Here is a 72,089-nt window from a genome sequence, read left to right as displayed (position 1 = left end):
ATGTATATTGTTGTGAATACCCAATTGGTTACATTTTTTCAGGTGTTCATTCTGGTCACCTCAATGCCTCAATGTGCAGTTTATAAGATTACTGCTTAGAGTAGTTTTGCTTCTATAAATATGTGATCTATTTCAAACTTGTAGATTTTTCCTTAATTAATTCTTAGGTAATGACATTCATTCTAATTCTGATAAAGGTTTACTGCCAACCCCTTATGCTTACTGCATCTCTCTTTTTTTTTTTTTTTTCGCACTCAGAGTCCCAGTTGTGGTCCCACTTCCAAGAAGAGGATTGCCCTATTTTATAGCAGCCTGTTCTATCCTATGTACCTTTGGTAGTAGGTTTCTAAATAGCTTTCTACCTGATACACTTGTTAATTACAACACAAACCCTCATCAAGTGGGCTTTCCTCAATATTTTACTCCGTAAGTGTTTTTCTACCCCATTCCCTAATAATTGATCTTCTATTCTTTATCTTTTTTCCACTAAAATTCAGATATTCTGATCTCCCACCTCCAAATTTCTAAAACTCTTCCTTCCCTCTCATAAATTACCTGCTTTGCTTTCATTAATCCTATAGCAATATATCATTTCAATACTTTTCCTCCATCACTTTATGAAATATTTGACCTATAAACAAAAATAATTTGTAGGACAAGTATGTTATTCTTCCTTAAACAAACAAATAATAGTAGGAATGTTCTTTTTCAATAAATGATTTTGCAACATTTTTAACAGTATTAACGAAGTAATGTTAATTTTTCTTTGTTTATTTGCGTTCTTAGTTGCTCAGTCAGGTCCAACTCTTTGCAACCCGTTGGATCATAGCCTGCCAGGCTCCACTGTCCATGGAATTTTTCAAGCAAGAGTACTGGAGTGGGTTGCTATTTCCTTCTCCAAGGGAAGTTTCTTTAGGAGTTTATAAATCTACCTTGATTGTATTGAAAACTACTTCCTTCAATGAAGCTGCTACCTACTCTCTTGTTTGAGTCTGCAGTGCTACAAAACAATAGTGTTAACCCAGGTGTCATGTTTAAAAACTCCCATTCATCTTAGTGGGAAATTAATTTAAACTTACTTGTAACTATTTAGAGATTTGCACTCCTAGGTCACTTGTCCAATATGCCAATACTTTGCTTGAAGAACTGAAGCTTAATTATAAGCATCCTTGGTGTTAATTATCCTTATATAATATTGAGTCTCTATTCTCAGAAAAAAAAAGAAAAAGGCTTTCTGATTGGCTACTTCAGAAGGACTAATAGAGAAGAAAATTGTTGAAGATTAAAAATAATCATCAATAATATTTCAGCTGATTATTTAGAATGTTATTTCTGGCAATTACAATACTTTTAAGACGCAAATAAATGATAAAATTCTACTTTATTCTTGACAAAAACCCTTATCAAAACCCTGCCATCTTCATTAACACTGCATACACACACGCATGTTCGCACACACACCAGTATCATGCTTATACATGAGTAAAAGAGTAGAAGTTTTCTTCAACTCAGGAACTATATTGGTTATCACCATTGCCCAAAGAATTTAGTCAAGAGTGAAATTCTAGATACAAATATGGAAAAGGAATGACATTATTATTTTCAATTAATACGTATAAACATCAAAATAGCTAAAATAACAACCACTATTAAATCTTCAGCATATTTTACATAAACTAACTACAACAGTTGAAAACATTTTGAATACACATTTTTTAATTTGTATGTACTATCAGCATAGTTAATTTTAGACAGTGTTGTAGTGCCATTTGTTTAGGTTAATTTAATTTGTACCATTATATATCTGTATCATAGAGGGAATTTTTTGTATCTCTTCCTTTTTTCCATTTTTCTGGAGTTCACTATATGTTTACAAATAATATGTTTAATAGATCATGTTTTGATTGCTCTTTCTTAGATATTATTGATTACTATGTGCTATAATGGATAATGATTATTTGTAACACCTCCACTTTCTTTTCTACATTCTACCAATGATAATAACATCATTATTTTTGGTAAGAGTCTTCTACTACAATTTTAAACAGTATATACTTGTGTGTGCACATGCATGTGTGTGTTCATTCAAAAGTAACAGCATGTATTGATTTCCTAAGGTATTACCTGCCATAGTCTCTCTATTCTTAACTTTTTACATTTGCACTTCTTGCATCTGGTCACATATTTTACAGTGTTAACTCTAATGCTACTTAAATGTACCAATGCAGGAGGCGGGGTTCGATCCCTGGATCAGAAAGAGCCCCTGGAGTAGGAAATGGCAACCCACTCTTATGTTCTTGCCTGAAAAATGCCATGGGCAGAGGATCCTGGAGGGCTATAGTCCATGGGGTTGCAAAAGAGTCAGATATGACTCAGGGACAGCAACACATAAACTACTTTACTTGAACATAGGTACACATATACCTGTGTATTGTGTCATTACTAGCAGGGTAATCTACCATATTGATGGTAATTATTTCTGATAGTGGTATTTCACTTTTCTTGATTTGAAGGAATCTATTTGGAGAAGGCAATGGCAAGCCACTCCAGTACTCTTGCCTAGAAAATCCCATGGATGGAGGAGCCTGGTAGGCTGCAGTCCGTGGGGTCGCTAAGGGTCGGACACGACTGAGCGACTTCACTTTCACTTTTCACTTTCCACTTTCACACATTGGAGAAGGAAATGGCAACCCACTCCAGTGTTCTTGCCTGGAGAATCCCAGGGACGGGGGAGCCTGATGGGCTGCCATCTATGGGGTCACACAGAGTCGGACACGACTGAAGTGACGCAGCAGCAGCAGCAGCAGCAGCAGCATTAAACAATAGTTTTTTTTACTTCAAACTTTATTATTTCTATTGCTAGATGTTTGGTTTGACTCTTTTTTATGTAATCCATACATCTATGTAATGTGTCCAATCTTTCTTAGAAATACTATTGAATATATGGAATACAGATTTAGCATTTTTAAAATATCCTTGCCTACTAATTATATACTCTGTGTCATTTCAAAGGCAGTTTTGGGTACCTAATTTTTGTGCTTATTATATTGTTTTTCTTCTTTGCATGCCTAGTAATTTGTTATTGGATATATGGTACATATTGTAATTTTTACCTTTTATGTGATATATGTACACACATATATATTTACATATGTTACACACTTCTTGCATCTGTATATATGTATACAGCACAAAAAGGTAAAAATTACATCTGCCATCTATCATATATATATATATATATATATATATTTGTTTCAGCTTGCTTAGACTTTGTTCTGGGATGTAGTTATTGGAAACAATTTGATCCTTTTAGGTATTGCTTTAGTCTTTGTAGGCAGGGCCAAGAGAGGTTTGGTATTAGTATAATAATTAACTACATCAAAGCACGTATTGTTGATACAAGAAATGGCTAGAACAGAAAAGGTTATATGAGTTAGAAGGGGCTTCAACTCAAGTGTCTCTATCATAGAGAAGAATATCAATTTCATGATAAAAAGGATCTCAGTTGACAACTATGATATTCACAATGGTGGTCAAGATCCTTTATGTTTCCCACTACTTCCATGAACTCCACAACACTGTCCTACTTCTCGTCTTGGTCAATCATGGCAAAAGTCACATGCAAGTATTTTCATTGGAAGTTGTCCCTTAGCTCCATGGGCTAAAAAATCAGTTGCTTCAAATCAGAGGCATTCTTCATCCACTTTGTGACTGTTGATGTTATATACAAGTTTTTCACTGGACTGAAAAAGCCTTGTCTTGGAAACATGTCTCACAGAGATCATGTGATCCATGTCTTCTGTGCATAACACGCTTGCAGTAAGTTTGGTCAAGACTAGGACTTCGCTATTATTTTTCTGATTGTGCCAGCCTCAAGGGAAATCTGGAACAAGTACAGCAACCTAATTGGATGCAGCAATCTTGTAGGCATTAATCATGAATAGAAGCTCCAACAGATTATCATTGGTTTTCCACAACCAATGTGAACAATGAAAACATCTTCTTCTCTGTTCATACTTTCACCCATTTCCATACTTATCTCCTAGCTGCTGAATTTTTTCAGTAAATACTTTGGCTAATTCCATTCCCAACATTTTCTGAGATAATTTCCGGTAGCAGCTACAGGTAAAGATTTGGAATTTTGATCACCTTCGTTGGCACCATTTCACTCAGGTGACACTGTTTTTGACATAGACAAAACCAAAGTCACAGCATATTTATGCTAAATTACTGATTGCTTTATGCTGTTACCCCACCATTTCCCATTGTTTATGGCTTGACTGTGTATTTGTTGTTCATTGTATTCAAAAACCTTACAACTGTGATATCTTTTTTGCTTTAGTTTTTTTGATGCTTTGAATTAATTTTAACCTTAGAGAAAAGTTACAAAAAAGGTATGGAGAATCTTCACCCAGCTTACCCTATTGTTAACATCTTGCATACTCATAGTATAATCATCAAAACTAAGAAATGAACATTGGTATATTATTCAGATATATTATCTTTATTAAACAAATTTTTTGAGTTTCATAATGCCTTTCTTTTTTATGCATTTTTAGCATACCAAAGAATTCCTTGATGCAAATTTAAGGACTTCCAATTATTAACAATATAAAATTCCTGAAATTCCCTCTCTATTTCCCCGTAGAATCCTGTCTCTTTTATCTCCCATTTGGACTAAGATCTCCCCAGGTCTGGGCACAGGGCTTCCCAGGTAGCACACTGGTAAAGAATCTACTTGCCAATGCAGGAAATTCAAGAGACTCAGTTTCAATCCCTGGATCGGGAAGATCCCTTAGAAGTGGGCAGGACAACCCACTCCAGTATTCTTGCCTGGAGAATCCCCTGGACAGAGGAGCCTGGTGGGCTACAGTCCATGAGGACAGAACTGAACGACTGAGTGCGCGCGCACACACACACACACGTTTGGGTACATCTATCACCTTGCAACTTCTCTTTATTGCTCTACAAATTTTTACCTATTGTTTCCTGACTATTAGATTATCCTTTTTTATACTTTCACCTTTATTTAGGTATGACAAATCTTAAATGGTGTCAGAAGACAGAATGTGGGAGATAAACTAATATTTCATGTCTGAAACTATAGTTATTTCTAACCTCACATTTGAATTATAATTTGGCTGGGTATGTAATTCTAAGTTGGTATTTATTTCCCACAGAACAGTGGTGCTTTGTTTTCCTTCTCCCATTATCTGTTGGAAGATGATGACTCTGATGACATCCTGATTCTCATTAAGAGATCTGTTTTTTCTGAAAGTATTTAATTTTTTTATTCTCCATTTCTAAAGTTGATAATCATATATCAAGTTCTGATTCTTTTTCATTATTCGTGCTGGACACTTCCTACTTAAATTCTTGTGCCCTTTGGCTGTGAGAAATTCTCTAATTGTTATTTAATCATTTCTTCTTATTTTTACTGCTATTATTTTCTGGAATCCATAATAACATGATCACAGAATTCTTGGATTAATCCTCTATATCTTTAAAATATTTTTTCTCATATTTTATGTTTTTGTTCAACTTCTTGACTATTAATTTTCTCCTCAAACTCATCTATAAGATTGTTTTTATTTTTGTAATCAAAATTTTTTGTCCCTAACGTGTCTTCCTTTTCCTCTATGATTTTTCTACTTTTAACAGCATCATGCCTTTTTTTAATGCTTATAATAGCATCTTAAATCTTCCTGATTATACTACTTAGCTTAAAAGAAAATCTTGTATTCATTGAGCTATCTGTTTCCTCTGAAATTTCATTTTGTAGAATTTCATCAAATATCTGGTGATGCTTAGTAGAGTACTCATATTTAAGAGTGAAATGAGAGAAAACCTGTTCATCCACTGGCAGACTTCATTACATGGAGAGTTGTCAGTGAGTCAGCCACTGGGTCTCCCACAGTCCAAAATGGAAATGCTTCTGCTGGACAAGCTCCAGATCCACACCAGTTGCCCTAGTTTCCACGGGGAGTTTGCTCACTTCCTTTAAATAGCACATAGTTTTGTTCTTATTGTCCCCATCCCTCTCCCTCCCCGGGAATTAAACATCTGGCTGCTACAGTTTTGTGCAGAAAAGTGGGAGTAGAAGTGGGAATTCAATTGCTATGTTTATTGACTTTTCATTAAGTCTCATGATTTCAACCTCTTGCTCTTTTTCACTCTCAACCACACTTTGCCCTCTTGAATCCCAGGTTTCTTTGGAGTTTTGCTGGGTTTATGGGCTGCCCCTTTGGCTGCAAGACTGAGGCAGGATCTTGTTTGTCTTACTTCACGAGCTGCCAGTCATCTATCTGTTTTCCACTTTGCAGAATGTGTGGGAAATTTTTATCCACTCACAGACCTGCCTACCATTTTTATAAATTATGGGTTTACGATCTTAAAATTTTATATTGTTGTTCAGTCACTAAGTAGTTTCCAACTCTTTGTAGCCTGCCAGGCTCCTCTGTCCCTGGAATTTCCCAGGCAAGAATACTGAAGTGGGTTGCATTTCCTTCTCCAGTTACCTGAAATCTCTCCCTATTTTAAATTCAGTTGATTATTATACTTTAGTTCTGTATGCAAAGTCCCTTCATAGAAGTTCCTAGATTAGTGTTTGACTGAATAACCAAAGGACAGGAATCTTGGTGTACGGGGCAGGAGTAGGGGAAGGTGCATTTAGAGTTTTTCTAACCACTGGGGAGATGAGTTCTGTTTCTAGTTTGGGTGGTATCCCTTAATTGGCTTCTTCAGTATCTGTACTTGAAGACCTTTTCATTTAAAACATACACTCAGCAGCACAACACAACGAAGACCCAGACAAATGCATAATTTTAATTCTTATATAGATTGCTATCACTATTCCTGAATCCTTATCTGCTTTATTCTTTTTAAACTAGGACAATGAAGCTACAAGAGAAAGCTAAGAAAAGAAACAAACAAGCAAACAAAGTTTTTAAAAATTTTCTTTGGACTACAGTTGCTTTCATGGGCTTCCCAGGTGACTCAGTGGTAAAGAATCCACCTGCCAATTCAGGAGACGTGGGATTGATTCCTGGATTGGGAAAATGCCCTGGAGGAGGAAATGGCAACCCACTGCATTATTTTCGCCTTAGAGTCCCATGGACAGGGGAGTCTGGCAGGCTGCAGTCCATAGGGTCACAAAGAGTTGGACACAGTTGAGTATACACTATAGTTGCTTTGCAATAAGTTAGTTTCTGCTGTACATGAGAGTGAATCAGCTATATGTATACATATATCCCATCTTTTATGGATTTCCTTTTCATTTATGTCACCATAGAACACTGAGTAGAGTTCTCTGACTATATATACAGTAGGTTCTCATTAGTTATTAGTTATCTCTTTTATATATAGCAGTGTATATATATAATCCCAATCTCCCAGTTCATCCCACCCTTCTAAATTTAGTAGCCATTTCAATAGCTTTCCCTCATCTGAAACCTCTCCTGAGGTTCCTTTGCTTTGTATAATTAAAAGCCACATCCCAAGTTGAAAGCACCCCTGAAGAAAATCCAGCTGGAAAGGAAAAAAAATGATGTGGGTACCAAATTTTAAACCTTCTAGTATCCCATAATCTAACAGCCCCAAAGACTACTAGAGTCTCTTACAGCTGTTAGAGAATATTCTACTATCCTTTTCACTCAGATGTAAGTATTCTGCTCCCGCCACTGAATCTTCTAACTTCCATGGTCAGTACTTCTCTTTCTTTATCTGCTCCATTGCACATAATAACCTAGAGACCATCGAGTTCCCTTCTTGGGGTGGATGGACTGGCAGAATGGAGGATGAAGAAGGGTGTATGAAAACAAAACAAAAGACTATAGGAACCGATATTGTATTATTGATATGTGCTTTCTTATCTGCATAGTTATATAGATTCCATTAAAAATTAGATACATAAAGAAAAAAGTATGTCTTTGGAATACCTTTGGAATTCAAGAATATACCTCTCTGTGTCTGTAAATTAGCATTCTGTCTATAGATATTCTGTAAACCCAATAAAACAACATAATCTGGTTGGCTTTCGGAAAGACTAAATAAACTGCTTTCTATAAACCAGGTATTGTATTCGGTAAACATATTAAAAAAGCTTATGCTTTCTTGAAAAACAGCACAGCTTTTCACAGAGAAAGAATCTAGCCAAGAATCCTGCCCCCATGCCATAACACAACTCTCTGTGTGGACATGAAATTGCTGTCTGCTGGATGTTTTTAACAGGGCTAATTAAGTTCATTCACAAATCCTTTTTATTAAAGATTTCACACAGAAATATCTCTAAACATGCAATAGGACACCACTATTGAAAAGTCTTTGTTTCTAATCACAATACCAGGGTGATAATTAAAGACACTAGAAAGTGCCCTCATGTGGGTAAGGATTAAGAACACACACTATCTGCTGAAACCCTGCAAGGGGACATATCTGGGTAGCAGCACTCCACCAGCATGGATCCTAGAAATATATATATATATATATTGCATTCTGAAGTCCAATTTTTTTGTTAATGTTCTTCAGAATATAAATGCAAGCAGATTATGTGATAGAGCTTTCCTTTGAACAACCTTTCTCTTTTAATTACTAATTTCTCATAAAAATCCATCCTTTAGGTGTTTAAGCCAATACTTTTTATTATTATTTTTAAAGTGTTGTGCAAGTGCTAGGCTATGTTAAAATACTTCTCTTGGGAGAACTGCCACTGAAAGAAATTAGAATCTTAAAATACATGGATACATTACAAAGCCATTTCTGAAGATTAAGAATTAGGAAAGTAAAATATATTTACTTTAAATCTGTTATTTTATTTTACACACCTATTTTAAAGTGTCCTTTTCTTCAACTTTTGAATATAGATTTTGTTTTGATACTGAAGAGTTTCAGACCAGGCTTTTCCTCCTGTTTTCTGTGAAATTAATTTAAAAGCACATTAGCAGTGCCTGTGGATTTAGTCAAGAAATCAAGATGTGAAGTTTTGAACATATTTCTCCAAAGGTAGACTCTTCAAATTATGACTATGAGAGTAATTTATTCCAGCCAAACACACTTCCACATATTGTTAACAGTGCTCTGTGCTTCAACTCATTTAAACGCTTTTTAATTCAATAGTTATTCAGATTTAATAGAGCCATTTATTCATCATTTTGCATTTAGTGATAAATGGTGCCAGAATTTATAATAAATTAAACTGTAAAGGACCATGTTAAAGTTATCTTAAGGGTTTCACATAAAAGGAATCCACACCTATTTTGTTCAGAACAGCCACCTGAAAGTTCACGTGGCGAAAAGAGCTTCTTACTGAGCATAAACTATGAGATCTTTTTGAAAGTTAAGTTTTAATTATACTTTTCCCTCACCACTTACCATTGGCGGTGGCCCTCCAGCTGGGGGAATGGCAAGGCGGATGCTTTAAACTAGGGGTTCTTTCTTGTTTTAATATTGATTTAACAAGTGGAAGAACATTGAGGTTGGAGCTTTGATGAATATCTTTACATAACAAGCCATCAGATACAGGGGGCAACTTTTAAAAAGTTTGGAGAAGAGATGAGGCATCAAGGGGCTATGGAAGAGATAAATTGGGTAGGGCCAAGTGGTAGGAGAGAGGGGAGTTGTAGTTGGACAGCCCTGCCAATTACTAACCCTATTATCCTTTCTCCTTTCTGCTAATGCACTGGCTTAACAGCTACCACAAAGGGAGATGTGGGCTGAATTCACGGGGCCTCTCCTTTCCCTCCTTCCCATAGACATGTTTTGAAAATGAAAAAAAAAAAAAAAAGTGATTCCTTGACTAAAGGATCAGAGATGGTTTGCAGCCATTAATTCTACCATTTTCCAGACATGTTAAAGTGTATAAACTAGCTTAATTAGGTGTTTTTTTGTCTCCTTGCTCATCTCTACTCCCAGACAGGCAAGCTGGGCTGGTTAGTCAAGACAGAGATCAGGACAAAACTATGCAAATGAAAAACTCTGTCCTTAAGGTTAAATACCTCTAGGTCACTCTTGACAACTAATGAGAGACCAGGGAGAACGTGCCCTCAAATACATTCATTTGCACTGGAAGATATGCTTTGGTTCCCAAAATAATCATGAATAAGATACATGTGTCCACAACTCTGTAGGCAAAATAGCAGTAAGGAAGTGACGGGTGCCACATGCATTTCTTTGTTTGTTAAAAGCAAATTCTGACTGTTCATATTTGAGTTTTCTGGGTTAGTTAGAATTTGCCTATTACTTCATGGTTGTTTATTTGCTATCATTTGATTCATCCATACAGAGCACCATTTATTGAGAACCTGTTATGAGAGGTGCTTTGCATATGAAGATGAAAGACAAGGTCTCTTTGGCAGAGACTCACCTACTATCCTATATAATAATAAAGGCATTGAAGGAAATTCTGTCATAAAACTGGCTTAGTGTTGAGTTACTGAAAATGCCATTTGCTTGATGTAAATACTTTTGATAAATAACATAAAACTCATTACTCTTACTTCTGCTCAGCCACTTTTTTTACCATCAGAATTTGTATATACATTTGTGTGTGTACATTCATCTCTATCTATTGCTCCCTGCATAGCTTTAGCAATAGTTATTAAGTGCTACCTCTGTGCCAGGCAGTGTTCTAAGCACTTTATGTACCTCATCCTATTTAATAAAAGAAAAAGAATGATGGATTAAGAACCTGGATGCCCTGATCACAAAACTAGAGGTAAATCACTTCACATTTCTACTTCGTCTTCAAAATGAGGGAGCTCACTCTAAGGCCTTTCTAACTGTAACAATTCTAAAAAAGTGTGATTCCTGATGACTTCCTAAGTGTTTCAAGAGAGAAAGATTAATACCTGTCTTGGTTAAGTCTGTAACATTCTCTGCTCTGTGGACACCTGTTAAGAGGAAAAAGATTGAGTAACACACCTTTTAAAGAAATAAGCTTCATTTTTAACAGGTGTATTCAGTTTGGGGAATAAAAGCAGGCTAGTTCTTTATTAAAAATATAAAGCTAAATGTGTAAAAAAATTGTTCCCAGATACAAACATTTTTTATTTCTTATTAATTCCCAAAAGGATTTTCTTTAGCTGTGAATGTTTAATGGATGAATATCTGGCCTTTAATAGTATGATTTTGAACTCCTAAAAATATTAGAACAAATATAACTCTAATAAAAATGCCGATTTTCAGAGCATCCATATACATACTTAACCTGAAAATAGAACACTGAGGATTTCTACTCATTAAATTGCCATTGCTCTGTCCAGAGCCACTTGTCCATGTTCTTGTTGTGTCTGCTGCTTGTTATTTTTTCTGGGCTGTTTATTCCACAAAGGGCAATTGCAAAAGAGTTGGAAGCACTTTTTGTGCCAGGCCATTCTCTAGCTTAGGTTCATGCCCCTTGGTTCTCATATTTAACAGAAGCTCAGATAGCCTGAAGCATCTGTCCTTTTGGTTCCCTTCAGGATTGTGTACATTTCTTTGTCATATCGTCATTTCTCAAACCACAGAGTTTCTTTAAATAGCAGCCCTGTCCCAGTAGAATTATGGGGAACTAGAATGCTATAATTTGAAGCATATTCTGCTTCAAAGTGCATTGTCTTAGTTGACTTAAATATTTGAGACATATGTTTTATTCTGTTTTACTGTTAAGAGGAAGTGGAATATGACCACGTTTCTGCAATGAAATATAACAGGAAATATTGTTTCTTTCTGTCCATATTTGGTTAATGTGATCAATTTCATTGATTAATAATACTATCCTTTCCCAAAACAATCAAAACACAAAGCAGAAAAATTGGCCACCTTATAAAAGGTTAAAAAAAAAATCCTGAAAAAAATTCACCCACTTATTTCAAAAAAGTGGTACTTGCAGATATTTTAAAATAAGATTGTATTGACATATTAGAAATAAACAAGTACTTATAGACATATAGTCATCTCCATAAATAAGTAAATACGTAAATAAAGAAGCCACAGTTTGTGACTATCATGTAGAACAAAACAATGAGAAATTTCAAAAACATGAAATTCACCTCAATTTCTTCATCTGTCACTAGTTTAGAAAAGTTATCTGTAGAGATAATAATTCTGGAAGAGCTTTACTCATATCACATACTGTTATTTGACTTAAAGAAAAATCTGACTCTATACTATTCAATAGATGTTAGATTTTAAGAATCAGTAACCTGTTTTCAACTGCATTATTTACACACATGCCTGAAAATATCTATAGAGGATTAAATGTTTCAGTCTTCATCTGAAAGCTGTGATGAAGTATAATCAAACCTGAAGCCTCTTCCTTTTCATATGTTCCATTTTTCTGTAGGCACATTTGTAAATGGAGAATTCTTTTGAGATTCTTCTTGTTCAGGCTCAGTGGTTTTTGTTCTTTCTTTCACAATGAATTGCATAAACGCCATTTAACTTCAAGGTTTCTAATCACCCAACTGCACTCCTTCTCACCTTTTTATTGACCACCTCTCTTTGGTTTTTTGTTTCACAAGCAAGATTCGCACCTTGCTGCACATTCTTTCAACTTGGCCATCAATATATAAAGTTGAGAAATCCTTCTAAGTCCAGATGCTTACAGCAGCATTCCACTTATCACTTCTTTCCATCCTCGGAGGGAAGCTCTATCTGAACTGTCTGAAGTGGCTGTTGACGATGTCTTTACTGCTGCTACATGGAAGCCTTTTTTGAATACTGTCCCTGAAAGCTTCCTAAAGCTCAATAAAGTATTGTCAGGTTGGGGCAGCGATGTTTATGTTTCTCTGACTCTACATCTCTCTTTCTCCCTACGTTCTTCTGTCCTCTACTTTTCCCATCCTTTTAAATTTGTGACAAAAGTTGATAATAATATTTTCATAGTAGGCTCAAAAGATGTATTTTAATAAATCTGAATATGTTTTATTTTCCATTCTACATTCTGATTTATGTAAATCACTGTTGCTTTTGACCACCATCACCTTTCAATATATCATATTCATTTCATTTAAACATTTATGTGTGTTTATAATGTATATAAACATTTAGATATTTTTTAATATATACATATATGTTTCCCCTAAAGTTACTTTAGGGGAAACATACATGTGTGTTTACATGTATGTACATATATGTGCTTTATGGTAGGTATGGATATAAATGTGAGTATAAATATATATTCATATTTCTTCCCTCATAGTCAAAATTCATCAACTCTACTAAATATTAGGAAAGTGTTTCAGTACACCAGAAACTAACACAATATTGTAAATCAACTATACTTCAAAAGGAAAAGATTTACACTATAAGAAAGTGCTTCAGACAGTAAGAATTAAGAAATATATAGTATATGAAATATATATCATACAGCAATTAATATGTAAAAATATATATTTGTGTATCTTATTGTATACTTTCTATATATAATATGTATCAAATATTTATATATAAACACATGGAATAAAGAAATTCAGGTCTTTACTCTCTCCAGCTCTATAGAATATTAACCCCTATTAATCCAAACATATATTTCAATACATTTGTATGGCGTCTACAAATTTCTTAAAGTGTTTTCATAGATCCCAACAGATTGGGCTTGCACTATCACCCCAAAGATTCACAGAACACAGCCACATTATTTTCCCTTTTATCCAAGTTTTGCCTTTGTTGTTTAAATAATTGTGAGGTCTATCGAGTCATTCCTTTTGCTGCTTTCATTCAACAATTATGTTTAACTAGAAAGTGCTGGGGAACAGAAACAGTAAATAGAAGCTCAATGGGGAAAATAAAATATACTGAGATTTTCTTAGAAAATGTTTCCATATAAAATAGGCCTTCTGGGGAATTCACTGGCCAGTGGTTAGGGCTCTGTACTTTCACTGCCAGGGGCCCAGGTTCAATTGCTGGTCAGGGAGTTATGATCCTGCAGCCAAGATAAATACAATAAAACAAACCTTTGTTACTAAAGATATTTTCTATTCCCCATGACCTATGAAGTTTTTTGGCATTTCTTGAACTATTTATTAAAATTACCTGATTCATCAACAAATGTACTAATGATGAATATTAAGGTACTCTTCAAGAAATATACTTACCTGGTAACTAGAAGTCTTGGTATCAGATCCATGTGTCAGGATTAAAAGAGTTTTGGTGGGGCTTATATGATGATAGAATATAGAAGAGAATCACTAAGTATTAAAATTGCACAATTTTTCACCTCTCATTTTTCTGTAGATGCTTAGATAGGAAAAACTTAGACAAAAATAAAATTTTAAATATTTCAATAAACATTTTTTAAGTTTAAAATTATTTAAATGTGTTGAAATATGAAAATATAATAGTTTAAGAAAACATTTTATTTCAGAACACTGTGAATATTTGGTCATAAAATATTTGGTCTTCTCCTTAACTATAAAGGAGAAGATCAATTAAAAAATTCATAAGATATTTTCATGGAAATGAAAATCTAACTGTAATATGAATAATACAGGCTTTTTCTATAATATTCTAAACTAGTTAGGATGGAATTTAATTTAATAATATATTCACAAGTCATATGTCTTAACCATGAATCTCAGTCATTTAACTTAAGAACAGTATTTAATCTTTTTAATAATTTTTGTATTGAAACATCTTGAACAAACTACAAAATTCAATGAATTTACATTATTTGGCCTGAATCCAGTTGCAAGGAACAGTAAATTGAAGGCCAGTTTACATGCAGCTCCATTTCCTATGATTCTAGCATTTTTTGTTAATTTATTATCAAAATAGTATGTGAACACCATATGGCATTATTTATTTGATAAAATGTATTTTTGAGTTCTTATCAGTTGCTGGATATTATGAGTATAGATAAAACAGCAATCTATTCAGTGGCATAAAGCTATATCTCCCTAGAAACTGGATAAATCTGTGGGTTAAAAATGTACAAGCTCTATAATATTTCCCTTTTTTCCCTTTCCATCTTTCATCTCTCCATAGTACTGTGGGGATTGGACAAAAATTTGATTTATGATTTCTTTCAAATTTTGGCTGATAAAATTACCACCCTCAATGCTCTGAACACTGTGAATAGTAAAAGCATTGAAAAGATGCTCAGTTCTTTCTATGCTATGAATTTTAAAGCCTGTTTATATGAGGATGATGAGGAAAATGAGTAATTGTGCATAAAAAGTCATTTCATGGGAGAAAGAGTGAAGACAGAGGCTTCAGACATGTGCTTTCTTATGAGCACTTGGTCTTTGAGCTTCGGAAGACCTTTAATTAAGCCCTATTCCTCCTCATGGTGGGAGAACATCCCCACCAGGACGTTTCCCTGGCTTCCACTGGTAGTTTTAATGATTGTGCTTCCAGGTAGACTCCTGAGGGGAAGCAACTAAAAATTAACATATAGCATGATCCTGTCATAACAAAAAGTTGTAAATTGTGGTTTAACATGAGTTACTTGTAAATAAATACTAATGCATCTATCAGGGACACATTTAAATAATGAGACTAATTTGAGATTATGTGTTCTGGAATTGGCAGTTTCAGTTTCAGGAGAGAAAATGAGTCACAATATGCATTTTCTTCATTGAAAGTATGCAGAAAACAGAGCTTATTGTACCCTTTGAGACAAATACCTTACCTGCAAGAGACTCTGTAATTGTTTTAATTCCATTTACCAAGCTATTTGCTTTGACATTTTTGGTGTTTGAAATGTGATGATTTAGGTAAATACGTATATATGCTGGATATTTTGAATAGGTTACCTGACTTGTACAAATATATTTAAAATAAAATTTTGATACGACACTTTTGAATATAGGTAAAAAGATACATTTATCTGTTTTGTTAAACCCCTGTTGTTTTCTTTAAATACTAGATTATAGTGTCAATGATTTACTTACATGGATATTGTTCCTGTTTTCCTCCTAACACAATTATATTAAATTTTAATGACATCAATTGTAATATCTAACTGGTATCTGGAAGCTTGTGGAGAGCCCAAAGGTTTTATACAAATTTATATGTATCAAGCTCTCACTGATATACTTTGCCAGTAGATATTTTACCTTGAGTAGTCAGCCCTGCAAATCCCTTCCTACAAAAGATTAAAAACATCCTCCTATTACATCTAGAGATTTCTTTTTGTTATTCAAAGCCATGAATAAATTTAGGAAAAATGTATATGATTTTAATGCCTTAAACCAGAAAGCTTCCTTGATTCCTATTAAAAAATGGAATATTTAATGTTTTCCATCTTCTGTGGTACTTTTTTTGATATTGCACAAAGAACAAAAAAGAATTCTGACAACATATAAAACAAAAAACTGTGTTTGAAGTATTATAATAAAACAACCTTTTTCCTTTAATGCTAAGTCCCTTTTTAATGAAGATCTTCTGGCAGCTCTTGAATGTATAACTAGTTTATATCATGGGATGAAGCTGTCTGTTCTGATGATTGACATGAGCCCACATTACAATGTGATTCTGAAAATTAGTCCATAGAGGTCCTTTTCAGGTACTTCTCAGACTGAGAGCTGCCCTCCAACTACAGTAGAGCCTTTTTAACCCCACTCATTGGTATTCTAATCTGGAAGAGCTGTCCTGCCTTTTAAATAACTCAGGCATTCAGGCTCGTACCCCCCTTGACACATTACTTAGCCAAAGGATTCAAATGAGATTCAAGAAACATGCAGTACAGCACAAAGGGATTGGAATATGCACAATTAATAATCACACAGTTAATTCATTTTTAATGCAAAGAGGACTTCTGAAATTTCACATTCAGATTTGTAGCACAAAGTAGTGGCTGTCTACCCTGATTACATTTCTAAAATTCCAAAATATAGGCATTATTCTTAAGTAATTATTTTAATATTAAATAGACTTCCTAAAGGTATAGCTTTAAGTGACATTAAGGTTATGACACAAACTGATAAAATTTTAAAATGGGGCTCGTTTCAATTCAGATATTGTGCAAATAAATAAACACATGAAGAGTTTTTATGAGAATGGGAATAAGGTACAAATCTGAGAAGATAGGGTTTTGGTGGGGTTTGATTATCTTGGGTCAAAGCCAGCCAACTACATTACACATTGCAATGTTTTGTTTCTCTCATTGTTTTTTTTTTTTCATATATAAGTATTTTTATATATCTAGTGTTAAAGATTTTGCTGCCTGCATTTGAGAGGTAAATAAGAATGTCAATACATCTTTAACAGTTCTAAGGTTTTAGAACTACATCCAGGAAGACAACCCTTGAGCCAATAATTAGTTGCTATAATTCTTTTTTTTTTTTTTTGTAGTTAATTTATTTTTTATTGGAGGCAAATTATTTTACAATATTATATTGGTTGGTTTTGCCATACATTGATATGAATTTGCCCCGGGTTTACATAAGTTCCTGCTATGTATGAATAATAAGTGCATTCATTCACAATTTGTACATTGTATGTTTCCTATATGGAAGATCCTGAGAATGAAAGCGGTGAATACGAGAGACAAAATTCCAGCTCTTGTGTAATTTATATACTTGTGTACAAATAAATGAACATGATAAATTCAGAGGATAATATGTGTTATGCAGAAAAATAGTGCATGGTAAGAGGATGGAGTAATGTGGCAGTAGAGAAATAGGAAGTGATCATCAGGAAGTGAAATTTGAGTAAGAAGTCTGAAGGAGCCATGAGAAAAATGTGGGGAGTGTATTAGGCCAATGAAAGAACAATCACCAGGCTCATATATGGACCTCCATGAGTCATTCAGTTCAGTTCAGTTCAGTTCAATTGCTCAGTCGTGTCCGACTCTCCGCGACCCCATGAATCACAGCACGCCAGGCCTCCCTGTCCATCACCAACTCCCGGAGTACACTCAAGCTCATGTCCACAGAGTCGGTGATGCCATCCAGCCATCTCATTCTCTGTCATCCCCTTCTCCTCCCACCCCCAACCTTTCCCAGCATCAGAGTCTTTTCCAGTGAGTCAACTCGTCGCATGAGGTGGCCAAAGTATTGCAGTTTCAGCTTTAGCATCAGTCCTTCCAATGAACACCCAGGATTGATCTCCTTTAGAATGGACTGGTTGGATCTCCTTGCAGTCCAAGGGACTCTCAAGAGTCTTCTCCAGCACCACAGTTCAAAAGCATCGATTCTTCGGCAATCAGCTTTCTTCACAGTCCAACTCTCACATCCATACATGACCACGGGAAAAACCATTGCCTTGACTAGACAGACCTTGGTTGGCAAAGTAATGTCTCTGCTTTTTAATATGCTGTCTAGGTTGGTCATAACTTTCCTTCCAAGGAGCAAGTGTCTTTTAATTTCATGGCTGCAATCAGCATCCACAGTGATTTTGGAGCCCAAAAATATAAAGTCTGACACTGTTTCCACTGTTTTTCCATCTATTTCCCATGAAGTGATGGGACCAGATGCCATGATCTTTGTTTTCTGAATGTTGAGCTTCAAGCCAACCTTTTCACTCTCCTCTTTCACTTTCATCAAGAGGCTTTTGAGTTCCTCTTCACTTTCTGCCATAAGGGTAGTGTCATCTGCATATCTGAGGTTATTGATATTTCTCCCAGCAATCTTGATTCCAGCTTGTGCTTCTTCCAGCCCAGCGTTCCTCATGATGTACTCTGCATATAAGTTAAATAAGCAAGGTGACAATATACAACCTTGATGTACACCTTTTCCTATTTGGAACCATTAGAGTGGCCTAACTTTGACCCCGCTACTTTGATCCACATGTGTCTCCTTAGAAATTGCCTGGGACAGAGGAGCTTGGTGGGCTACAGTCCATGAGGTTGCACAATGTCGGACATGACTGAATACATGCACACACAAAACAAAACAAGCAGCAGACAATGTAAAGGCAAGACTTTGTCGGGGACTCAGTTAAGTGGTGACATCTCTCTTTTAAAACATTTATTATCACCGAGCTATATCAGTTGCATAGGGTAATTGATAGATGGCTTGCAACATCAAAATTATCATGTTTTTAAAAAATCATTTATGCTTTACAATGGTTTACAAACATATCAGTGAAGACTTCAGAGAATTTCAATTACTCAGTTGGGCAGGGCATCATAGGATATTTGTACTAGTGCTTTTCCAAAAGATTCAAGGATCCTCTCCCTTAACTTTTCCTTCCTCCCCAAACCTCATCCCCACCTTTAACCTGAGGGAAAAGGAGGAAGTTTATCTTTCATGGGAACCAGGCTGTGTCTGAAATCTAAAAAGATGGTTGTGGTATCCTTGGTATATGAAGTAGAGGAATTATAAGTTGTATATTTATATGGAATAGTTTTTTGACATCACACCATGTCTTCAGACTCTGGTTTGGAAAGTAGTCCCAACAGGCTAAGCTCACAGTGGTTTCTCCAATCTGATTATGAACAGTACAGGCAGATTTCTAGGTATCTGCTTACAAGTTTCCTACGTTAATTTAATGCTGGCTGTCTTCTTGTGGTTCTAGTTTTCTTGTTTCTTCATCCTTCCTTTATTTCTTTTCTTTTCGTTTAGTGTAAATCACTGGGATTGGCACATGACTTATCCTGGACCACTAATGCCTGTTTTCAAGCATTAAATAGCTCTCAATCTCCAAGCTACAGAGAAAGATAAACAAGTTTTATTTGATGTCTTACTTTTACTAGTGTCTTGAAAGGTGAAATCATTCGAGCATAGGTAATTGCTCCAGCGAGTTTCCTTCATCTGCGTGTGTGATTGTAATTTATAAATACCAATTGGGTAATTGCTGGGAGAAGTTTGAAAAGCAAATGTTGCTAATATATGGTTGACACACTGGGCTCCCAATTGATTGTATTATTTATAGTATTAATGAATCTGATACTCTTTCTCCCATCAAGGGCAGCATTAGGTTTGCCTAATACTCAGTTGTATGGCTGGTGCATAATTTTGCCAGGGAGAAGATGGGGAGCCAGGGTTAGCTTTCTCCCTCTAATATGTCATCCTCTGAAGTGCTGCACACAATCCATATGCTAGTCTAGTGCCCAAAGCTCAAATTAGGTCACAGTCATGAATGCCTGGAATGCAAAATTTGAGGGTTTTTTTTTTTTTATGTCAAACTCTCAGTATCATCTTCTTGTAATAAATTTAGTCTTAACAGTAAAATGAGAAATATTTTGTAGCAAACCTCCTACATTCAGATGATTAACCCATTAAAAAATTTTGCTATTAGTGATTTACAAAGGAACAAGATAAACTAAAATCCTTTCAGCAGATGCTTTCCCCTTGCAGGCTATATCAGGCCCAATGTCAAAAGATAGCATTTTATATTCCTGAATTTGTGCCCATTGGCATTTCCATTGTCAAACATTCATAACTGGATATAAAAATGAAAATACAGACAAAAACAAAACTTTATTGCCTAATCACATGGTCCCTTTGTAAAAGAAATGAAGACATTACTCCAATGGCATTAAGCAGATTTGGGTAACACCTAATGTAATTTCACCCTTTCCATTTGGAAGACATTCTCATGGGTCTCCAAGTTAAGAGAGAAAGAAGGAAATTATGTAGCTTCTTTATGGAAGATTCATGCTCCTTTACTCAGGCTCTACATTATGCCAAATTACAGCTTAGGAATTAGAGTAGACCCACAAGGCATTTTACTCATGCAGATTTGCCTATTCATACCTCAAATGTGCTTTCTGAGAGTAGAACATAAATGCTCAGGGAGACAGTGTTTGAGAACATATTCCTACTAAGTTGTCATAGGGGGCCTTCAGCCTAAAATGAAGACACAGAGAAAGCCAACAGCTTTGGAATTCTTTACAACAACAATTTACTCCTCTCAATCCTGCATATCTTTATAAAAAAGAGCCAAGTTGAATGAAAATGGGCCTCTTCCATACCTAGTATAGAAAAGAGCAGGAAAAAATTATTTAAAACTTTCCCATTTTAATCTCTACTATTGGGGGAAAATGTTATCAAGAAAAGCAATGCAGTTGTGCTGGTTGTTAACATTTAGATTTGATAAGGATCCCTTTAAATGTAAGGACTTCCCTGATAGCTCAGTTGGTGAAGAATCTACCTGCAATACAGGAGTCCACGGTTCAATTTCTGGGTTGGAAAGATCCCCTAGAGAAGGGAAAGGCTACCCACTCCAGTATTCTGGCCTGGAGACTTCCATGGACTATATAGTCCATGAGGTCGTGGAGTCGGACACAGCTTAGCTACTTTCACTTTCCTTTACCAAAAAATACTTAATAATGCATAAGCTCACAAATGAGCTGGCATAGCATACAGACTAAAAGGGACCCACATTATAATTTAAGTCTACCAACAGATCTCCATCTCAAGAAAAGTTGCACCATGAGACAGTTTAAGTCTGTGAGAATGTATACTACCAAACTGTGTGCTGATACTTGGTGATATAGAAGCCTCACTCATTTGAGTGAGAAAACTTAGATGTTTTTATATTGGAGGATAAAATTTGAATAGTCTTTTTTTACTGTCTTGTCCATTCTTTCTCCTTCCATCTTTGCTAAAGAGAAGAGGATTTTGGAACAGTGCACAGGTGTTTATTATCTGTTCCTGCTTGGGTTTATAGTATGTTTATTTATTTATTTTTTTCTTAAATTTTTTATTTTGTTTTGGAGTATAGTCTATTAACAAAGTTATGATAGTTTCAGGTGAACAGTGAAGGGACTCAGCCATTCATACTCATGTATCCATTCTCCCCTAAACTCCTCTCCCATCCAGGCTGCCACAGAACACTGAGCAGAGTTCAGTGTGTTATACAGTGTTGCTTATCCATTTAAATATAGCACTGTGTACATGTTGATTCCAAACTCCTTAACTATGCTTTCCCCATTCCTTTCCCCTGGCAACCACAGTATGTTTATTTTTAATTTCTATTTATATGTATCCTGTCATTCCTCCAAAGATTTCAAAGTATTTTTTCAAAATTTATGGAAAAATTATGCATGCCACTAAAAGGAATTCAAAGGAAGGAGCAGAACAGCAAGTAAGGACAGTGGTGAAAAGACATTCACCAAAGTACCCGATTGAGAGAAAAAACTTTTCTCGGCCTTGACATATTCACTATTCTTATTTCAAAGTTTTTAATGGAATAATTGAGCCTATACATTGCAAATCTTAAATAGGCCTATACCTTCAGTACTTAACTTTGAAAGGAGAACTTTGGTTAGGATTGGTTCTAAGTAGTTGGGATACTCTTAGGACTGGTTCTAAATAGTTGGGATAAGAGTCTGGTTTGTAGTTTGCCATAAAGAAATGCAAAAGGCAAAATGGTTGTCTGAGGAGGCCTTACAAATAGCTATGAAAAGAAGAGAAGCAAAAGGCAAAGGAGAAAAGGAAGATATACCATTTGAATGCAGAGTTCCAAAGAATAGCAAGGAGAGAAGAGAAAACCTTCCTCAGTGATCAATGCAAAGAAATAGAGGAAAACAATAGAATGGGAAAGACTAGAGTTCTTTTCAAGAAAATTAGAGATACCAAGGGAACTTTTCATGCAAAGAATGGCACAGTGAAGGACAGAAATGGTATGGACCTAACAGAAGCAGAAGATACTAAGAGGTGGCAAGACTACACAGAAGAACTGTACAAAAAAGATCTTCACGACCCAGATAATCATGATGGTGTGATCACTCACCTAGAGCCAGACATCCTAGAATGAGATGTCAACTGGACGCTTATGAACAAAGCACATGGAGGTGATGGAATTCTTGAGCTATTTCAAATCCTAAAAGATGATGCTGTGAAAATGCTGCACTCAATATGACAGCAAATTTGGAAAATTTGGCAGTGACCACAGGACTGGAAAAGGTCAGTTTTCATTCCAATTCCAAAGAAAGACAATGCCAAAGAACGCTCAAACTACCGCACATTGTAATCATCTCACATGCTAGCAAAGTAATGCTCAAATTTCTCCAAGCCAAGCTTCAGCAGTACGTGAACTATGAACTTCCAGCTGTTCAAGCTGGATTTAGAAAAGGCAGAGGAACCAGAGATCAAATTGCCAACATCCTTTGAATCATCAAAAAAGCAAGAGAGTACAAGAAAAACATCTACTTCTGCTTTATTGACTATGCCAAAGCCTTTGACTGTGTGAATTCTTAAAGAGATGGGAATACCAGATCACCTGACCTGCCTCCTGGGAAATCTCTATGCAGGTCAAGAAGCAACAGTTAGAAATGGACATGGAAGAACAGACTGGTTCCAAATCAATGAAGGAGTACGTCAAGGTTATATATTGTCACCCTGCTTATTTAACTTATGTGCAGAGTACATCATGAGAAATGTTGGGCTGGATGAAGCACAAGCTGGAATCAAGATCGCCGGGAGAATTATCAATAACTTCAGATATGAGGATGACACCACCCTTATGGCAGAAAGTGAAGAAGAACTAAAGAGCCTCTTGATTAAAGTGAAAGAGGAGAGTGAAAAAGTTGGCTTAAAACTCAACATTCAGAAAACTAAGATCATGGCATCTGGTCCCATCACTTCATGGCAAATAGATGGGAAAACAGTGGAAACAGTGACAGACTTTATCTTGGGGGGGATTCCAAAATCACTGCAGATGTTGACTTCAGCCATGAAGTTAAAAGAAACTTGATCCTTGGAAGAAAATGTATGACCAACTTAGACAGCTTATTAAAAAGCTGAGACATTACTTTGCCAACAAAGGTCCATCTAGTCAAAGCTATGGTTTATCCAGTAGTCATGTATGGATGTGAGAGTTGGACTATAAAGAAAGCTGAGCATCGAAGAATTGATGCTTTTTAACTGTGGTGTTGGAGAAGACTCTTGAGAGTCTCTTGGACAGCAAGGAGATCCAATCAGTCCATCCTAAAGGAAATCAGTCCTGAATATTCATTGGAAAGACTGATGCTGAAGATGAAACTCTATTACTTTGGCCACCTGATGTGAAGAACTGACTCATTTGAAAAGACCTGGATGCCAGGAAAGATTGAAGGCAGAAGGAAAAGGGGACAACAGAGGATGAGATGGTTGGATGGCATCACTGACTCAACGTACATGAGTTTGAGTATACTCTGGGAGTTGTTGATGGACAGGGAGGCCTGATGTGTTGCAGTCCATAGGGTCACAAAGAGTCGGACATGACTGAGCCACTGAACTGAACTCAACTGTGGTTTACCACAAGGGGTATAACAATGCCTTGATTATCAAACACTTGTTTCCAGTAACTCATTACAGTCACACATATGGTTTAAGGAAGTGCTATCAGAAGATTCCTACTATCTGAGAGAGATATTAAATTAATTATTTAGACCCCATGGATACATTCATTAAAACGCACTAAATACTTAGCATGTATTGAGCACAATACTCAGTTCAATAGTATTTGTGAAAGGAATAAAATTGTATTAATAATTCAAAATTCATGTGCTCTAGTTTTTCTCATCTAAGTACCAAGTATAGATAAAATATAGACAGAATAAAGGATTTTAGCATGTTTTTCCATTTAATTGGTCCATTTAATTGGTAGGTTACAGCTTTATTACGATTCTTTGTGCCTGCCCATGCTTTGAGAGCTGTTACCTTATTTGACTACTCAGATTGTATTCAATTGTTTGATCTATTTTTAGATGATTGTGAATGTAAATGGTACATAAAGGAGTAAGTGTTATCTTTAGGTTATCAAGATTTCTCTCTTGAGCAAAAATTGCAAGTAGTGCCTGGCACTCACATTTAAAAATCACCTTGATTTGATGGTACTCTTGGGTACAATTTCTACTCTCCCATTTTGGAGAGCTTTTTCACCATAAATACATTTTAAAACACAAAATGAGGTGATTTGGCCCATTTTTCTATGTATATAATTTAACCTTCAAAGGATTATGGTCTATAGAGCAAACAGGTTAATAGGAAGGTTTTAAAAAGACATTTTTTTCATCTGATGGGACATAATTGTACCTACGGAGCTGTTATGGTCCATTGTATAAATCCTTCAAATTCATGGACTATTGGCCCAAAACACAGTAATGTATCCTGCAGAGCATTGAAAATCTATCATGTTAATATTGCTGCAGCATATGCACAGTCTGAAGTTTATTCTCCCATCCACGCCTTAGAGGATTTGTATGTAATTCTCATATTAATAGGCATGATTCCTGTACTCCAGATGGAATGGTTTGCCAAGCCCCTTACATGTTAAGTAAAACATCTCAGGATTTGCACTAAAACCAATGATAATAACATATTCCTGTAAAACACTGCCACGTCTAACAAAAATATTTGCTTGTTCCGAATTCCCAGAGGAATCACATCACTTCACGTTTGTAAAGCAACAAAGAGCTTTTTTTAAAGTTGTTAGTTTACAAATCAGCACCTGAAACCATTGAATTGTATCCAGCTGAATGCTAAGGTACAGTCCCTTCAAAACTCCTTTCATTGATGCTGGCAAGAACGGTTTTGTTCTGAACATATATGTATATTTCTAGTTTTATAGGCTGATGGACTTTTTTGGAAAGCCTAAGATGCTCTGTATCACAGCATCTCAATTCTCTTAATCTTGTTTTCTTCCTCTCTCTGCAGAGCTGTAAAAGTAAAGGCTATTGGCAGCATGATTTTATGGTCACTCAGAATATAGATCTGTAATGTCAGAGAACTCTTGATCCTAATCCTTAGCTGCACAGACATAATAGGGACCAAAGGCTGAGGCCAACACAATACATAATCAAATCTATAAGGAGCATTTCTACAAAGTTTTAGTCTAACTAGAAAGGAAAAAGGGAGATGAAATAATATTTTCTATGTATATTAACAATGTTAATCCATTTTCTAGAAATATATTGTTATCATTAGTTTCAGTGTTAATTCTGACAAGCTTTACTTTCTTAAAATAATTATCATGTCAGGGACTTGGAGCGTATCAGTTTTTTTTTTTTTTCATTATCTTCACTGCTCTCTGTAGACTGTATCATGATCCCAGAGAACTCTCAAAGAGGTCAGGTGGAGCCCAGGCCTCTTCTTAACAATCAGAATAATACTTTGTTTCATTATTAGGAATTGTCAAGGCAAAAACAAAGATAATGTCCAAAAGAATGCTACCTCAATGTTGAAAACCTCATGGAGGTTCAGAGAATTGAGTTTGCTTGATTGATATTGACTAGTTTCTTCTTATTTTCTCCAAGGAAGAGACAAATTCAGCAGGGAGTTAATCTTCACAGGTAGACTGATAATTTATATTTTTATCATCTCATAGGTTTTCCTTACCCAGATTTGTTGGAGGACCCCACAGTCAGTCTTGTTCAGCTCCAGGATGGTAAACCCAATGTCTATGGCTAATTCTCAGTTTCAAGCATCCAATATAATATTTCCAGTGAATCTAAACCACTTACTTGTAAACGTTTATTTTAAGAAAAGTTTAAAAGTAACGTTGTATTTAATTCCCTTTCTACTTATACCTGTTTGAAATGGGTTGGCTGTCACATGCAACCAAAAGGTCCCAAAACTCCACTGAGAGTGGCAAAGTACCATCATTTTTCTCTTCAGAAAAATGGAGATATTACCTCTCCATATGCAGATGACAATTGTGAATTCAAATCAGAAGCAAGCTCAATAATGTTTACTTGAAAAGTTAAAATGAGATCATCATTTAAAAAAAAATAGACAAGATTCATCCTCATTCTTATAAAGAGAACACTTTTGTTAAGTGCTCATGCCTATGAGTGCTACTATATTGACTTTATTGACCCAGCATGTCTACCTCCTCTTTCGTTGGGAAAGTATTTTCTTTCCTTTGAAAAAGCACCCATATTTCCCCTTTTGTCACCTGAATATAATATATACTGCCCTGTAGTATGAAGGCATATGACTTCTGGTTTCAGTTGATAGGTTCAAGGAAGGATTCTTAATCCAAGTAAGACAAACTGTAGCTCCTTCCTTAGTTATCATCACCTGGCTACAAACCACTCCAGCAGCAGGTACTTTATACCAGCTGAACCCATCAGACAATTTCATAGCATTTAGTAAAAGGAAGACATCCACAAAATCAGTTTCTCTCTAGGAATTTAATGCTCTACTATATGCAATTTGTGAAAAGTCAACAGCCATATTCCCTGCTCAAAAAACTAGAAGAATAGCATTATCTGGTATGGGAAGAGAAAGAAGAGAATAAACAAGTTTATAGAAGAATGGAAATCGGATGTAAAGGAGAATCCTAATGCTTCTTCTGTTCTTGGATGTAGTAGTTACTTTGTTTTGTGAAGATCGCCATATCCCTAAATTTTTCTTGTTTCTTAAATGAAAATATGGTTGTATTTTTATTACATGCAACCCAAAGTTCTAATGTTATACTTCTTAAGAATAAATTTTAAGTAATAGAAACATGTATTGTGTTTTATAATAATCATATAGTTTATTTGCAACAAATTAATGGTTAATTGATTTTTTAAAGTTCATAAAAATATAAACGTCTCTTCAAATTTTCAAATATTTCTATATAATATGCTATACTGAGTTTGATCTTAAATATAGAACAATTCTAAATTCTAAGGTTTAATTGACCACAAAAACCTGGTTTTACATTTTAACTAACTATAGTTGGTTTTTTATGTTAATTTTAAGCTTTAATGTAGGCCTTAGGAGCAATAAAAGCCCTCAGTCTAAAAAGAGCTTATTGATACAATTAATTTTGGAGATAACTGAGAACCTAGAAGTGTTCCATGGTCTCCATTTTTTTTCAAAGGTACAGTGGTAGGTAAGTAAGAGGTCACAGTGAGGAGGGGGTAAAATAAGTTGATCATGAGATATATCAATAAGCTCCAAAGAAGACATCCAGCTGGCCAATAGGCACATGAAAGGATGTTCAACATGATTCATTGTTAGAGAAATGCAAGTCAAAATTGCAATGTGGTATTACCTCACTCAGGTCAGAATGGCTATCATCAAAGAGTAATAAATTCTGGAGAGGGTGCAAAGGAAGAGGAACCATCCCACACAGTTAGTAGGAATGCAAATTGGTACAGCCATTATGGAGAACAGTATGGAGGTTCCCTTACAAAGCTAAAAATAGAGCTACTATATGATCCAGCAATCCCCTGGGTATATATATCCAGAAAAGATGAAACTCTAATTAAAAAAGATACATGCATGCCAATGTTCATAGCAGCACTATTTACTACAGTTAAGACATGGAAATAACCCAAGAGTCCATCAATAAATGAGTGACTTAAGATATGCTGTATATATACATATATATATATATATATGGAGTGTTATTCAGCCATAACAAATGAAATATTGCTATTTGTGGCAACATGGATGGACCTCAAGAATATCATACTAAGTGAAGTCAGTGAAAGACAAATATTATATGATATCACTTATATGTAAGATCTAAAAATTAATACAAATGAATTTGCATACAAAACAGAAATAGACTCACAGACAGAAAACAAACTTATGATTACCAAAGAGGAAATGGAAGATGGAGGGATAAATTAGAAGTACGGAATTAACAGATACAAACTACTATACATAAAATAGATAAGCAACAAGGATTACACAGTGAATTATATTCAATAATTTGTAATAACCTATAATGGAAAATAATCCGAAATGTATATAGAGAGTGAGTCAGACACGACTGAGCAATATTGTTATGGGAATAAGTGAAAATCAGTGAAGAGTTTTGAAATAACTTGTAACAACAATAATTGAATACATAAAACAATGATAATCTGAATATAAAGTCACAGATTGGGTTTTTTCAAAGCAGAAGCTGAAATATTTTAAATGTAAGATTTTTCTTAGGAACAAAACCTGTGAAGATAAGAAAATAAGATGAAATAAACAGAACTAGACAGAGCAAGTCAAATTGCAGGTAAGAACCTTGGCCAACTTTTATGCATTGATTTGTGTCTATGCCCCTCCTTCCAAAAAGATATTGAAGTCCTAACTCCCAATAACTATGAACGTGACCCTGTTTGGAAATGGGGCCTTTGCAGATGTAATCAATTAAGTTAAAATGAGGTCACACTGGAGTAAAATTGTTTCTCTCTCTCTTTTTTTTAAATAAATTGTTCTTTTATTAGCCCCAGAAAACCAAGGCATTTTTCTTTTTGTTTTGTGTTTTGATTTGGGGCCACAAATCATGTGGGATCTTAGCTTCTTAACCAGGGATCAAACTAGTACCCACAGCATTGGAAGGCAAAGTCTTAACCGCTGGACTGCCAGGAGAGTCCCCAAGAGTATAATGGTTTCTTAAGCCAAATGAGTGTTGTCCTTTTAAGAAAAAAACCATGTGAAGAAACAGAGACACAAGGAGGATGGCATGTGAAGAAGGAAGATTGGCCTAAGCATTTATTAGCCAAGGAATGCCTGAAGCTATCAGAAGGTGGGAGAGAGGCATGGAAGAGATTATTCCAAGAACCCTCAGAAAAAAACAACCCTACTACCATCCTGATTTTGGATTTCTAGCCTCCAGCACTGATACATAGATTCCTGTTGTTTTAAGCAGTCCTAGGAAACATACACCAACCGAGTATGAGGCTATGGAGCAAAATTGCCCATTAGTGTCTTATGTTCAGCTGAAATGGTCATGCTTTATACCTTGACCTTGCTCAGTCAGCAATTATAGCTTGTCCTTGGAATGGAATGATCTTGGAAAGCTCAGCTGGGGTAGACCCTGAAGGACCTGATTGTTGGAGATATATATATATATCTTAACATGAAAGTCATTCTCCCAAATTCATAAACAATAATAAAACCCAACATTAAAATAGGAAAACGACATAAAAAATTAATAATGAGATAATTTATTTTTCTTCTTTTATTGTTGCCAAGATGTTTTGTCTCCTAATTTAGCCTCAATATTATACCATCAGTAGCCTCAAAGTTTGCAATCTATGCTACTTCTCTGACACTGTTTCCATATTTTCACTAGAAAAATGGGAAACTGCTGTGACTCTTCATTCTGAGGTAGTGTTGTGACTGCTCATCTATTAATGTTTTGTTGTTGTTCAGTCACTAAGTTGTGACTCTCTTTGCAACCCCATGAACTGCAGCATGCCAGACTTTCAGGCCCTTCACCATCTCCCAGAGTTTGCTTACTCATGTCCATTGAGTTGGTGATGCCATCCAACCATCTCATCCTCTGTCGCCCCCTACTCCTTCTGCCCTCATCCTTCCCAGCATCAGGGTCATTTCCAGTGAGTCGGCTCTTCACATCTTATGACCAAAGTATTGGAGCTTCAGCTTCAGCATCAGACATTCCAGTGAATATTCAGGGTTGATTTCCTTTAGGATTAACTAGTTTCATCCCCTTGCTGTCCAAGATTCTCGCGTCTTTTCCAGTGTTTAGTTCTGAATTAATATTTAGACTTGCCGCATATAGTAAGTGTAACAGCAGGCATTTACTTGCATGTCTTACTTCACAAAATTGTGACCAAATATGCAAGTCTACAGAGAAGGCAATGGCAAGCCACTCCAGTACTCTTGCCTAGAAAACCCCATGGATGGAGGAGCCTGGTAGGCTGCAGTCCCTGGGGTCGCTAAGGGTCAGACACGACTGAGCGACTTCACTTTCACTTTTCACTTTCACACATTGGAGAAGGAAATGGCAACCCACTCCAGTGTTCTTGCCTGGAGAATCCCAGGGATGGGGGAGCCTGGTGGGCTTCCGTCTATGGGGTCACACAGAGTCGGACACAACTGAAGTGACTTAGCAGCATCATGCAAGTCTAAGGCTACCCTGATAGCTCAGTTGGTAAAGAATCCTCCTGCAATGCAGGAGATTCAGGTTCAATTCCTGGGTCGTGAAGATCCTCTGGAGAAGGGATAGGCTACCCACTCCAGTATTCTTGGGTTTCCCTTGTGGCTCAGCTGGTAAAGAATCTGCCTGCAATGCATGAGACCTGGGTTCAGTCCCTGGGTTTGGAAGATCCCCTGGAGAAGGGAAAGGCTACCCACTCCAGTATTCTGGCCTTGAGAATTTCATGAACTGTATAGTCCATGGAGTCGCAAAGAGTTGGACACGACTGAGCGACTTTCACTTTCATGCAAGTCTAAATGTCAGGAGTAGAAAATCTTAATTCAGGATCAGAAAGCACTTTGAGGGAATTCCCTGGCAGTCCAGTGGTCAGGACTCTGAACTTCCACTGCAGGAGCACAAGTTCAATCCCTGGTCAGTGAACTAAGATCACACAAGGTGCATGGCACTACCAAAAAAAAAAAAAAAAAAAGCACTTTTAAGTGCCAGATAACTTGGAGTTACCAGTTAATTTCTTTACACTTTGAAATTTTAACTTTGGACTAGTACTGAATAAAATGTGTCACCTAAACTGCAGGAGACCAGTGAAACTGCTAATAGCAAAAGACCTCCTTGATTATGGCTTCCCTGATGACTCAAATGGTAAAGAATCTACCTGAAATGCAGGAGACCTGGGTTCAATGCCTGGGTCAGAAAGATCCCCTGGGGAAGGAAATGGCAACCCACTCCAGTCATCTTACCTGGAGAGTTCTATGGACAGAGGAGACCATCAGGCTACAGTCCATGAGATTGCTGTCAGACATGACTGAGTGCCTAACAGCTTCTTTCCATTCCTATGTGCCAATGTACATTCAGATACATAAAGTGGGAGAACTGTGAAGAGTTCTTCAGACTTTGGACTGGTTTTCTTGGCTTATAGGCTTTATTTTTGGTCTCCTCACACACAGAAGTCAGCAAGGTACTTACCTGGACAGAATGCAGTTCCCCTTTCAATTGCTTCAATAAGACAGCTGTGCCTTAGAAAAGGCTCCTCCATGGAGCCCAGAAGCTGAGCCTGTAGGAGTCCCTCCTGCCTCTTCCCAGACTGTGGCTGTATGGCTGTTGATCTCCTTAGCCTAATGCCCAGTTCTGAATTGTCTTCAGGATATCATTTTCCCACTGACTGCAAGGAGCTTATATGCTGTTACGTATTTGGCAATAAGGTCATAAGCACATTCTGCCTGTCAAGCACATACATGATCAGAAAGGTGTGCCCCCTGCTCATTTATGTTCATGCTGTAAATCTGCTTTCTGGCCTTCGAGCTGATCTCATCAGGAGTAAAACTGGAGCAGTACTTCCAGACAGTTATATTGAGATTGTAACCCTATGTGCCGTGCTGGCCTTTTCTTTTGGTGAATCGGGGCATAAGTGCTGCCCTAGAAGATTTAAATAGACAGTTACTGAGATCAACAAGATCTTTTGCAATATGTCCAGAAGTGGCCCGGTTGAAATATTTTAAATGAGCTGTTTTCATTGGCCTTGTATGAATCAGTTGTTGTTGTTGTTTTTTCCTCCTTGGTGTCAGTGAAAAAGAATTCTTCTTGAAAGGGAAAATATTGTTAGTTTGGTGGCAAATCTCCTTCACAGTGGCACCTGAGGCCTGATGTCTGTTCTTGTATGACGTGCCTTTAGGAGTTCAGACCTTGCTGTCTGCGATAACTAGAATTAGAATTCTTTTTGCTTTTTATGGTGGCTTTGTACTGTGTCAACTTAGTTAAGTTGAAATTTTGTTTCCCACAACTGCCTTTCCTGATTATTGTGGGTTAGGATAAACTGCAAGAGAAATTGACCTGCAAGATCTGGAAGCTGGAAGTAAAAGGGCAACTATTTCTCCACTCTGAAGGTCTGCGCAGGCACTGAGGCAGTTCGCTGTCCTGATCTGCTGAAGTACTGTGTTGGTGTGGAGCAAAAGCTGGGCTGGAAGCTCTTCTAATTCCTACAGAATCTCCTTTCTCAGCATCTCTGAATCCTGGATAGGCTTCCCTGGTGGCTCAGACAGTGAAGAATCTGCCTGAAATGCCGGAGATACAGGTTTGATCCCTGGGTCAGGAAGATCCTCTGGAGGAGGAAATGGCAACCCACTACAGTATTCTTGTCTGGAGAATCCCATGGACAGAGGAGCCAAGTGGCCTACAGTCCATGGGGTCGCAAAGAGTCGGACATGCATGACTGAATGACTGAGCACATGTGAATCCTGGACCATGTGCACAGTCAGCTCCCTGGTAAAGAGCGCCAGCCTCTCTTGCAGGTGATCTGTATCGCTGAAGCTGGAGACAGTGAGAGACAGATGTGAGTTCCAGGGTATCCTTCCTCTCCCCCATTTCCGGTCCATCATTTATCCCCAACTGTCTGCCCTGCTGAGACCATGCCCAGTACCAGATGCAAGAGGAACAGCCTTGCATAGATGATTTAACCCGTGCCCAAAGTGCACAAAATTAAATCTCTATAACAAATTCTTCATTCTGTATCACTCATTGTGCATTTGTGTCTCTGGACAATCTGTAACTGATACACTTTGGTTGAGTGTATCGGCCATTCTGTGCATAACCAGAAGGGCACACATTTTCCTCTGTCCTCTTTCAGTGGATCAACATGTGGCTTGTTTTTCCCCTTGACTGGGAAGATGGTTAAGATTTTAATCCCTAAGGGTTCTTGTCCCTCTGCACTTTTTGTGCTTCTGGTTAAATAGAGACAGTAACTATCAGTCCCTTGGTGAATAAAATGCCAAACCACACACGACACCCACTTTGCACTCCCTATTAAAATTTTACAGGTCAAAAATCCAAAACCCACTTAATAAAAATTGTTCTTCATCATAAGTGACAAGAGAGAACAGGTCAATCTATGGAATAATAGCGCAGTAATTAGAAACTTTGTAGTTGATAAAGTGTGACTGCTAATCAATGTTTGGCTAATTAATCAATATTTTAATCATTAGACCTTTTAAATTTGTTTTAATGAGCATTTCCTCTAATTCCCCTGATCCCATTGCTTCCAGTGCTTCTGTTATCACTGTGAAAGAACAAAGCTAGGATTTGTCTGTTTAGGGTCCAGTATTTCTTCAGACTGTAGAGTAATTCACCTCTTGTATGTATAGATACCCAAGAATGTCCAGATTTTGGTGACTAAACAAGAAAAATATAAAGTCATCACATTATGTTGGACCATTTGCTTAAGGGTAAAAACATAATTTAGAACACCACATTAAAACCATCATAGACTTGACTTTCATAGAAGTGTTTAGAAACTTGTGTTCCTTTCCTTACTGTTAGGATTGGACAGTGTGCATGAAATCTTACAGTCTCCTGTTTCAAGTTCAAATTTTCTTTGATGCTGCGTCATGAACTTCCACTGGCCTGCATGGCCGTTGTGTTGTCTTCCTCTTCCTTCTTTTCCCCCTTCTTTCTCGTTTGCACCTGCACTTTCTCTCCCCGCTCTAGTCCATCAGCCCTCTCCATCCCCAGCCTTTACTCTGCCCAGAATACAAACGCATCACATTGGAGAGTTATGAGAACAATATAAACAAGGGCAGAATGCATTCCCTCTCCTGCTTAAAGGCTAGACTACCAGTGAGGTTCAGAGAGGCTGAGAATTGTGTCCCCATGACACACAGTCTAAAATAGAACCTTAGTCACCTAAGAGTTCTTTTTATATATTCAATGTTCATCTTCAAATTAACTTGGAAATTTGACTTGGAAAGAGGCCTTTTCCACATGTTAGACAGGTAAAATCTTTCATTTCCCTGCAGTCTTGGTGCAGTAGCTACCAATTTCCATCATAGTTCCCTTCAATCTGTATTACTAAAAATGAAGACATAAGTAAAAGAAATAGCAAGAAGTACTCTTGTATGTGCCTTTAAAACTTTCTTAGGAAAATGCCATAGGGACACCACAGCAGCTCAGGCTGGGTACCTGTGAGCATATGGGGTTACAGCACTGCAGGTCTTCCCAAATGATGTGTCACACCATGTTAGTACATGTGGTATGTGGCGCAAACAGAGCCGGGAATCACTGTGGCTGTACAGGCCTCAGAGACTCTGGAACACAAAATAGTAAACACTACACTATCCAAGACTAAGATGACAAAAGTCTTGGCTACATGAAAGTATTTTTTGATATCCTGATTATTCTGGAAATTCAGGCACTTTGTAAATTATGACAGTCAATAGTGAAAAATTAATAAAATATGTGAAGTATCATTAGTTTGCACTGGAATTTTGGTAACAATTTATGTGATCATTAGGAGAGCCAGTCACAATATTTCAATTCTCAGCTTTCAAGCATGTGGTAGGATTACTGGTGCTCAGTTGTTCAGTCATGTCTAACTCTGAGACCCTATGGACTGAGACCCTGCCGGGCTCCTCTGTCCACGGGACTTCCCAGGTAGCAATACCGGAATGCATTGCCATTCCCTTCTCCAGGGGATCTTCTTGAGCCATGGATAGAACCCACATCTCCTGTGTCTCCTGCATTGCAGGCAAATATTTTACCCCCCTGAGCCACTGGGACAGTACCCACTGCCTCTGAAGCTAGATGTGATTGTTGATTTGCCTCGACCAGAAATATATTTCTCTTCTTGGAAGAGAGTTAAAAACCACTGGGTGACTCTTCATCTTACCTTGGCTTTGTCAAAGAGATTGTGGAAGGTGAACCCTCTGACAGTCTGGGCCTCTGCTTGGCTACAAGGAGCACAGGGCCACAGCAGACGTGCAGCATCACAGAATTCACCTGAGTTGTTCTAAGCCATCCTGACTGATAGGGCCTGATTTTGGATGGGTTTAGGTTATTTGGTATTGTGTACAACATCCTTCTTTTTAAAATCACTTACAGCCCTCTGCAGAGTCATGTGAACAGTATATTCTTCTCACATACAGATATAACACAAACCAAGGAACTAGTGTATTGTGTCTGACTTTGGGCAACCAATCTCATTATTAATGACAATACCTCATAGTTCTGTTTCATGTTAGAAGTAAGGTGTTCTCTTGAATAACTTTACCCCTCTTATTTTAGCTACAAACCCTAAGTGACCTCTTTTACTTTGCTTCTTATTTCCCAAAGTTCAATATAGCTGATCTGTCACCAGTGAAAAAAATTCATGGAGGTAGTTATAAAATGCATACAGCTATGATAGGATTTATTTAGATTTTCTGAGTAAGGAATTAAATGCTATTTTCAGAGACAAAAGAAAAATCCCATAAGGTCATCTTTGTAATATATTTTCCTTTATATTACCTATGAAAAAGCAAAAACACTACATTCAAAAAAAGAAGGCTTGAAACTTATATCTAGTATTCTTATTTTGATCATCTCAACCTTATCATGTGTCTTAAATTAATTAGTTGGCATTACATTTTGGATCTTACTTACTGAGTGAGATTCTCTGATAGGGAAGTCCAGGAATCCTAGAGGTAAGCCATTAAGTTCCTGAACCACCAGACAGTAACAGATTTTGGGTTCTAGGGGGTCAAAAAATAACACCACTGTTCCCAACCCGAGATCAGAACCAATTTACAGAGAATGATACAGGAGTCAAGCAGTTAGAGATCAAAATGTCAGCTTTATTACTGATAAAAGCAATCGTGAAGGACATAGCTTAGATAAGTCCTAATAGTCCTGCTAAGGTTCCTCTGAATTGAAGTCACCCCATTCCCATTACCACCAAACAGACAACAAACAAAACCCCTGCCGTCTGCAGAGGTGGAACACAGCCGGCTCGATCAACTTTATCACACAGCTGTCAGCAGGTGTAAATCCACCCTCTCTGTAGGCTGTGGGATTCCAGAGAGAAAAGCGAAGGGACAGAGTGTGGCAAGTCCACTTCATACTTGCAAACCAAATAAGTTCCTCTTTTCTGAGGAGGGAGAGCATAAGGCATGGCGAGTGAGCTGCTGGGCAGAGTTTCTCATCCTCAGCACTGTTGATATTTTGGACTGGATAATTCTCCATTATAGGGGGTTGTCCTATGCATTGTAGGATTGACATACTGTATACCAGGAACACAAGTATTAGATGTGACAATCCAAATTTACCCAAATATTATCTGAGATGGGGATGGGAGTATGAAACTACTCCTATTAAGAACCGTAGTTTAGAGACTTCTTTTACTTGGAAATGGGAAGGGAAAACGGTTTAAATGTTCCTTGTTACTGAAAACTAGCAATTCAGAGCATTTGACCATTAAATTTTAAACTGCCTGACTACGCCTTTGAAAATAAAGCCTAGAAAAGTGTCTTTCAAGTAGGCAATAATAGTGCAAAACATTCTAACTAATGATAATTCAGACATGACCAAAAGAAAAAATGTTACTTGCTAAGAAGAGGAAAGTTATCTTTCTACTGATTAGAAAAGTTAAAAAACATTCATATATGTGGTATTAATGAAAATTAGCAGATGAAGATAAAGAGGCAAAAAAGTGGAGGTGAGGAATATGACCAAATTAATCCACCCAGTATTTACATGGTCCCTCTCTTGTACACAGCACTCATCTCAGTGTTTAGGAGATTATAAACTGTACCCGTACTCTATCATCTAAACTCTGTCTTCCCCGTTGTGAAAAATATGGGCATTCTGACACAAACCTATAAAAAGTTCAATATCAGTATCAGGTAGGGTGTGAATCAGTGCAATTCATTGTTCTCCTTTTGCCTTTTAGAATCTATCTTTTGGTTCCCTAAAATGAAGAAAGTCTTAGCTGCTTTTGTTCTCAGTCTGTAAGCTTGATATCCCCTCCCTCAGAGATTTTTCATCTGGATTAGGTAAATTTCATATATTCAAGTAAATCCATTTTCCATGTAGCTACAGACACTGTGAAGTAAGCTATCAGAAAAGAAAAAAAAATATTGTCCTGACTTTGGCTAGCTAAGGTTGTGGAATAAGATAAGAAACCAGGAATAAGAGAATCAAGTGAGAATAATGATTAGGGTGTGGGCTAGGCATGGACATGTAGGCAGAAGCAGAAGTCATTGAAAGACAAAATGCAACCTTGGGTCAGAAAATGCTTGCACAAAATGAAGAAGAATCCTGTGGTTAATGGTGTCCAGCTTTTTGATGTCATACATTCCTTCAAAGATCTGATAAACGCTATATACTCTATTCCCAAAGAAATGCACACGCGTACACAAACATATGGAATTTTTTCTAAAGTTTCAGTGGATCTTCACAGATTATTCCACTGAGATAAAGCAAGGCTATTGGGCTGAAGTCTGAGTAGCCAGGGTAACTAATTGAACAAAGGAATTCTCCTCTGTAGTTGCTACCTAGGATAATGCTTTAAATGAAACAATAGCATCAAAATAGAGAGGGGAGTTATCTAGATAATTTGGATTCAGAAATCTTTTTGAACTAAAGCATATTTTTGACCACAATTATCTTTTAATTGTTTTTATTGATCAAATTCATAAGTCTTCAGTTCATATTGTCTGTGGATATAGAGCTGATCTAAATAAATACATATCTTAATAATCTCCTTTTCCAGTTTATATCGCATCACTGACCACTTAATTATAAAATTTTAAACTCTGATGCAGAAGAGAGAACAGATTTGCTGGGCCATATAGAACTTTAAGATAGCCCTTAAATTTTTTTTTTTTAATGTTGATATATGCTATGCCCTTAGAACATAAGTTAAGCTGTCTACATTTGTTTCATCAGTTTTTGTGTGTGTGTTTCTTTGGATATTCTCCCTTGGTTTTCTATTTTGTAAAATTATATTCAGTTTCCCTAGTTTCGGATATAAAAGCTCATGATTACATTGCTCTTTATCTTTGGTGCTGGCAACAGAAAACATATATGAAAACTATGAGGTATCACCCTAAAATCTCACTTGACCTCCGTCCACCACAGTCTCAACTTAGATAGCCCTTTGGTAAGCTTTAATAAGAGCTAATACATACTGAATGTCTGGGGGTTCCCTGGTGGCTCAGTATTAAAGAATCTACCTGTAATGCAGAAGACATGGGCTTGATACCTAAGTTGTGAAGATCCCCTGGAGAAGGAAATGGCAACGCACTCCAGCGTTCTTGCCTAGGGAAAATAAAAATTAGGGCTGATTTGTGTGAATTATACTTGAAGATATCCATAATATTAAAATCTTGTTTAAGGGGAAAAGAGTGTCTATTGTTTGTCAGGCACTGTCCTAAGTACCTTATATAAACTATCTCACTTAATTTGCAAGAAATACTAAAAAGTGCCTAGTTTAATCATTGCTCCTAGTCCCTCAATTAAGGAATCTGAGGCCTCAAAGATTAAATGACTTTGATCACCACTACTAAAAGTGATGAGACTCTAGACTCTTAGCCTCTTCACCTCTGAGTCTTGAGTCTTGAGACTAAGAGAGTCTCTTGGACTTCAAAGAGATCCAATCAGTCAATCCTAAAGGAAATCAGTCCTGAATATTCTTTGGAAGGACTGATGCTGAAGCTGAAACTCCAGTACTTTGGCCACCTGATGTGAAGAACTGACTCATTGGAATAGACCTTGATGCTGGGGAAGATTGAAGGTGGAAGGAAAAGGGGACAACAGAGGATGAGATGGTTGGATGGCATCACTGACTCGATGGTCATGAATTTGAGTAAGCTCCAGGAGTTGGTGATGGACAGGGAAGCCTGGCATGTTGCAGTCCATGGGATCACGAAGAGTCAGACATGACTGAGCAACTGAACTGACTAAAAGTGACAGAGCAGAAATGTAAATTCAGGCCTTTGATTCTCCAAGCATTTTTCACTTCTCCATTATGCTACCCATAGGCACAGTTATTTGTTTAGTTCTTTAACAGTCATTATTTTTACTATTTGTATCCATATGTATGCCTTTCCAGGATATGCTCTCTGTATGTAATTCAGAAACAATGCTAATTTTAATATTTTGTTAGCTGATCAAAGGAGAGATGACTGCTTTCACCCTTCAGGGCATAATGCATTCCATGCACAATCCCGAAACAGAGGTGTATGCCCTGCTGCATTTTAAGCATTTAGAAAATTTTTGCTTAATTTGTTCTTGAAGTCTGTTTCATCTATTTCCAAATTTCTTTCCTTCTGTGTGTCTGAAAAATTCTGCTATACATACATCTCTATTTGATGCCTTCACTTTTCTCTTTCCTTAATTTTTCTTCTCATATCTTGTAAGAGAAGGAAACTTAGTCAAGTGAAGAGAGCACTTTCGGGGGTTCAGAAGGCTGAGATTTTATTCTTGACTCTCCTACTGACCTGTTAGATGCCCTTGGGTTTAACCTCACTGCACCGGACTTAGTGAAGAGGTGTTTCAGCTTCTCTCCTAACATGAACTCAGTGGGCCAAATCCTCCAAATGAGCCAACTGCTCTCTGGGATTAAGTTAAGCCATTTGGAGGAGCATTAACCCTTTTTGGTCAATGAATTTTTTATGCACGAGTAGAATAACTAACTAAATAGAGCCTACTGTCCTTCATTATGCACTCCTCCTCCCCCAGTTACCCAACTTACACATAAAATGTCACACTCAGTCAATAACCAAGCAATACTTGGGAGAAGTGCTGAGCAGTGGGAAAAAAAGGAATAGCAAGTAAATGAAACGACCCTCAACACACAGGTGAACAAACTGTAGAAATCAATGACATGAAAATGGACCGCTTTCCCTCCTCATTGAATTTAGTAGTTGCCTGTTTGTCTCTCCTCCTTTTTATTGGCTGCAGCATTCCAGGAGTAAACGTGCCATAGTACAACCCTGCATGGCCACCGCGCTGCCTGGAAAGAAGCCTATTCATTAAGTTCCAGGATGGCATCATTTGCCCTCTGGATCAAAGATAAACTCCTGACTGTTGTCTTCAAAGCTCTCCATTAGCAGGACTCACTCCACTTATCTGTTCTAATCTCAAGCCTGTAAGTGACATTCTCTCTATAGTGTTCACAGTGAGTTCTTACACTGTTGCCTCCAGCCCTTCTCCTGAAACTTTCCACATACACACCCCTGCCTCCTGCTTTTCAATTACACTGGAAGCACAAGCTCTGCCTCCTCCCAAGTTTCCCATGATCAGTTCTTCCAGAAAAACCCTCAGTGAAGCTGGCGCTCTTAAGAGATAAATGTATTTTTCCTTATCATGGAGTTGGGGCAGTGATTCTCCTATTAAATTTGCATGCTGCTTGAGTACTGGGGTCTTTTTTTTAACTGATAAAATAGATGTCCAGTCCCTGGACAGGAAATTTGTTGATAAGGTAAAAAATGGTGGTGATTTAGTCACTAAGTCATGTCCGACTCTTGCGAACCCATGGACTGTAGCCCACCAGGCTCCTCTGTCCATGGAATTTTCAAGCAAGCATACTGGAGTGGGCTGCCATTTCCTTCTCCAGGGTATGTTCTGGGCCCAGGGGTGAAACTCGAGTCTTCTGCATTGCAGGTGGATTCTTTACAGACTGAGGCACCGGTCAACTCTCTTGAATACTGGGGTCCTTTTTAAAAATGATAATTTAGATGTCCAGTCCCTGGACAGGAAATTTATTAGTAGGGTAAAAAATGAGAGGAACACATTTTATAATCTGAGGATACAGCAGGGTATTGCACATATATCATGAACGTCCTTTTTCACTTTGTATGGTAGGTTGTACTTTCATATCTTACATATTATGTATGGGTCTCTGTCACAAAATTAAGAGGGAAATATCTTCAGATAAAAGCAAAGGGATTAGAAAGAGGGGATTATTGTTTTGTTTTTCTGTTAAACAATTCATTTAAAGTCTGGAAGTAAAAGCTGTGGGTTATGAATGAACTGATGTTTAACAATTTGTTATTCCAATTTTTATAGTACATCCAGATAAAACTTGAACAAATATGTAGTTGTGCAGCCTTGCACAAATTACCTAATGTCTTTAAGCCTTCATTTTTTCAGTGCCATAGGATAACTTCACCTAACTCCAATGGTTGAAGGAGAATTAAACTAAATCATACAACACTATGCTTGGCACAGGTTATGAACTCAAAAAGTGCAAGTTTTCTGGCTCTCTCCCATCTCTAGTTTCTTCAGGTGTTACCACACTTCTAATCCTTGAATGGAAGAATAGGATGAAAACAAATATTGAAAAAAATAAAATTAAACCTCCAAGAGTGATTAAAAATTGACAGAAGTTATAATTTAATGGAATATTCTAGCTGATGGCCTAGATGCAGCCAGCTAAGATATTTAAGAAGATACAGGAAAATTAGAAAACTCATATCAATCCTAAAAACTGTAGCTGATCACTTGTTGCCAGAATCTGGATAAAATGTCCAATAGCATTAAAGTTGATGAAATTTTACTGAAACAAACAACTGATAATGATTTCTTGGTATAATTTAGAAAAGAAGCAATCCTGTTTTCTTGAAAGTTGTCAGGAACACCTTTCATCTCTCTCAGACTCTATTTCTTGGTTCAGAAACACAAGGTCAATGCCACCCAAAACAACTAGAAAGGTGGTTTTGTTTTGTTTTGTTTTTAAGCAGCTAGAATTCTGGTAGACTATCCTGGCAACTATAGAATCTGCAATAAAATGCCAGGAAGGGAAAAAATAAACATAGGGCTAGAATGGGCCTTGAAAACATAATACATACTAAGGATTATAATTTAATATGTGCTCCATCTGTCCATAGTGTTGGGCAACAAGAGTGTAAGGGTTCGGGTCAGGTCACTATAACCTCCACTAACTGAATATATTGCAGATAGTAGAAGTTGTGATGGAAGTCAGGCACTTCAGTGTACTGACTATGTCTAGATCTGAGGATGGGAGAGTCCTTGAATTGACAGACTTGGGGAAAAGGGTAATATATTAGTGCAGTGTCTCATGATAAACACTAAATTTTGATAGGTTACTCAAGTGGTAAAGAATCTGCCTGCCAGTGCTGGAAACACAGGAAACATGGGTTTGATCCCTGGGTTGGGAAGATCCTCTGAAATAGGAAATGGCAACCCATTCCAGTATTTTTGCCTGGGAAATCCCATGGACAGAGTAGCCTGGTGGGCTACAGTCTATGGGGTCTTACAGTCTATGGGGTCTTAAAGAGTCAGACACAACTGAGGACTGGGCACACATGCACTGCTCAACTGAGGATGGATAAACAGAAGATAACAGTTTAGGGGAGGAAAGAGGAAAGGAGTTTGAAGGATAGCATGCCACGCAAATCCAGAGAAAACCTAAAAGTAATTTATCCAGATCCTGAAGATACTTTTATAAAACTGTTTGATATCTTCAGTTAAGGTCAGAGATGGCATCTCATGTCCTTGGGATTAAAGACAAACTCCATACCATTGGTATTAACTCTCCATTGGCAGGACTTGCTGCTGCAGTTGCTTAGTTGCTTGTCATGTCTGACTCTGTGCGAACCCATGAACACTAGCCCACTAGGCTCTTTTGTCCATGGGAGTTCTACAGGCAAGAATACCAGAGTGGTTTGCTATGTCCTCCTCCAGGGGATCTCCCCAACCCAAGGACTGAACCCAGGTCTTCTGCACTGCAGGCAGACTTGTTACCATCTGAGCCACCAGGGAAGCCTCACTAACAAAACAATAATCATTAGACCCATTATGCAATAGGAACCAAAACCCACAAGCAGAGTTGAGGATGAGAAATAAAACAGAGTGGAGGGAAATGCAAAGGAAGTTGGATATCATAAGAAATGATAGCAATACTGGAAAATACCTTTAAAGAACTCATTTAAGCCATAGCAATATTTTGTAATGAAATGGCAACCCACTCCAGTATTCTTGCCTGGAAAATCCCATGGACCAAAGAGCCTGGTAGGTTACAGTCCATGGGGTCACAAAGAGTCGGACACGACTAAGCGACTTCACTTTCACTTTTCACATAGATGATTAAGTTTCAGATGGTGATTTTATTCATTCACTCATTAAGCAAATGTTTATTAAGTGCTTACTCTGCCGGACATTGTGCGAACAGTGAACAATAGAGTTTGGGTCTCTAATCTTAAGATTAATTTTAAGATTAATCTAATCTTTAATTAATGGCATAAGGAATTCAGACGAAAATCCAAAAGAGCTGATATTGATAAATGCTAGGAGAATTAGAGTAATTTGTGTAATAGAAAGTAAATGGCAACCACTTTAAGGATTGGGTGGTCAAGGGAGTTCTTTCCAAGAAAACCACATGAAATTGAGATATAAATGGCAAGGAGCCAACCTTTCAGAGAGAAGTGGGGAATTCTAAGAAAAAATATTAGTGCCAAAACACTTATGGTAGAAACAAGCTCAGTGTGTTCAGAGGATGGTAAGAAGGCTCGTATGGCTATAGTCCATGGAGTCACAAAGAATCAGACATGACTGAGCAAATAAGAGTGATGGCTGAATCTTAATGGACAAAGAGATTGTGTTAAAATATGATTATATATGAAATCAGAACATGTACAGTTTTTTAAATCAAGGAAAGTAGCTTAGATATCATTCTAAGTATACTGAAAGTCATGGGAGGTTTTAAATTAGCAAATTTATCTATGAGTTGTCTTGAGTATCCCAAAAGCAGAATCGGAGACAAAGCTTAAATGTTAGTACTTTTGGGGAGAATTTGATCCCAAAGAGCAACTAGGAGGAAGATGGGTGCAATTCAAAGAATGAAGGAGAGCCAATACAATAATGCATTAGTACAGCAGCCAAAACTAGGGATCACTGCTTACTAAATGCAAGAGATCATCTGACAAACCACATGGAATATAACTGAATTTCCCGTTTCCCACTGGTTAAATATATGCCCCACAAGATACTAATATATATCTATATGTCTATAGCTATATATATGCAAATAGAACCTATATATTTAACATCTCAATAAGAAAAAATGATAAAGTATACTTTAATAAATCATTAAATGTTGAAATTGGAGAGGAAAATCATAAACTTATAAATTTAAAAATTAACAAAACTTATCCACTTGGACATTTTAAAACATCATTAATGCTAAATAACGAGTCAAACAAGAAATCACACAATAACATAACAATTTATAAAATAAAATATTTAGATGTGTAAACTTGTGAAATGAAGCTAAAACTTGAACACAAAGAAATTCCAAGTGCTAAAAGATATTACTTAAAAACAAAATAGATTAAAGAATTTCATATAAGAAGCCAGTAGGAAAGTAACACTAAAGAAAAATAAGGTTTGAACAAAGAAATTAAATAATGAGTAAAGATGAAAAATTCGAAAATTTCAAGTTCAAGATGTGGTTTTTCTAAAACAAAAGCAAACAAAAACATGGAAAGGGGAAAAAAAAAACAAAGAAACAAAATTATATTCAGTCAGTCCAGTTCTCCTGTGTATTCTTGCTACCTCTTCTTAATGTCTTCTGCTTCTGTTATGTCTGTACAATATCTGTCTTACTGAAATTGAAGAAAGTAGGGAAAACCACTAGACCATTCAGGTATGACCTAAATCACATCCCTTATGATTATACAATGCAAGTGAGAAATAGATTTAAGGGACTAGATCTGACAGAGTGCCTGATGAACTATGGACGGAGGTTTGTGACATTGTATAGGAGACAGGGATCAAGACCATCCCCATGGAAAAGAAACACAAAAAAGCAAAATGGCTGTTTAAGGAGGTCTTACAAATAGCTGTGAAAAGAAGAGAAGCAAAAAGCAGAGAAAAAGATATAAGCATCTGAATGCAGAGTTCCAAAGAATAGCAAGGAGAGATAAGAAACCCGTCCTCAGTGATCAATGCAAAGAAATAGAGGAAAACAACAGAATGTGAAAGACTAGAAATCTCTTCAAGAAAATTAGAGATACCAAGGGAATATTTCATGCAAAGATGGGCTCTATATAGGACAGAAATGGTATGGACCTAACAGAAAATTATATTAAGACTGCCAAAACTCAGTCTTCAACTTCTGCCCATGTAAGGGCAAAAGAAATATAATTTACCTTCTGCTGCTGCTGCTAAGTCGCTTCAGTTGTGTCCGACTCTGTGCCACCCCATAGACGGCAGCACACCAAGCTCCCCCGTCCCTGGGATTCTCCAGGCAAGAACACTCGAGTGGGTTGCCATTTCCTTCTCCAACCTTCTGCTGCTGCTGCTGATGATGCTAAGTCACTTCAGTTGTGTCCGACTCTGTGTCACCCCATAGACGGAAGCCCACCAGGCTCCCCCTTCCCTGGGATTCTCCAGGCAAGAACACTGGAGTGGGTTGCCATTTCCTTCTCCAATGTGTGAAAGTGAAACATGAAAGTGAAGCCGCTCAGTCGTGTCTGACCCTTAGCAGCCCCACAGACTGCAGCCTACCAGGCTCCTCCATCCATGGGATTTTCTAGGCAAGAGTACTGGAGTGGCTTGCCATTGCCTTCTCTGGCTCCAACCTTCTAACCTTAACCAAATACAAAACTAGACAAAAATAAATAAAGCTACAATTTGCAGACATTTGACAGTGAGTAGAATAGGAAGGGCATCCCTGAGGAGAAAAGGAAACAAATCAAGTGAGTGTTATGAATATCCCAATTCACTGTCTAGAGAAAGTTTCCATAACACAGAGCTGTAAGAGGGAATTGAACAGACCGACCGTCTTGCTTAGCTGAAGAGTTCAAAATGCTGGGAGGCAAAGTTGGCTCGAATCTGTGATGCAAAATACCAGAGTTGAGGAAAATAGGACTAGTATGTGGAGAAGGAAGTGGCAACCCACTCTAGTGTTCTTGCCTGGAGAATCCCAGGGACGGGAGAGCCTGGTGGACTGCCGTCTATGGGGTCACACGGAGTCGGACACGACTGAAGTGACTTAGCAGCAGCAGCAGCAGCAGCAGAAGGCAATGGTACCCCACTCCAGTACTCTTGCCTGGAAAATCCCATGGACAGACAAGCCTGGTGGGCTGCAGTCCATGGGGTCGCTAAGAGTCGGCCATAACTGAGCTACTTCACTTTTACTTTTCACTTTCATGCATTGGAGAAGGAAATGGCAACCCACTCCAATATTCTTGCCTGGAGAATCCCAGGGATGGGGGAGCCTGGTGGGCTGCCATCTATGAGGTCGTACAGAATCGGACACGACTGAAGCAACTTAGTAGCAGCAGCAGCAAAAGAGTCAATAGAAACTGGCCCAGAAATGATGAATAAGATAGAAGTCGTAGACAAGGACATCAAACAAGAAGATATAAGAAAATATAAGCATGATAAGGAGAGAGTAGAAGATATATAAAATATCCATCTCTAATTTCTAAAGATAAAAACTGCAATTTTTGAAGAAAAAAAAAAAAAACCCTGAATGATATTAGCAACAGATTTGACACTGTGGAAAGAAAAATTAACTGAAAGATTCAGCAATAGAAACTATTCAAAATAAATGTAAAAAGTCTGAAAAAAATCAACATGGTGTCAATGAGCTGCTGACATTAAGAGATTAAACAAATATGTAAATTGAGTCTCAGATGGAGATGGGGGACTTGAAGAAATGGTGTCCAGAATTCTTTTAAGTTTGTTGAAAGCTGAACATCCACAAATTCAAGAAGCTAAGCACATTCTAAGAAAAAACATGAGGAAAACGACATCAAATCACACCATAAACAAACTGCTGAAAAGCAGTGAATAGAAAGGAAAATTTTAAAAGCAGCCACACACACACAAAAAAAGTTAGGTATAGAAGAATAAATATAAAAATAGCATCTTTCATGACAAAACCAAAAATTCAATACACGGTGAAATATCTTCAAATCATTGGAAGAAGAAGGAGAGGGCAAAGAGGGAAAAGAGCTAGAACACAATATTATCATTATAAAGTAAAGGCACAAGTTTAGCCATACCAAATCTGAGATAATTCATTACCAGTAGGCCAGCACCTCAAGGAATTTTAAAGGAGGTCATAACTGAAAGTTATAATAGTTGGAAATATGGCTCTACACAAATATAGGAGGAATGCCAGAAATGGTAAATATGTGTGGGGAAAAAATAAAATGTGGGAAAATATCAAAATAAGGCATTCTGCCTATTAATGAGAAGTGTTCAAAGCAAAATAATAATATGTATTGTGGCTTTGTAAATAGGAAATAACAGGAGGTGTAAAAATACTAGTATGGCCTGGGAGTGGAGAAATGGAATTATTGAATTTTAAGCTTCTTATACTATTCTTGAAATATAAATAAAGAAGTATAACTAATAAAATGGAGATAAAAGTGATATAAAATAAATTGATACAAATGAAGACAAAAAAGGGAAAAGAAACAAGCATCTTATTGGACGCACTGAAAATAAATAGCAAGATTAAACTGAACTTTATTGATAACTGCATTAGATGCAAACAGTTAAGCACTACAGAGTCAATTATATTAGATTTTAAAAAGCAAGGTTCAATTATATAATGTCTACAAATAAAAAAAATCTTTAACTATAAAAACATAACTTGAAGAGACTTCCCTGGTGGCTCAGATGGTAAAGAATCTACCTGCAGTGCAGAAGACCTGGGTTCAATCCCTGGGTCAGAAAGATCCCCTGGAGAAGGGAATGCTACCCATTCCAGTATTCTTGCCTGGAGAATTCCACGAACAGAGCAGCCCGGTGGACTCAGTCTCTGGGGTTGCAAAGAGTCGGACAACTGAGCAACTAACACTTTCATTTCAACTTAAAAGTAAAAAAATAACAAAAAATATAATATCCTAAGACTAATTTTAAAAAAGCAGGAGTGGCTATATTACCATCAAGCGCTGGATCTATGAAGCCACTATATCTATAAAAAAGACTGAATTTTGGTTAAAATTCTTCTCATAAATGTTTCACATACTGGGTATGACAGAATAAGATACTACTGGATAAGATTGCCTGCATAAAATATCTACTATATAAAATTTGAGCATAATGAAAAAGGAGCTAGAAAGTGTTTGAGAGGAAACAGAAGCAGACAGCTTTGGGTACAGGGTTCATAATTGTTTGGAAAAGAAAGAGTAGGAAGCCATATAAGTAAATTCTCACCTCTATGACTTCTAGTCCAGACTGAGTACAGTAAAGGAATACCTTTGCATGTGAGAAACAGACCCTAAACAATCCAGGGACATTCAGAAGATCTGAACTGAGACTGAATCTGCAACATAAGAAATATAGTTTGCAGTTCAAGTTCAGCCCTGAAAATTATCTGCTAAAAGCATGGAAATAATAGTCATTGGATTAAACCAATAGAATTCAGAACCTAGACAGCACTGATAATGTTCAAGATACAATCCAAAATTGATACACGAAGAACCAAGAAAATGGAACATATTCAAGTGAGAAAAGCAATTGTCTGAGTCCAAGATAGACCAAATGTTGCAACTAACAGGAAAGAATTTTAAAGCAACCATTATAAATATTCTCAATGAAGTAAAACAAAACAAATTTTCAATGTCTTGAAATCTTAACAAAAAAATCAGAACTCTTAGCAGAAACACAATAAAAAAATCAAATGGCATCTGACTTCCAAACTGAGGGAGTAAAGAATACAGCAGATGCCCTCCCCAGGGAAACAATAAATGAAGTGGTGAATATAGAAAGCTATTTTCCAAAGGTTCTGGAAATTTCCTTAAGGTCATACAACAAATGAAGAAATACGCATAGAAGAAAATCTACTAAATGTCGGTAGGAAGACTGAATGTCTGTGGCATGTAAATCATGACTTGCTAATTACACACATCAGCCCTGTGTTACAGAAATTCTGCCCTGGCCTTGTGCAGTCTAGAAGATGGGACTCCCTTCCCCAACCACTCCCAGTCTGACTCTCTTCTTTCACCCTAATAGGGGCAAGTTGCTCGCATTTCTCATTGCATCCCACGCCCTTACAGCCCTATGTTGCAGAAGTTCTGTCCTGGGCAGCAACAGCTGAGAACAGAGTTCTCTCTCTACTCGGATGAAATACTGGGACCCTGATAGCCTTTGCCCAGCTCACTCATAGGATGGAAGTTCCACGTCAGAAGGAGCAGAAAGAGAAGACTAAAGATTGTCACTCACACCAGTGTCACACATGACATCTTAGGGAAAAGAGGTCATAGACGCAAGATTTGGTATAGTGCTGCAGGAGAGAAGAGAGAGAGCATAAGAACAAAGATCTTCACAGCTCTACTTGAAGGTACTAACTTTAACTGAAATAGAGAGTAGAGAACTTCATGCTTAAGAGTGTCCTCAAAAAAAAAAAAAAAAAAAAGGATATTTTGGTGGAAAACTGAGTAGCTCTGATACAAGCAAAACATCACTGCAGCCAGAAGTGCTATCTCTAATAGCAAAGAAGAGCCCTTCTCTGATCATAGACAACTCTGGTAGGCAAAAGGGTGTGCTCATTTGCTGATGGTACCCATTGAGGACCTGGCAACCCGCTCCAGTATTTCTTGCTGGGATAATCCCATGGACAGAGAAGTCCATGGAGTTGCACAGTGTAGGACATAACTGAAGAGACTGAGCATGCATACACTCAGGCAATCATTCAGGAGTATTCACAGCAAGATTGGACAGATGAGATAGCATGCTGCAAGGGACACATGGGGTGAAGCCACATTGGCATTAAATACAACCTCTGACAAAACACTGTTTAATAATAAAGTATTCTGGCCTTGACGGAACTCTCAGAAAATCAGATTGAAAAATAAAATTACACTCATCCCTAGCAGTCTGGAAGACTGTATACGTACAAGACTGTGACCTTCCATGAGAACTCAGAGAGGGAGCCTCCACACGCCTTTTCTCTGGATGAAAAAGCACCAGGTGGCTGGGAGTCAAGAGGGTGGGGGCAGGGTGTGCAGAATAGGAAAATAGATTCTCTGAACTATGATATCAACTTTCAGGTCCAATGGTGAAAGGTAAAAAACTAACTGCCTAAGGGGATTTAAGTATAACCTTTGGCCAATAAGTAGCTTGTGTTGGCCCATGGGCAATCCCTGTGAAACAATCCTAAAGAAACAAAATGAGTAAAAGGGTCTGATTAGGAGCATTATGAGCAGCCCACTGCAGGGGAAATAAACTTTGTAACATCAGTTCAGCCAAGTCACAAAGAAACAAACAAACAAGAAAGCAATTCCTGAGGGCAACAGTACCTGGTAACTACAATATATTATCAAAAGTGTCCAGTATTCAGAAAACAAATATGAGATATGAAAAAAAAAAAAAAAACCACAGGAAATCATGATCCACACATAGGAAAAGAAAGCAGGCAACGTATATTGCTTTTGAGAGGCCCAGATATTGGACTTAGCAGACAAAGACGCCAAAGTAGCAGTTACAGATTATTCAAAAGCTAAAGGAAATCATGCTTACAGAACTAAAGAAAAGTATGGTACCAATGTTTCTTTAAATGAAAAATATCAGGAAAGATGTAGAAATTATTAAAAAGACCCAAAGTTCAATCCCTGGGTCGGGAAGATTCCCTGGAGGAGGGCACGGCAACCCATTCCCGTGTTCTTGACTGGAGAATCCCATGGGCAGATGAGACGGATGGACTATGGTCCATAGGGTCACAAAGAGTCAGATATAACTGAAGTGACTTGGCACATACATAATGGAAAAATCAGAAGTGGAAAAATAAAATAGCAGAAAAGAAAAACACAATGTAAGATTTGATTTGAACTGTCAAAAAAAAAAAAAAGAATCCTCAAACTTGAGGATACAGCAATAGAAGTCATGCATCAGAAGAACACAGAGTAATAAAGAATAAGTAAAAGAAGACAGAGCTTCAGAGGAGTGTGAGACTTCATTAAATGTATCAACATGTACATAATGTGAGTATCAGAAAGAGAGGAGAAGCACAAGGTCTCAGAAAAATAATTGAAAGCATAATGGCTAAAATCTTAAATTTGATGGAAAACAATCTATGGGCCAAAACAGTCAAGAAATTCCAAGTATGATTAATATAAAAACTTGCACACAGACATACCATAGCCAAAATGCTGAAGCCACACTCAAATAATCTTGAAAGCAACAACAGAAAATGACTCATCATGTACAAGGGAACAGCAGTAATTTTTAAAGTGAAATTCTTAACAGAAACAGTGGAGACCATAGGAAAGGATAACACATTCTAAGTGTTGAAAGTTAAAAACCAAGAATTTTATAGCCAGCAAAGCTAATTTTCAAAAATGAAGGAGAAATAACAATTCCCAGATAAACACAAACAGGGAAGTTGTTATTAGCAGGACTACCTTATAAGACGTACTAAAGAAAGTTATTCAAGCATGAAGCAAGGGACATCTGACAGTAATTTGAAGCCACATGAAAGGGAAAAAAAGAGAGCAACATAAAGGTAATTATGCAGGTAATATACAATGATGGTGTAATTGCATAATGTTTTAATCTTTTCTCCACTTGACTGATTTAGAAAGCAAATGCATAAAACATTATGAATGTAATTGTATTGTTTAGCATTACAGAAATGGAATATATTTGACAATAACAGCACAAACAAGTAAATGGGAACAAAACTGTATTCCAGTGAAGAAACAGCAACACATAAGTTCACAGAGAGGATCGAAGAGAACCAGAGAGGGTAAATAAAAAGCTTAGTACAGCAAACGATAAATATACATTTGCTCTCGTTTCCTCTCAGCTTCCTTAAAAGAGTATGTGCTGCTGAGTTTGTTACATATAGACATAATATGAATAGCAATAATAGCACCAAAAATTGGGAAGGAGTGGAGCTATTTAGTAGTAAAATTTCTATATTTTATTGTACATGTCAATATAAACTAGAGGGGATAATTTAGTATGCACATTGTAAACTGACGAGAATTCACTAAGAAAATAACTCAAAAATATAACTTAAAAAATCATTACAGAAACTAAAATGTCACACTACAAATCTTCACACTTAGGAAAGAGGCGGGAGAAAATCTCGTGGGACACATAAAAAACCAAAAGCAAGAATGCAGCTTTAAATCCAAGCACATAAATAATAACATTAAATTTGATGGTTTAAGCCGTCTATTCAAAAGACTGATTTTGAGAGATTCAATTTTTTTAAAAAATGGACCCAACTATATCCTGTCCATAGGAGACACATTTTAGAGTCAAATATTCAAGTATTTTGAAAGTAAAAGGATAGAAAAAGTTTTACCGTGAAAACAACTGTAAATGAGCTAGATGGGCTACACTAATATCAGATACTTAAAAACTTCTAGAAGAAACACTTCTTAACTTATTTTATGAGGCCAGGACTATTCCAAAGCCAAAACTACAAAATAAAAAGAAAAAAAGAAAAGAAAAGCACAGACCAATATTTTTATATATGCAAAAAATCATTTTTAATATATTAGCAAATTGAATTCAGCAATGTATAAGATTAGTTAGCATAACAATATCAAATGGGTTTTATGCTAGGATTTTCGACTTGTTTAACATCTGAAAATCAATTGATGTAATGCATTAATTCCTATTAATAGAATCATGTTTAAAATTCATATTATCATCACAACAGATGAAGAAAAAGCATTTGACAATATCCAACACTGTGATAAAAGGCAGTCAAATTAGAAGGAACTTCCCCAACATGATAAACAACCTCTGTGAAGATCCTACAAGTCTCATCATATTGTAAGTGAAATGTTTCTTCCAAAGATCAGGAAAAACCTAAGAGTGTGTACTCTTGCTGCTTTTATTTGATATCATACTGGAGGGTCTAGAATGGACATTTAAGAAAAAAAAATCATCCAGACTGTCAAGGAAGAAATAAAACTAGATATATTTGAATACAAAATAAACTAATATACATGAAATTCTAATAAAACCGCTGAAAAGCTATCAGAATTAATAAATGAATTGAGCAAAGCTTAGGATACAAGAATAAAGTACAAAAAAATCAATTGTCTTTCTATATACAGGCAACCAAATTCTGAAAATTAAATTAAAATAATATTTACAATAGTGTCAAAAAGTAAAATAATTAGATATATATTTAACAGAAGTAGGACAAAACTTGTACTCAGAAATCCATAAAACAGTGTTGAAAAATTAAAGACCTAAAAAAATTAAAATTATGATAGAGATTGTTTTGTCTTAATTATCCAGCTTTGCCCCAGAAATATTTATCTGTATATAAGGTATTAACAGAAATAAGATACAGTGGCATGAAAAAAGATTAATTTGTCATTGATTGTTAAAAAAAATAGGCAGATTATTAAGTACTCGATATAGAAGGCATTGAAAGATTGAAGGCAAAAGCAGAAGAGGATGGCAGGGGGTGAGATGGTTAAATCGCATCACCAACTCATTAGAAATGAACTTGAGCAAACTGGGAGATGGTGGAGGACAGGGAAGCCTTGTATGCTGCAGTCCATGGGGTTGCAAAGAGTTGGACACGACTTAGTGACTGATTAACAACAATAGAAGGCATATATTAGCAAGCACTGATTTTATATATGTGTGTAATTAATAAACATTATGTAATATATTTAACTTGCCATTTTAGTAAGTTAGCTTAATATTATAATCATTTAATAATTAAAGTAGAAGAAAATATGGGTATCTATTTGATTTCAAAAGGCTGAACATCCATTTAGATTTTTAAAAAATATACCAAAAAGAAGATTGAGGAGTTAATGTATATAAAATAACATATTTCTGAAATTAATAACAAATGAAATTTTAAAAACATCAAAATTTCTGGAAAAATATTTCTTAAAATGTAATAAAGACTTCACTCTTCCATATATGAATAGTGTATATACAAATCAATATGAAAATTAATAAACTTCAGTAGAAAAATGTGAAACAATATGTATTGAATAGAATGCATCAGTGTTTCAATTGCAAATAATTAAAATTAGAGTTAAAGGGAAATAGAAGACTTTGCTTATCAAATTATTAAAAATAGACAAAATGATGTCTGGGAAAATGTTCCATAAAAAGGCCCTTTGCCTCTGATAGTAGGTGTGTAAAAAGTATTTTCTCAAGAGTAATTTGGAAATATATATTAAGAATATCTTAAAATATGTATTTCACCTGCTTCAATAATTACATTTCTAAAATCTTTCTAACAATAAATGTAAAATCATTATTTAAGTATTCTAATTTCAACCAGTAATGGATGGTTAAATTGTGTTAGAGGCGGCTGTTTAAAGAAATCTCATGAAAGTCTTAGAAATTATATTTCTGAGGACTGTTTCAACCTATGGCCTATGTATATAATGTGTTCTTAGATGGAAAAAATTAAAAGAATTCTATTAAAACCATGGCTCAATTAATGGAAAGAAGACAGAATTTTTTTAGCTTTTGTTTAACCAACTCACTGGATTAACTCAATACTATTATTCCCTCTATAAAATTAGTCACAGAATTGCACCACATTGAGAATGCTTGAGGTTGTCAGGCTTCCTACTTCTGCTCTCACCCGTTAAACTGTCTGCTTACCAATCATGAGTTATGTAAGTGTTCAAAGATCTCTGTATACCATTTGAATTTACACTTGTAATTAAATAATTTAATTAAATTTTGTATAAACTGATGGAATTGAAGTGTGAAGAGGAAGTATTATTCTGAAAAAAATAAAGCTGATGACTAGAAAAGATTAAATAATGGTCTCTAAAAACAGATTGAATTTAATTACACATGTGATACAATATATTTAAAATTGGGATAATGTAAATTTTTAAAATAATCCTCCCTCAGATTACAGACATCTCTAAATTTTCATATTACTTTTAAGAAACCAATACTTGAAACCATAGACCATATAAATAGAGCATATGAAAATGCCTTCAAGGATAAGATAGTCGTAAGTAAAGTCTTGGTCCCACGTCAAAATATTACCAGATGTTTATGTCTTTGTCTTTCATTCAAATAAATGGTTTTAGGTGTGAGTGTGTCATTTTATATGATTATCACAAATCCTGACTTTTTCAATGATGACACTAACAGTCAGCCATGATCACTCTTAAGTAGCATCCTGTATAATCAATAGCCAATAAGATCCTTGCTGTCTTGATGCTGTGTGTGACCCAGGTACCAGGACAGAACCCTAATGCTGGAGGTTTGAAGTCAAATTTGTCTGTCTGCCAGTCTGGTGAAATGGGGACTCAAAATCATAAATGAAGAATAGTTACAGATTAAACAGAAAGAGTAGGAATATTTGTACATCAGAATGTAAAAGAGTAAAAACTTACCAAATATTAAAAGTGATTATTACAAAGCAGGGGAATTTTGAGTCATGTCTATTTTCTCTTTCCACAATTAACATGCATCAACCTAGATGTCCATCTGCATACGAATGGATAAGAAAGCTGTGGTACATATACACAATGGAGTATTACTCAGCAATAAAAAGAATACATTTGAATCAGTTCTAATGAGGTGGATGAAACTGGAGCCTATTATACAGAGTGAAGTAAGCCAGAAAGAAAAGCACCAATACAGTATACTAACACATATATATGGAATTTAGAAAGATGATAACGATAAACCTGTATATGAGAGAGCAAAAGAGACACAGATGTATAGAACACTCTTTTGGACTCTGTGGGAGAGGGCGAGGGTGGGATGATTTGTAAGAGTGGCATTGAAACATGTATATTATCATATGTGAAACGAATCGCCAGTCCAGGTTTGATGCATGAGACAGGATGCTCGGGGCTGGTGTACTGGGATGAACCAGAGGGATGGAATGGGGAGGGAGGTGGGAGGGGGGCTCAAGATGGAGAACACATGTACATTCATGTCAATGTATGGCAAAACCAATGCAATAATGTAATTAGCCTCCAATTAAAATAAATAAATTAAAAAAAAAATGCATCACTTTTTAAACAGGGGAGAAAAAAAGGAGAAATGTATTATCATGGAATGTAGTAATTCAGTTAGGATCTTAAATGGTACTGACAAAAATTCATGTCATTATATTTTGAAGTAAAAGTCATATAGAAGTATAAAATTTAAGTAATTTCTTTACCTTTGGCATGAGAAGGAACAGACCAAGTAAGTGTTCCTGCAATGATTGTTTGTGAGTACATGTGCAAAATGGACAGGGATGGAGGTTAGGGAGGAGGGAGGCGGGGAGAGAGAGGGAGGCTTTAGTCTAGAAATCAGCCAACCACAAAGAGAAAGTTGGAGTGACCCTTCTAGAATACAACAAAAGGGAGACAGGGCAGATTTTCCTTTTCTGAATGTTGCTTCATCAATAAGAGTTAGTTCTTGGCACATAAGCATCCCTAGAATATGGAATATGTCTTTCTCCTTAAATTCATATAAGCTACCCAGAAACTCTTAAGTTCCTGGAATTTTTATTAAAATTTTCATATAAACAAGCTATCATTTTGAGATTATAGTTCCTGATAATGATCTCCATGGATGCCACCAAAACATACATTCCCACTAGAAGACAGGGGATGAAAGAAATGGGGAAGACATGTTCTTAAAGATATATTTTTGTTATAATGCTTTTCCTTTATTCATTCACATTGAGCCTTACAGCACTATTAGTAAATTGTTATTTTTATGAGTCTGTTTCACTCAGGAAATTTCTTAATTCATTACATTTTATTAGATCAGCAGTAATGAACCAAAAATAATATCATTTATTTTTATTACTACTGTAGGTTAAATCACAATGATTTATATAGCCAGATTGAAGCAATGACTGTGTAATTACTCTGCTATTGTCAATGATATATTTTTCTTAAATAAGACACTTTAACCACATGTAAAGATGATAAATATAAAAACTTGTAAGTGAAAATGGTAGACTAGCCAAAAGCCTACCATTTTATACTGATGGTATGACATGGATCCATTCTGGATGCTGGGAATGACTCATGTAAGGAAACAGGAAAAATGTAGATATTAATGATGTGATAATGATGTGTCTCTCCATATTAGGATACATGGTTTTAAAATGTTATCGTTGTCTTCCTGGAATATAACTATTCCAGAAAGACAATGGTCTGTATTTTTCTTCCCTTTCTGTATATGGGAAGGACTGTTTTCTAAGCATCTATGTTTTCCTTTAACGTCTTACAATTCCTGAAAGTCATAGTGTGCTAGTAAATGTTCTTCCAGTCCAATGTTCTGAAGCCTTATGTCACTTTAATTGACCCTGTTTTCAGGAGAAGTAGAGAATAGCTACCCTGGCACCTCTACTGTAACCCTTAAGCCACTTGAAGACATCAAAAAATGTTTTCCTTTTCTGAGTAACTGATCCCTGGTGGCTCAGTGGTAAAGAATCTGCTTGTAATGCAGAAGACCCGGCTTTGATCCCTGGGTTGGGGAGATCCCCTGAAGAAGGGAATGACAACCCACTCCAGTATTCTTGCCTGGGAAATCCATGGAGCCTAATGGGCTATCGTTCATGGGTTCACAAAGAGTCAGACATGACTAAGCTACTTACACTTTCACACTTTCTGAGTAAAAACTCTATTCAAATAGAAGATTTCAGTAAATAAATGTTAAGGACTCAAGCCAACAAGTTTTGGGGATTTTAGTAAATTGTATTAATATTTGCAACTATTATTCAAGAATTACCTTCAAATATCTAGAAGAAAAACAGTTATGGGTCTGCCACTCATTACTCATAATCTGGTAAACAAAACCATACAAAGCCAAAAAAGTAACTTATTTGGCAGCAAAACCTGGCCCAGAGCAATTGCGTGGTTATTTACATTTGTTATTCTACTTAGTGTGATTATTCAACTATTTTGTTGCAGTTTTATTAATGTGCTTGATTATAGAATGTTGCCCAGAACCTGCTGCAAGCCTTCCCTAATAGGTAGTAAAGACACCATCTAACTTTCCAAAATTGAAAAAAAAGAAAGTCTTTATTCTGAAACATGATAGATCCAAAGGTTTTGGATAAGGACTTGTGAATTTGGTCTGGAAAGGTGAAATTAAGTATTCTAAGTACTGTTATTCTAAGCTATTCTGTTTTCACTAATCTTTAAATATTTCATTGCTTGCTTCCTAAGCTTTCCTCTACCCTGCCTGGTTAATTCAAAGCAGTAATGTGCAATACAAAGTCAGGTAGTTAGGTACCTTGTCACTGGAGCTGAGATAACATGAGGACGGTGCTAACACTGGTGTATAGAGGTTATAGCAGATGGCTTCATTGTAAGCAACCCAGGCGAGAAACGATCAGAAATATTTTCTCCAAAAATTTTGGAGAAACTGGAATCAGCTTACAGAACCAAAAGGGATATGACTGTTTTACATTTAGGAATCCATCTGACAACATAGCTTCCTAAAGTAGGAGGAAAACATAATCAGGTTCTTGATGGTTTATAAACTATCATCGTGCTCCCAGAATACCCTCATTCTGATATCTCATCAGCTTTTAACATTGGGGAGCCTTTTGTTACAGAGTTATTTCATGTTCCAGACCATGAAGAGTTAAGTAATTCCCTAAGTGTGGGAAGTCACAGATATTTCTCTTTATATATAGAAGTAATAATATTTTGGAAATAGCTATTTGTTTTAATTTCTAACAGTTCTATTGAGATATAATTGACCTACAGCACTGTATAAGTTTAAGGTGCACAGCATAATTCCATACATTATGAAATGATTGCCACAAGTTTACTGAATATTCATCATCTCATGTACATACAAAATGAAAGAAAAAAAATATTTCCTTGTGATGAGAACTAACTCTTAGGATTTACTCTCTTCACATACAACAGTGTTAATTATATTGATCATGTTGTGCATTATTACATCTCTAGTACTTATTTATCTTATAGCTGGAAGTTTGTACCTTTTGACCACCTTCACTGAATTCCTTCTTAAATACTGAAGTAACATGTATGTGGTGGTGGTTTAGTCACCAAGTTGTGTCTGACTCTTGCGGCCCCATCGACTGTAGCATGTCAGGCTCCTTTGTCTATAGCATATTTCATTACTACTCATTTAGAAAACTCTGAGTAAAATAAATACAAAAACATTCTAGCTCTTTTTCTTCCTTTTCCTTTCTTCCATCTCTTTTTCCCTTCTGTTTTGCTAGAGTTTCTTTAGGGGCAATTTCAATTTATCTCTGACAGTGTGAATATGACAGCAGAAGCTAAGAAATATATGCGTAGTCACACAAAATGAACACACAGGAACCCAAACACCAAACATATGCTCACACATGAACTATGAACTGTTCACTTTTTCTTAACCAGGAGACTCCACTTAACAAAAAGGGAGAAATTGCAGCCTAGTTGTTAAATTTTCTGTGATTTATATACGTGTTATGTCAGAATATAATTTGAAGGTGTAATACATTATAAATTTTATCTCCATGGACATTACTGAATGGCAGCTGCTGGTAGCAACCGGGTGCTCTCACACCCGTGTCTGTTTCATAGCCTGTTCTCAGAGCTCTTTCTCCCTGCCACAGGTGTGAGCAAAGGAACATCTGGTCCTTTTTTTTCTTTCTTCCTTTATTTTTTCTGAGTATGCCTAAGTCAGTACATGTCTTGAAGACTTAATATCATCATGGCTATTTAAGTGAAAATTGCCTATAAATGATCAATTTAAACAGAGAAATTACTCCATGTTTTCAGTTATTTCGCAAGAAACAGCACAGGATAGTGGAAGTAAAAATGTTCTTAAAGAGGACTTGAAAACTTTTAAAGATGTTATTTTGGTTTTGTAACATTACTGGAAATGCTTAATTTATAAGAAATTCTGAATTCAATCAACTGCCACAAGCTAATGATACAAGCGTTATAGTTTTGTCAGCATACAGGTGAACTTGTTAGGCTTCTCTGTTCAAATTGTGGTTTCTTATTTAATCTTTTTTCTTGTCTTTTCTTAGTTGGCCTATAAGTTAAAGTCTGTCAACACATGAATTTTTTGAAGGATGATGCAAACATTATTTATTGTATTTATTAAATGCAATAAAAAAAGTTTTTTAAAAAAGGTTTTAAGTAGAGCCAAAGAGAAAAACTCACTGGGGAAGTGGAAACATTGGGTTTATAATTGACCAGAGAAGAAAAGTTACTAAAGACCATGAACTTTGAGGAATTTGAGGACAACTAATATGAATATTCTCCGGCGATCAGCTTTCTTCACAGTCCAACTCTCACATCCATACATGACCATGGGAAAAATGATAGCCTTGACTAGACGGACCTTTGTTGGCAAAGTAATGTCTCTGCTTTTTAATATGCTATCTAGGTTGGTCATAACTTTCCTTCCAAGGAGTAAGCGTCTTTTAATTTCCTGGCTGCAATCAGCATCTGCAGTGATTTTGGAGCCCAAAAATATAAAGTATGACACTGTTTCCACTGTTTCCCTATCTATTTCCCATGAAGTGATGGGACCAGATGCCATGATCTTCGTTTTCTGAATGTTGAGCTTCAAGCCAAACTTTTCACTCTCCTTTTTCACTTTCATCAAGAGGCTTTTGAGTTCCTCTTCACCTTCTGCCATAAGGGTGGTGTCATCTGCATATCTGAGGTTATTGATATTTCTCCCGGCAATCTTGATTCCAGCTTGTGCTTCTTCCAGCCCAGAGTTCCTCATGATCTGCAAGGAGATCCAACCAGTCCATTCTAAAGGAGATCAGTCCTGGGTGTTCATTGGAGGGACTGATGTTAAAGCTGAAACTTCAATACTTTGGCCACCTCATGCGACGAGTTGAGTCACTGGAAAAGATTCTGATGCTGGGAGGGATTAGGGGTGGGAGGAGACGGGGACGACAGAGAATGAGATGGCTGGATGGCATCACCGACTCGATGGACATGAGTTTGAGTGAACTCTGGGAGTTGGTGATGGACAGGAAGGCCTGGCATGCTGTGATTCATGGGGTCGCAAAGAGTCGGACACGACTGAGCGACTGAACTGAACTGAACTGAACTGAATATGAATATTAAGTCAATCCCACTACTAAGCAGGAATTAGTAAGAAAGCATCTTCCGTGTGCTCACTCCATGCTGTTATCCAGCGTATTTCCCACTTTCCTAAGAACCATCCTTACACTAGGGAACAGATCTTTGGTTGGGAAGATTCATCTGGAGAGTTTGGCCAGTGCAGGTATTGATGCTACATCTAAATGTAACATTTTATAGTACTTTAGGGATCTCTCATTATTTGCTACTGAAATATCCTTTATTGAATTAGCAAAGGCTTTCACCACTTAATTCAAATCTATGATTGCGGAAACAGAAACTAAAGCCTAAAGGGAAGTATTAACAATTTATGGGAAATCTTTAAGAGATTGAATTGGCTAATAGAGATAAAAGAAAGTTTGAGTTAGGATAATCAGATAAGTTGATTAGTGTGAATATCAAGCAAGTAGCAAAGTTTGTAAGATTTGAATTGTATTCTTTGTAACCTTTTATGTTCACAAATTCTCTAAGGTGGGTAAATAGAAAATCTCAGAAAACAAAATTTCAAGTCCCTTACTTTGTTCAGTTATTCAAGATGCTAATAATGTGTCTGATAGTTCTTTTTTCCCCCTGTAAAAATCAGTGACTGTTTCAAAATAAGAAATGCAACTGGTCAGTATATAGAATAGAATGACAGTAAAAAGTTTAAGAGCTGAAAAGAGTGAAAGGCAAAGGGCAAAACACTTTATTCAACTGAATCAGCAGAAAGTAAGAGTTTTAAAAGTTAAAATCCAAAATGAGTTCGATCCAGTTTCTCTGTCTCTTCTTAAAGCCACAGTTTTCTTTTATCCTGGATTTAAAGTGAGCTAATGGACAGGACCTCCCATTTTCTTCAATTCCTTGCCTGCAGAATTTGCTGCAGAATTACTTTTTCTCACTGAAATCTATCATGTGTTATTGAAGGAAATAAAAACATGGCCTTATTGGCTGTGGAGAAAAGAAGTCGTGTTCTAGGAGCAAGACAGAGGTCAGCATTTGTGTTCAAGTTTGGTGTCACCATTTGAGTGACTTCCAGTTGAACAGTTCTAACCCTGTTCAGTTGATAGCCTAACTTACAAAAAAAAAAAAAAAACCACCCTATTTCTGATACATTCCATCTGAGTAGACAAAAGTTACCATTAACCCATGAGAAAAGCAACTGGCATACCTTGGTATTAAAAACGTTTTTTTTTTTCAAGGTAAACATTATATTATGCAGAGCTGAAAAGCTTAAAAGTGTCACATTCTGATGGCCAGTGTGTTATTGTTCTTTCCATGGGAGATTTCAAATCTTGGGCTCTATATAAGAATTTCTAGATTTGTGAAATATGCTTTTGAAAAAGTTTTATAGAAAATATAATTTAACTTTAAACTGTGTCCATTTCTTTAAAAAAAAGAACTATTTTGATAAACAATTAACAAGAGATTTACCATGTTAACAAAATTTTAAATACAGTATTTTCTATAGGTTCGATGTTGTACAGGAGACCTCTCAAGCTTATTTATCTTGCTTAACTGAAACTATACCCATTGATGAGCGACTCCTCATGTATTCTTCCCCTGAATCCCTGGTGAACACCATCCCAATCTTTGATTCTATGAATTTGGCTATTTTAGACACCTCATGTTAGAAGAATTATGCAGCATTTGTCTGTGACTTACTTATTTCACTTGTGTCCTCAGTGTTCATCCATGTTGTTGCATATTGCAGAATTTTCTAATTTAAACCAGAATAATATCCCATTGTATGTACACAATATTTTCTTTATTTGTTCATCTGTTGATAAGTGTTTTAGTTGTTTATGAGCATGTGTTAAGTCACTTCTGTTGTGTCCAAATTTTTGCAACCCTGTGGGCCACAGCCCGTCAGTCTCCCCTGTCCAAGGGATTCTCCAAGCAAGAATACTGGAGTGGGTTGCTGTGCACTCCTCCAGGGGATCTTCAGACCTGGGCATCTAACCGATGTCTCTTACAACTCCTGCATTGGCAGAAGGGTTCTTTACCACTAGCACCACCTGGGAAGCCCTTTAGTTATTTCTGTCCTTAGTCTTTCAGTCGTGTCTAACCCTTTGCCACCCCATGGACTGCAGCCTGCCAGGCTCCTCTGTCCATGGGGATTCTTCCAGGCAAGAATACTGGAATGGGTTGCCATGCCCTCCTCCAGGGGCTCTTCCCAACCCAGGGATTGAACCCAGGTCTCCTGCATTGCAGGTGGATTTTTTACAAACTGAGCCACCAGAGAAGCCCAGAAAGGTCATGAAAGTGTTAGTTGCTCAGTCGTGTTCAACTCTTTGTGACCCCATGGACTGTAGCCCACCAGGCTCCTCTGTCCATGGATTTCTCCAGGCAAGAATACTGGAGTGGGTTGCCATTTCATTTTTCAGTGGATCTTCCCAATCCAGGGGTCAAACCTCAGTCTCTTGCATTGCAGGCTAATTCTTTACCCTCTGAGCCACCAGGGAAGCTCTTAGTTATTTCTACATCTTGGCTATTCTGGATAGTGCTGCAATGAACATGGAAGTTCTGATTTCTCTCTGAGATCCTGATTTCAATTCTTTTGGGTAAATACACAGGTGTAGGGTTGCTGGATGATATGGTAAGTCTATTACTAATTTGTCCTTTGTATAGTACTCTGAAAAGACTGAAGGCAGGAGGAGAAGGGGACGACAGAGGATGAGATGTTTGGATGGCATCACTGACTCAATGAATACGAGTTTGAGTAAACTCTGGGAGTTGGTGATGGACAGGGAAGCCTGGCTTGCTGCTGTCCATGGGGTCGCAAAGACTCGGACATGACTCAGTGACTGAACTGAACTGAGTGAACATATCTAAACTCAGCTTTCCTTACATGTCTGGGTTAGGTGCTCATTCACATCAACACCTCCAGGGGTAGCACTAATCACCATTTACTATAGTTGTCTTTTAGCATATTTTTAATCTCCTCAAGAGATTCAAATCACCAAGAGATCACAGACCAAGTCATTTTGTTTATCATCCCATGCTGGAAACATAGCATGTGTTCAGTAAAATTTGTTTAATGGATGCACAAATGTTTGTTGCCACTGAGATAAACTTAATTTGTGAAAATAGTTTTAATTCTTAGAATTTTATATTTGATGATGGAAGAGATGATTTTTGTGTCACTTTTTATTGGTAAACTTTTTATTAATGTGTCTGTTTCTTAATGGCAGGGATAATAATAACTGCTACTAACTTTGTTGAGTTTCTACCATTACTAGGCACTGTATTAAGTGCTTTAATATAGTATTTCATCCATCCTTATAATAGCTCAACAAAGTGTATATTTTCTGTTTTACAGACAGAATACTAAGGCTGAGAAGTAATTTATACAAAGTATAATAACAGGAAAAACAGAACTTTGAATCCAGTTCTCTTTTCAAAGATTGTCCTAATGACATTATATTAAATGACTTAATGCAGGGAGATTCAGGGAGTAAATAATAGAAATTGATTAGTCTTCATTATTAATACTTTACTCTTAAATGATGAGGTAGATAATTATGTGAGAGAAAATTATCTAGATAAATGAGTGAATATTTAAAAAAAAAAATGTTTCTCTCTGGCACCATGTGCTTTGTGCTGTCCCTAACAAATAGCCTTAAATATAGACATACACCTACCTGTTACAAGTCCTAATTATACTGTCTCCTCTTTGTCCAGGTTGCACTGGTGGTAAAGAATCTGCCTGCAACGCAAGAGACATGGGTTTGATCCCTGGGTTGGGAAGATCCCTTGGAGAAGGGAGTGGCTACCCACTCTAGTATTCTTGCCTGGAGAATTCCATGGACAGAGGAGCCTGGCGGGCTGTGATCCATAGTTTTGCAAAGAGTTGGACACAACTGAGTGACCATATCCTCATCCCTCTTGGCTCACTCACACACTACTGTATCCAATTTCCAGTTTCTCATGACTTTTCACCATTTCTACTTGATGACTGTCATTACTTTGTTGTAGAGTTTTGGAACATCATCCCTTATCATCCTCTTTACCATGTATGTTGTTGGGACTTTAACAACCAGTGGTGCAGTTGCATCACCACATTTGTGAGATAGTTAACTATTCTATACTATCCCACTTATACTGACTTATAAACTTGTCATTAATAAACGGCAGATCATGGATAGGAATCCAAGCTGTCTGACTGCAGTGGTAGTGATTTTCAGGTGTCAGTAGTCCTCACTAAGCAAACAATGGGAACATAATTCTTCCTTTGTTCGCCTTTTGTCCCCTAACACAGTTCAGTGACAGTGACAGTGGCTCAGTCGTTTCCAACCCTCTGTGACCCCATGGACTATGCAGTCCTTGGAATTCTCCAGGCCAGAATACTGGAGTGGGTAGCCTTTCCCTTTTCCCAGGATCTTCCAAATCCAGGGATTGAACTCAGGTCTCCTGCATTGCAGGCAGACTCTTTACCAGCTGAACCTCAAGGGAAGCCCAAGAATACTGGAGTGGGTGGCCTATCCCTTCTCCAGCAGGTCTTCCCAACCCAGGAATCACACTGGGGTTTCTTGCATTGCAGGTGGATTCTTTACCTACTGAGCTATGAGGGAAGCCCTCACAAACAGTACACAGTTCACATAAAGAGGAAATCTCTGTCTAAATTTAGACATATGCTCAGTAATTTCAGAACATCTTTCTATTGGAAAAAAATTTGCGCAAAATTTCTAAGTACTCTCAAATACGTCTATACACAACCCTAGAGTTTTATTACATGAAGCTGAATTCTAAATAACATTTAATTTAACTTTAAGTGATTCAGGAAAGATATGTTAGGTTTTTCCCTGTTCCTTTTTACATATTTTTCCACAAATATTTCTCAAATAATTATGTAATATAATAAAAAACTTTATATTTTGAATTGAAGGTATATTTCTAATATTTAATGATAAATTCTCCCAGTGAACTAATCACAAAGTTCCTCACATCTAGATTCATTGCCATGATTTGGCGGTAGCAGTGGTCTGACTTGAGAGAGTGTAGGTAATATGTGATAAATTGCTTAGCAAATTAGAAATTAGGACCTTTGACATGTTAAATTACGCTAGGGCACCTGTAAATTGAAGAGAGGTAGTTTTCAACATGCTATATAAGACACTGAGTACTCAGTGACAGGTATAACTTCTTCCTTACTATTATGTCTGAAAATGCAGGTTGTTTCCTTGATGGCCTATGTTGCTTAGGGATTAGACACCCGAGCCAAAATATTGAGCTCAAACTTGTTTGGGAGACTTCCTGATATTTACAAAAATATTTCAGGATGATTCCTGCTAGCAAGAATCATCCCTGTATCAGCAATTTGCAAACTTTCTGATTTTCTTTTCTTTTTTTTTTAGATTTAGAACTTGCCCCCAAAAGAGACATGGGAAAAATATAAAAGCATGTCTACTGTACAAATATCATTTTGACCTTATCAAGTATGAAAAAATTCATTAAATACATCTAGAGGCACTATCATGTGACTGCTTGGCCATAACCATAAATACCAAGGTTTTAGATTGTTTTATAGATATCTGAATTGATATGCAGATGACACTGCCCTTATCGGGGACCAGCCTCGATATGGCCCAGGGTATCCTCGGGATGAACGGCATTGGCGTCAGCGAGAGAAAGAGAGAGACAGGGGCTGATGATTCCTTGGTTTACGCTGGAAACCAATAAAACCCCAGCACGGAGTTTGCTCTGTTTACATAGGCCGCAGGCGCCCTCTTGAATCACTGGAGGCACCCCACCAGGGCACCCCCTCAAGTGGGTCTTAGAAGCCCAGGCAGATAAGTAAACTCAGAGGGCCCAGCGCTCCAAGGATCTCAACCAGAAAAAGGAGAATAGAGAAAAGGACGGAAAAAGAGAAAGAACAACACGGGGAGACCAAGCTTCAGTGAGCAAGGCCCAAAACTTTATTTTCCAGTGCTGCTTTTGTACCCTAAGCTGTGCACATAAAAAAATAGAGAAAGAGAGGTACAGAGTCACGCCAAAATCACACGGGGTCAGCAGTCTTGACCCTTATCAGGATCAGGGCTTATTTTTGTATGTCTTGTGATATACAAAAGTTTTAGGTGGTTTACATCATCTTCTGGCCAGGTGGCCTGCTAACAGTTTATGGCCCTCTCTCTTAACAAAGGTTAGTTAGCTAGAAAAAGTCTTATATTCTTTTAAGGTGATTTTTCTAAAGTCAGGTGCTAGACATATGACAAAGTTACATTCCTATAAGGCACAGGTTTAGTGAGCTACAAGAAAGGAATTTATTAACTTAAGATCTGATGTGGTTAAATCAAAGGCTACTACTTATTATCTCTATATGTGATTAACATATTTCCAAGGATACAATAGATAGAGGAAATTTTGCAGCAAGCATTGATTCAACAATGAAATCTTTTTTAGTACTATTCTAATGATTTTAACTTCTTCAACAGATTCCTGTATTTTAGAATATTAGGCTTTCTGTCCTTGCATGGCTGGGAGGCTATAAACAGTCACACTCTTAGTTGTAAGAGCCCGGACAAACTTGTCATGCAAGTTAGAAAGCTATCAGAGGGGCTTGGATTGGAACACTCCTATTGAGCCGAGGAGAACTTTTTAACTACAGCTCTGAATTAATGTTTTCAGAGAAAGGTGGTTAGGGGGAAGCCCCCGTAAGTATTAGAGGACTTGATAAGAGGCGTAAGATAGTAAGGCAGTCAGACTCCGGTTTTCTTTGGGGTAGATGCTCAGGTAAGTCCAGGGGGTTCCTCGAGTCCTGATTAGCCTTTGCCCGTCAGGCCTCTTCCCCAATTGACCTTTGCCACGGGTAGGATTTCCCTCGCTGGCTCCCGGCATGCCCTTATGGCAGAAAGTGAAGAGGAACTCAAAGGCCTCTTGATGAAAGTGAAAGAGGAGAGTGAAAAGGTTGGCTTGAAGCTCAACATTCAGAAAACAAAGATCATGGCATCTGGTCCCATCACTTCATGGGAAATAGATGGAAAAACAGTGGAAACAGTGTCAGACTTTATTTTTTTGGGCTCCAAAATCACTGCAGATGCTGATTGAAGGCAGGAAATTAAAAGATGCTTACTCCTTGGAAGGAAAGTTATGACCAACCTTGATAATACATTAAAAAGCAGAGACATTGCTTTGCCAACAAAGGTCTGTCTAGTCAAGGCTATGGTTTTTCCCGTGGTCATGTATGGATGTGAGAGCTGGACTGTGAAGAAAGCTGATCGCCGAAGAATTGATGCTTTTGAACTGTGGTGCTGGAGAAGACTGTTGAGAGTCCCTTGTACCACAAGAAGATCCAACCAGTCCATTCTAAGGGAGATCGTTCCTGGGTGTTCATTGTAAGGACTGATGCTAAAGCTGAAACTGCAATACTTTGGCCACCTCATGCGACGAGTTGACTCACTGGAAAAGACTCTGATGCTGGGAAAGGTTGGGGTTGGGAGGAGAAGGGGACAACCGAGAATGAGATGGCTGGATGGTATCACCGACTCTGCGGACATGAGTTTGAGTGAACTCCGGGAGTTGGTGATGGACAGGGAGGCCTGGCATGCTGTGATTCATGGGGTCTTGGAGAGTCGGACACGACTGAGCGACTGAACTGAACTGAACTGAATTGAAATTACTTCTGTTACTAAAAATGAAAAACAGTATCATATGAGAACCTAATAGAGAAGTTATGGTTTAAAATATGTATTATCAAGCATCATCATCAATAACAAAGTGTCAAGGTCAGCTCACAAGGTAACATTTCATAACCCCCCCCCCAAAGAAATAAAGTTTCCTGATCTCTGTAGATACTGCTGTTAGATGGAGGGGAAAAAAAAAGGAAGATGTTTTCCTATGAAACAGTGGCTAGTCTGGTGCTCTCATTGGTTTCCATGAAACATTCTTCTCTCAGAGAATGACAATGACCACGCAGAAACATTCTGACAGAGATCTGGAAATGACACGGCAACATCTTGTTTACTGGTTTCTCAAGATGATCAGTGGTCCTTGGAGAAAGATAACTTGATGTACCACCTTTGGTTTTGTGGTCTTGAATTGCTCATCTGTAAAGCACTTTTGTTGACTGAAGGATCTGTGAATCAGGATGAACAAAGACATATTCACATTCTGGCAGTTATGTGGACACACACTTCAGTCTAAGTGTCAAAGCTCAGCAGATATTTTTATAAAAGGGATATCTCACTTGCCAAGAGTGACACTTGAAAACTAGCTTCACTTAGCATCTCTGAATTTCATGAAGATAACACAGCAGCCAAAGACTATTCTAAGGCATAAGACCAAATAAGTAAGAACCTTATTACTCAGTGATTTTGCCTTCATTTTCTTCTGACTGATCAGATAAACGTTAAATAGCATAAGGTGTCAGTTGGATGTATGTACCAGTCATTAATTAACCTGCATTTTGTTTAGAAAGTGATTTACTAAAATATGCTCCTATTAGTGACAACCCACTCCAGTGTTCTTGCCTGGAGAATCCCGGGGATGGCGGAGCCTGGTGGGCTGTTGTCTGTGGGGTCGCACAGAGTCGGACGTGACTGAAGCGACTTAGCAGCAGCAGCAGCTCCTATTAATCTACTGATGAGTGTTCTGTGATATTTTCTGTATATTTAACAGAGGTGGAAGTCACTTGGATATGCTTAATTTTCCAGTTTTCCGAGTTCAATCCTTCTTCGGCTTAACATTCGAATACTAAAGTGTACATTCTAAACTGCTCATCCTTTGCATGTCATAACCGGCAGTTACTCCTCATTAATGATTTCAAAAAGGAGGAATGTCCTGTGTCTTAGTTTCCCAGTCACCTCTTGCTCTGATTACTTACCTCCACTGTATTCCAATGTTGCTTGGATCTCACCTCCTGCAGTTGATCCCTTCTCCCCATCTGGTGCTCAAAGTTGTTTCACAGACTCTTTGCTTTTTTGTGTGATCAATCACTCAGCTGCTCAGTCATGTCTGACTCTTTGCAACCCCATGGATTGTAGCCCGCCAGGCTCCTCTGTCCACAGAATGTTCCAGGCAAGAATCCTGGAGTGAGGTGCCATTTCTTACTCCAGGGGTCTTCCTTACCCAGGGATCAAACCTGCATCTCTTGCATCACTTGCATTGGTCACCACTGAGCTACCTGGCAAATCCCACAGGCTCTTTCATTTCAGTTCAGTTCAATCGCTCAGTCATATCTGACTCTTTGTGACCCTATGGACTGCAGCATGCCAGGCCTCCCTGTCCATCACCAACTCCCGGAGTTTACTCAAATTCATATTCATTGAGTCAGTAATGCCATCCAACCACCTCATCCTCTGTCGTCCCCTTCTCCTCCTGGCTTCAATCTTTCTCAGCATCACAGTCTTTTCAAATGAGTCAGTTCTTTGCATCAGGTGGCCAAAGTATTAGAGTTTAAGCTTTAACATCAGTCCTTCCAATGAATATTCAGGACTGATCTCCTTTAGGATGGACTGATTGGATCTCCTTGCAGTCCAAGGGACTCTCAAGAGTCTTCAACACCATAGTTCAAAAGCATCAATTCTTTGGCACTCAGCTTTCTTTATCGTCCAACTCTCACATCTATACATGACTATTGGAAAAACCATAGCCTGACTAGACGGACCTTTGCTGGCAAAGTAATGTCTCTTCTTTTTAATAAGTTGTCTAGGTTGGTCATAATTTTTCTTTCAAGGAGCAAGCGTCTTTAATTTCACGGCTGCAGTCAACATCTGCAGTGATTTTGGAGCCCCCAAAATTAAAGTCAGCCACTGTTTCAACTGTTTCCCCATCTATTTGCCATGAAATGATGGGGCCAGATGCCATGATCTTAGTAGCTCAGGCCTTGTAGTTCAGCTGGTAAAAATATCCACCTGCAATTGAGAGACCTGGGTTTGATCTCTGGCCTCGGAAGAACCCCTGGAGAAGGAAAAGACTACCCACTCCAGTATTCTGGCCTGGAGAATGCCATGGACTGTATAGTCCATAGGATCGCAAAGAGTCGGACATGACTGAGAGATTTTCACAGGCTCTTTGCCATGTCCTAAATCAGGAAACTGAGACTGTAGTAGGGCAAGAGTTTCCCTTAATGTCTGGGTATATTTGAAAGAAGGTCACATAATAGTTGGAGAAGGGCATGGCTACTCACTTCAGTATTCTTGCCTAGAGAATCCCCTGGACAGAGGCACCTGGTGGACTACAGTCCATGGGGTCACAAAGAACCAGACAAAAATGTGCAACTTTAAGTCACTCACATAATATTATAGTACCAGAATCAACCAGAAATTGAATCCTAGACATACCTGTTATTAAAAATTTCTCAGACTTTTCTGCTATTAAGTGTTAACCTCACCAGAAGCAACCCCACACTCTCACACTGCTTCTGAAGGCTGGGTCATGTCTCCTTTAAAACAACCTTGCCAACAGTCAGTTGATTCAGCACACAGGACTCAAGAAGAGATAAAACAACAAATTTTTTGCTCTCTTCCCATTGCCAATGGCCCCTAACTCCCTCCACCCCCAAGACCCTCTCTATGGGCTTGTTCTTCCCTGGGGAAATTCTAGTAAATATGCCATAACATTTATGATCCCTTTACTATTATAAACATCTTTAAATCACAAAAGAGACTTAGTTCAGAAAATAAATTGCTGTGTACACTTATCAGTAAATATTTTGAA

The sequence above is a fragment of the Moschus berezovskii genome, chromosome 2 (assembly GCF_049115385.1).
Source record: "Moschus berezovskii isolate FMDL1 chromosome 2, NW_MosBer_1.0, whole genome shotgun sequence".
Classification (NCBI taxonomy): domain Eukaryota; kingdom Metazoa; phylum Chordata; class Mammalia; order Artiodactyla; family Moschidae; genus Moschus; species Moschus berezovskii.
The sequence above is the reverse complement of the archived record's forward strand: the minus strand, read 5'-3'. Positions refer to the sequence as shown.